The sequence below is a fragment of the Nuphar pumila genome, chromosome 6 (assembly GCF_984573655.1).
Source record: "Nuphar pumila chromosome 6, dmNupPumi1.hap1.1, whole genome shotgun sequence".
NCBI lineage: Eukaryota > Viridiplantae > Streptophyta > Magnoliopsida > Nymphaeales > Nymphaeaceae > Nuphar > Nuphar pumila.
The window spans coordinates 107,513,441-107,585,529 of NC_143254.1; the positions used below are offsets into that span (position 1 = coordinate 107,513,441).

Here is a 72,089-nt window from a genome sequence, read left to right on the forward strand (position 1 = left end):
AAAAATCGGTTTCTTAGAAATAGATTCGTAAAATATATTTGTATTTGATTTATTCCATGATTTTTATGCAAATATTAGTTTGGATTGATAGATTATGAAGTGTTTCATCTACTGTGAATATTTTAGAATTTTCGGAATTTTATTTCATGCGTATTCCCTATTTCTTTTAATTTTTCTTGGGATTCGGGTGACTCGGTTTGATTCACCCAAATGCAAATCTCAGAATTTCCAGGTTTTCCACTTGACCTCCGTTCAGTAAAATGGTCGTTTCTCCCTCGTCCGGAGGAGTTTTGATGAACGGGTTGTTGCGTTGGAAAGCTAACTCCATTGTGTATCTACTGTAGAAATTTGGGCTCTGTTCATGGACCGAGCACGTCTCTGTGACAGTCGAAACAAAAACTAATTGGTCTGTAGTAAAACATGCATAACTCCCTCATACGGAAGAGTTTTTACAAACGGTTTGCGGCTACGGATAGCTGACAACAATTCCTATATACTGTAAAAATTTCAGCTTTGTTCATGGAGCGAAAAATTTTCTGTGAGCTCTGTACCAGTCGGACAGAGTTATGAAATTGGAAAAATTAGGGCAAATTCATAAATCAAGGCTCAAAGGGTGCATAGTATATATGTTTTTATTTAATTTCTTTATAGAATTAGTATGCATTATGTGAATGATTATGCAAGTCTGATTTTATGCAATCTTATATGATTATGGCATGAATTATAAATGGAAGGTTACACATGAAAGATTTAGGATCAAAAGGTCCAATGAATACAAGTTTATGTTTTAAATTCTAAAAATGTGTTGACTACATGTATGTCCATGATATCGTGATGATATGATTGTTTCATTGATATGGATGTTCATATATATTCTCCTTGTTGCATTGGCCATGTACATGCATATGCATTATGATGTGTGAAAATGAATAAGATGTTTATGCTACGCATGTGCTCAAATGTCTGTTACAAGTTTAATTATATGTCCTTGTCCAATGCTTTATAAGAATGCATTCATGACCATAAAGTGGTTTAAGTTTGATGTTGCATCAAAAGTATGACTGAAATCAAGTAATCATGTGACATTAAACTCAAGATACTTGCTTGGAGAGTAGCAGGTGATACAAAACTTCGTGGGACAAGTTCTGTTACGGGCACGAAAGGTTGCCCCTCCCCTCCCACGATTTTAGGAGGAAAACCTCTGCATTAGACTGCAGCGTAGAGGTTATTGTACTCATGAGAAAAAACTGATGCATCGGGTTGAAAGGTGTTGGGAATCTCTCTCGTATTAACGTCCCTCACCCCGTCTTAGTGAATGAACCTGGCCAGGCTAAAGCCACCTCTGTATGTAAAACACGTCGTGTGTCATGGTCTTGATCTGAGAATGTCTGCCTGTGTCGTATCAGCAGGGCTAAGAAGTGATAACTTAAATGGTGTGTGTATTAATTTGGCATCACATGCATCATCTAATTAAGAAAATATAACTAAAGATAAGAAAATATGCATGCATTGAAAGAGCTTCTGCATATAGTAAGTCATGCATTTTAATGGTTCATGCATTTTGTATCTTGAATGTATGAATTTATGTCTTTCTGTTAATTATGAAAATTCTAAACATGCATGATTTGTTGTATGATTGTTTAAGTTAAATTAAATGTTAAACCATGAAATTTCTATTGAAATCATTGTCTTGTTATTCTGTCTTACAAGTTTAGCATAATTACTCTACTTAGACATGTTGTCTCACCCTATATGGTTTAAAAAATTTCAGGTAATGAGTAGGTACTTACGTGCGAAGGCGGAAGGTTGCGACAGGGACTGAGCCTACCTTTCCTCTGCTTCATGAATTCTGAACTCTTGATTTTAATTTAATTCAATTCAAGGACAAATGTGATTAATTTTGGATATTGTGAAACTTGAATTTTATTTGATGCATAGTTAATTAGTTGTTAAAGTTTAAATTCCATAAGTATATGTTTGCAAGCATTCATCTGAAGTAGCACGCCAAGTTTTATGCCCAATGTGTTTTTCCGCTGTTAACTGCTAAAAGATTTAAATGTATTTCAAAAAAAAAAAAAAATTCCACCAATTTCGGGTTATAAAAATTGTGGTGTTACAAACATGGTTTCAGAGCATAAGAAAAGTATAGCTCAAAGCTCGTCCAACCGACCACCATCGCTGTAAGTATGCTTCCATTTCTATTTGTTTTGATGACTTGTAAAAATTGTATGTCTGTAATTATTTCTGTTGATAAATGCGATAAGAATCAGAACGTATATCTGATAGGATTACATGAATGTGAATTTTGTATTTATACCCAACTTATAAGTAATCTGAATCAATGTGTGTGTCTTTAGATGGCCTGAAGACAGCCCCCATGTTGGACTGCTCAGAGGGACTTTATTTTTGAAGCCCTCGCGAATCTGACGGCCTATTGTCAGAACCATGCCGGCAACGGAGGTAATGGCAATGGTGCAGGCCATCAGCATGAGGGTCATATTGCGGCACCAGCTGTCGCAACCAATGGGGCGTCGTACAAGCGCTTCATGGAATTGAGCCCTCCTGCTTTCACTGGTAAGGAAGATCCAGATGCAGCGGAGGAATGGGTTCGCGCCATAAGCGAGATTTTCGAGATTCTCGAGGTTCCTGCTGAGAGGCAGGTTTCTTTTGCCACTTATCGGCTCCAAGGGGATGCCAAGAGCTGGTGGGAGACGACACGCGAAGTATGCTATACGCCTGATGAACGATGTGCCCTCACATGGGAGGAGTTTACAGCGGTATTCATGGACACCTACTTTCCCCAATACGCACGCGATCATAAGAAACAAGAGTTTTTAGACCTTCGACAAAGGTCCATGAAGGTGACAGAGTACACTACACGTTTCCGACATTTAGAGAAGTACTGCCTGCATACTTATACCACTGACGAGGCACTAGCTAAGAAGTATGTGCAGGGTTTACGTGATGGCTTGAGGACGAGAGTGCTGACCAGCCATCCTCAAAACCTCAACCAGGCCATCGAGATGGCCACAGTACTTCAGGTGGGGAAAACTAGAACCAACTTTTTGGCTTTTTACAAAAACAATCTCGATAGATCGTAACGATGTCTTTGTGACGCAGGATGACTGAGAGTCTTCTAAGAAGACTCAGCCTAGCCGTTTCGACAAGTTGAAGGGAAATGTGAATAAGGCCCCTCGACCAGCAGCGGAGAGTAGTAAGGCGCCACCCGCAAAGAAGGCCAAGGGACAACAGGGCGGCACACCAGCACCGCAGTCTTATGCAGTATGTAAGCACTGCAACAAGAGGCACCCTAGAGTCTGCTATAGAGTCTCGAGTGCATGTCTGAGATGTGGAAAACAGGGTCACTTCATCAAAGACTGCCCTATGAGGCCAGCTCAGGAGGGAGTTGCCCCTGTTTCTAGAGGACCACAGCAGCAGCGACCCCAGCAGTCCCAGCCGCAAGGTCAGAAGAAAGCTACTGGACGCGTGTATGTGACTTCTGCAGAGGAGTTGCAAGAAGATGCCAACGTCATTGAAGGTACAATCTCTATTGCAAAGTTCGATGCTAAAGTTCTTTTTGACACTGGTGCTACGCATTCCTTCGTATCCATACGTTTTGCGAATTTGATTGGTGTCACACCGACTTCTTTGGGATATACGCTGGAAGTTATCACACCTTCGAGCGGTAGCTCTATCGCTCGTACCTATCTATCTAAAGTAGAGGTTATGATTGAAGGGCAGAACCTCCCTGCCAATCTTATTCTGTTGGATATGGTCGGTTATGATGTAATTCTTGGCATAGATTGGATGTATGAGCATTACGCTTGTATGCTTTGTCATGAGCGACACATTCAATTTGCTCGCCCTGATCAGCCTGTACTCGAGTACAAGGCCTGTAAAAAGGAGAGCAAAGGATGACTTATCTCGGCATTAAAGGCACATCGTTGTGTAGAAAAGGGGTGTGAGGCCTTTTTGGCCAGTGTTTCTTTGATAGACCCCAGTACTACACCACTGGTAGACTTGGACATAGTTCAAGATTTTTCAGACGTTTTTCCAGATGACCTGCCAGGCGTACCACCTACCAGAGAGGTGGACTTTGCGATAGAGTTGGTGCCTGGAACGACCCCGATATCTAAAGCACCCTATCGTATGGCCCCAGCAGAGCTAGAGGAGCTAAAGAAGCAGCTGCAAGAATTGATGGATAAAGGCTTTATTCGGCCTAGTGTTTCACCTTGGGGAGCTCCAATATTGTTCGTCAAAAAAAAGGATGGGTCAATGCGTATGTGCATTGACTATAGAATGTTGAATCAGGTAACAATCAAAAACAAATATCCTCTTCCCAGGATAGATGATTTGTTTGATCAACTTCGAGAGGCCAAGGTCTTCTCCAAGATTGATCTTCGATCAGGGTACCATCAACTGAAGATCAAAGAATCCGACGTGCATAAGACAACATTCAGGACACGATACGATCATTACGAGTTTTTGGTGATGCCCTTCGGGTTAACAAATGCCCCTGCGACATTTATGGACCTGATGACTCGGATCTTTCGGCCTTACCTAGACCTTTTCGTGATCGTATTTATAGACGATATCCTAATTTACTCCGAGAGCGAGGAAGATCACAGGGAGCATCTAAGGATTGTCCTTGAAGCACTTCGACAACATCAACTATATGCTAAGTTCTCAAAGTGTGAATTTTGGCTGAATCAAGTTATGTTCTTGGGTCACGTAATCTCTAAAGATGGGGTGTCAGTCGACCCTGCCAAGGTGGAAGCAGTCATAGATTGGAGACAACCTAAGAGCGTCTCAAATATACGCAGTTTTCTCGGGCTTGCAGGCTATTATCGTCGTTTCATTCAGGATTTTTCGAAGATCGCTTCACCTATGACGAAACTACTTCGTAAAGGAATTAAGTTTGTCTGGACCCAGCAATGCGAAGAAAGCTTTCAAGAGCTGAAGAAGAGTCTTACTACAGCCCCTATACTCACATTGCCTTCTGGGCAAGGAGGCTTTGTGATTTATAGTGATGCATCAGGTACTGGTTTGGGATGCGTTTTGATGCAGCACGGCAAGGTGATCGCCTACGCATCACGTCAGTTGAAGGTGCATAAGCGAAACTACCCCACTCACGACTTGGTGCTTGCTGCAGTAGTCTTTGCACTAAAGGTATGGCGACATTATTTGTACGACGAGCAATTTGAGGTCTTCTCAGATCATAAGAGCCTCAAGTATATCTTCTCACAAAAGGATTTGAACATGAGGCAGAGACGGTGGTTAGAATTTCTAAAAGATTACGACTTCTCCATTTCTTATCATCCAGGCAAAGCCAATGTAGTGGCTGATGCTTTGAGTAGAAAGGCTGGAAGCCTTGCGAGTTTTATCAGCGGTAAGTGGAAATTACTCAAAGACCTGATAGATTGGAAGCCCTTTGAAGCAGAATCGGGTCAGATTCAGATCGCTAGCACGACAGTGCAGACAGAACTCATGGATCGGATCATCACCCAACAGAAGGATAATCCCGAATTCAATAAGATGATTGCAGCATGCAAGCAAGACCAGTCAACATTGCACTTAGAGGAGGATGGAAGCATCTGGTATGGCCAGAGGCTCTGGGTGCCCGCAGAGCTCCAATTGAGGAAACAGTTATTGGATGAGGCGCATCGTACCGGATTCACTATACATCCCGGAAGCACCAAGATGTATAAGGATCTTCAGAGGAATTATTGGTGGCCCGGCATGAAGAGAGACATCGCTGAATACGTGTCGAGATGCTTAATCTGTCAGCAGGTCAAGATAAAGCACCAGAGACCAGGCGGTATGATGCAGTCGATTGAGATTCCGCAGTGGAAGTGGGAAGACATTACCATGGACTTTGTGGTAGGTCTACCCAAGACACGCCAGCAGTATGACACCATTTGGGTGATTGTGGATCGCCTTACAAAGTCGGCACACTTCTTACCGACCAGGGCGAATCAAACCTTGGAGAGTTTGGCGGATTTATATGTCGACGAGATTGTCAGATTACATGGGATACTTGTTTCGATTATCTCAGACAGGGATCCTAGATTCACGTCAAAGTTTTGGGGACAACTTCAGAAAGCTTTGGGGACAACGCTTAAGTTTAGCACAGCTTTTCACCTCCAAACGGATGGTCAGTCAGAGAGGACTATTCAAACACTCGAAGATATGTTGCGAGCGTGTGCATTGGAGTGGAAAGGTGACTGGAGTAAGCACCTAAAGTTAGCTGAGTTTGCCTACAATAATAGTTATCATTCGAGTATCGGCATGGCTCCATATGAGGCATTGTACGGGCGACCCTGTAGGTCCCCTGTTTGTTGGAGCGAGGTAGGTGATCGAACTGTCGAATCACCTATAGTTTTGCAGCATTATACGGATCAAGTACAGTTGATTCGTAAGAGGCTTTTGACAGCACACAGCCGTCAGAAGAGTTATGTAGATCCAAAGAGGCGAGAGGTTTCTTTTGAGGTTGGTAATCATGTGTTTGTCAGGGTATCGCCAACGAAGAGCGTATTTCGGTTCGGCAAGAAAGGGAAATTGAGTTCGAGGTATGTAGGACCGTTCCTCATCCTTGAGAGGATAGGAGGCACCGCGTATAGATTGGCACTTCCCCTTCAGTTTTCCAACATCCACGATGTTTTCCATGTGTCAATGTTGAGGAAATATGTACCAGATCCTACTCATGTTATTCAGTATGACGAGGTCGAGGTTCAGAGAGATCTCACGTTTGAGGAACGGCCGGTAGAGATAGTAGATCGACGAGAACAAGTGTTGCGACATAAGTCAATTCCACTTGTTAAAGTATGATGGCAGCACCACGGGCTTGAGGAGTGTTCTTGGGAGCCCGAGGCTGATATGAGAGCTAAATATCCATACTTGTTCGGTACGTAATGTTAACCAAATTTCGAGGACGAATTTTTTTTTTAGGGGATTGAATGTAATATCTGAAAATTTCTAAGTTCTTTTCTATAGCATTGTGAAATGTCTTGAATTTCGTGCCAATATAAAACCCTAATTTCTTTAAAAAAATTAATGTTTGAGTATATTCGTAAGGATTAAGGGGTTTAATTATATTGAATTGTAGTAAATATAAACCCTACATGGTTTGGATATCTGAGAAAATTCTAAGTGATGTCTAATTGAAAACGTCTTACTTAAAAAGAAAATGTTAATTTTTCTTTTAAGTAAAATTATTTAAATAAAGTAAATTAACAAAAGTAGATTTTAAAAATATACATATTAATATGCTTAATAAGATGGAATTAACTTATATTCAATTCCTTTACATTTTCACATGAGTTGTGGTTATATAAAACAAAAATGGTTTTTAATTGGAATTTTATGATTTATCAATAATAGTTTAATATAATAGTTTTCTTTTGTATACATTAAGATCCATTTTTTATTAGTTTAGTAGGAGCCCATAGGTGGGTCATCCCATCCTATGTGGCATCTTACTTCAAATTCAAATTGAAAATAAAGGTATAGTGATTTTCAAGGTTATTTAAAGTTTGAAAAGTCAAAGTGGAGATCAAGGGCTCCAAATGAATTTCATTAATGAGATCAAGGGCTGAAATTAATTCCAACACATAACCAAATTTAAGAAGGGTTACAAAACCCTCCCATAGCCCTTGCCCTCCTCATTTGTGCTGGAAAAAAAAAGGAGAGCTTCTCTCTCCCCCAAAAACCCTCTTCTCTCTCTCCTCTCTTTCCCTTCCCTATTCTCTTCTTTTAGGGTTTCTTTTGGTTCTTGAGTGCAAGATCCAGACCTCAAGGGGTGTGGTGAGGAGATCTAAGGTCCTCATCTTGCTGGAAGAAAGGGCTGATTGGTGGATCGATCAAAAAGGGCTGTTCATCCATCAAGAAATACATTTTTTTCAACAAAAGGTAGGGTTTCTATGCTTTTCTTGCAAGAACGGAGTTCTTGGCATGGATTTTGATGCTTTTTCATGAGTTTAGATCATAATCAAACCCTCCTAACCGTGGGTTTGACTCAGATCTAATGATCCATGGCAAAAACACATTTTCCCCTAAAGAAAACCATTTTTGAAATCGGGTTTATTGTAAAAATCGGTTTCTTATAAATAGATTCGTAAAATATATTTGTATTTGATTTATTCCATGATTTTTATGCAAATATTAGTTTGGATTGATTGATTATGAAGTGTTTCATCTACTGTGAATATTTTAGAATTTTCGGAATTTTATTTCATGTGTATTCCCTATTTCTTTTAATTTTTCTTGGGATTCGGGTGACTCGGTTTGATTCACCCAAATGCAAATCTCGGAATTTCCAGGTTTTTCACTTGACCTTCGTTCAGTAAAATGGTCGTTTCTCCCTCGTCCGGAAAAGTTTTGATGAACGGGTTGTTGCGTTGGAAAGCTAACTCCATTGTGCATCTACTGCAGAAATTTGGGCTCTGTTCATGGACCGAGCACGTTTCTGTGACAGTCGAAACAAAAACTAATTGGTCTGTAGTAAAACATGCATAACTCCCTCATACAAAAGAGTTTTTACAAACGGTTTGCGGCTACGGATAGCTGACAACAATTCCTATATACTGTAAAAATTTCAGTTTTGTTCATGGAGCGAAAAATTTTCTGTGAGCTATGTACCAGTCGGACAGAGTTATGAAATTGGAAAAATTAGGGCAAATTCATAAATCAAGGCTCAAAGGGTGCATAGTATATATGTTTTTATTTAATTTCTTTATAGAATTAGTATGCATTATGTGAATGATTATGCAAGTCTGATTTTATGCAATCTTATATGATTGTGGCATGAATTATAAATGGAAGGTTACACATGAAAGATTTAGGATCAAAAGGTCCAATGAATACAAGTTTATGTTTTAAATTCTAAAAATGTGTTGACTACATGTATGTCCATGATATCGTGATGATATGATTGTTTCATTGATATGGATGTTCATATATATTCTCCTTGTTGCATTGGCCATGTACATGCATATGCATTATGATGTGTGAAAATGAATAAGATGTTTATGCTACGCATGTGCTCAAATGTCTGTTACAAGTTTAATTATATGTCCTTGTCCAATGCTTTATAAGAATGCATTCATGACCATAAAGTGGTTTAAGTTTGATGTTGCATCAAAAGTATGACTGAAATCAAGTAATCATGTGACATTAAACTCAAGATACTTGCTTGGAGAGTAGCAGGTGATACAAAACTTCGTGGGACAAGTTCTGTTACGGGCACGAAAGGTTGCCCCTCCCCTCCCACGATTTTAGGAGGAAAACCTCTGCATTAGACTGCAGCGTAGAGGTTATTGTACTCATGAGGAAAAACTGATGCATCGGGTTGAAAGGTGTTGGGAATCTCTCTCGTATTAACGTCCCTCACCCCGTCTTAGTGAATGAACCTGGCCAGGCTAAAGCCACCCCTGTATGTAAAACACGTCCTGTGTCATGGTCTTGATCTGAGAATGTCTGCCTGTGTCGTATCAGCAGGGCTAAGAAGTGATAACTTAAATGGTGTGTGCATTAATTTGGCATCACATGCATCATCTAATTAAGAAAATATAACTAAAGATAAGAAAATATGCATGCATTGAAAGAACTTCTGCATATAGTAAGTCATGCATTTTAATGGTTCATGCATTTTGTATCTTGAATGTATGAATTTATGTCTTTCTGTTAAATATGAAAATTCTAAACATGCATGATTTGTTGTATGATTGTTTAAGTTAAATTAAATGTTAAACCATGAAATTTCTATTGAAATCATTGTCTTGTTATTCTGTCTTACAAGTTTAGCATAATTACTCTACTTAGACATGTTGTCTCACCCTATATGGTTTAAAAATTTTCAGGTAATGAGTAGGTACTTACGTGCGAAGGCGGAAGGTTGCGACGGGGACTGAGCCTACCTTTCCTCTGCTTCATGAATTCTGAACTCTGATTTTAATTTAATTCAATTCAAGGACAAATGTGATTAATTTTGGATATTGTGAAACTTGAATTTTATTTGATGCATAGTTAATTAGTTGTTAAAGTTTAAATTCCATAAGTATATGTTTGCAAGCATTCATCTGAAGTAGCACGCCAAGTTTTATGCCCAATGTGTTTTTCCGCTGTTAACTGCTAAAAGATTTAAATGTATTTCAAAAAAAAAAAAATTCCACCAATTTCGGGTTATAAAAATTGGGGTGTTACACTGCGCCCCTGGCCATCAAAGCTAAGTTACTGCTATTGTTTTATATAGTTTTGGACCCATACATGCTGACATATAAGTGGCAAGAGAGATTTACACGAAAGAAAGAGAAAAATAGTCCCATATCGAAGAAATGAGAAAGAGCTTGCATTGAGAGAGGTTATAAAACGCTTTTAGGTTTCCCTTGTTAGTCATACTTACCTGGATGGGGTATATCGGCGATCATTAAGGCCGATGGCCTAGGGTAACTGCTTCCATTGCACTCGGGGTGAGAGTTGTCCTACCATCTCCCCAAGTGGGAGAGTGGACGTCATAATTTGTGTTAGAGGGGGTACGCGTTCGCGCGGCCCCCACCAATCCATTAAAATCCCTAAATTTTTTCTGATAATTGTTATAGTTTCTGTATCAGTTTTGTAAATTAGGAAAGTTTTTTTTCATGTTGTTTCTAATGTTCACCTTGAGGAATTGCTTTTTCTAATTGTGCTTATTGTTTCATAATAAGTAGTGTTTCAATTGTGCGTACCTCACCTTTTTTTTTTATATTTACACGGAGAAATGATTGGACATGGCGTTGGATAGAAATGATTGGAGAAAAAGGATTCATGTGGAAGACCCAAAATGAATTTCTTTTTTGGTTCATATCGCTGACCCCAATTGTTTTGGGATGAAGGCGTAGTTGTTGTTGTTGTTGTTGTTGTTGTTGTTGTACGGAGAAACCGTCCCCATGATCAGAGACCTAGCCATGCTGGCTTTGTTTGCCTCACTGTCGTGACAGCGTAAAATTTTGTGCCATTATCCCTCGCCACCAAGCTTCGACTTGGGTAAGGGATGACGGCCATGGGATTTGAACCTAGACCACCTGCCTAGCGGCCTATGCCCCGTCTCCTTTGGGGCTTACCTCAGTGACAGTTTTTTTTCATCAATTTTCTTTTCTGCAATGACATGCTTGCTGAATACAAGTCTTTCTACATGATTCAAATCCCAGGAGCAACATGTTTAAAGTTTTTAATTTTCTAAAAAAGTGTTTTCTGAAATATAAATTTTTCTAAATGTTCGTTCTCGAACAGAGTTTTTTGCTAATATCCGAGAAAAAGAAAAGGCTTTTTTTTTTTTCCAGGTTGCACAGTTTCATTATTGTAAGAGACACCGATTGATTTTAAAAAAGTATAAAAATGAAAATCCCCATACCATATTTATAAAATGCGTTCAAAGTTTTTTTTCTAAAAAGTGTTTTCTGAAATATAAATTTTTCTAAATGTTTGTCCTCGAACAGAGTTTTTTGCTAATATCTGAGAAATAGAAAAGGCTTTTCTTTTTTTTCAGGTTGCACAGTTTCATTATTGAAAGAGACACCGTTTAATTTTAAAAAAGTATAAAAATGAAAATCTCCACCTACCCTACCATATTTATAAAATGGGTTTGCCGGGAGTCGAACCCGGGTCTATTGCTTGGAAGGCAATTATCCTAACCGTTGGACAACAAACGCAGGATATATTAATTCATGCTCACCATTTTTTCTACTTCCATATACTTGGGAAAGTTGCATCTTTGGCTATTGAATATGTTTGGATATACAGATTGCATCGAGGCAGATCCAGAAAGTGGGAGTTAATTTGGGTTTGGATATGGCCCATTCAAGAATTTTCAATGCTTAATTGAACTGTTTAATTGTGGTCACCAACAGTGACTCCCCTTGTCTGGCAGAAGCAGTCAGTGCACGTTATCTTGTGTTGGGACCTTGCAAGTTCGAACCCCAAATGGTGTGGTTGTATAACTGGTAAGGGTCGGACTAACCCCAAATTTAATTCTCTGTAAAAAAAGAAACTGTTGAATTGTGGTCAAGAAATTAGGGGAGGAGTTTGAAGGAACGAACTTGCACTTGCAGGGATAAGCATACGAAGAAGCAGATCTCTAAGCCCTGAGACTTCAGTAGATCAGCACCAGTACTATTTTTTTTTTCAACAGAGAAAGCGGTACTGGTACACGTTACGTTATGTTGGGATGATGCAAGTTCGAACCCCAATTGGTGTGGTTGTATAACTGGTAAGGGTCGGACTAACCCCAGCTTTCTCTGTTGAAAAGGCAGACCCCTACCAGTTGTACAACTATATCCTTGGGAATCGAACTTGCAACGTCCCAACATAAGGTAACGTGAACAAACTGCTCCTGCCAGACAAGCGGCGCCCTCGTTGCTAACAACATACTTTCATATATCCCCTGCCCTCTCCCCCTTCTCTATCAGTTTACAAGTCTGAGCCCTACAAATTATGTAATAACCATAATTTTTAGGCATTTATTTAAATATATTATAATATATATTTCATAATAGAGTGATTTGGGCTTGGGATCCAAATTTCAGATCCAGGACCCATAAAGGGATTTTTTCGAATAAATTTACCTTGTAAATTTGGTATGTACGTATAAGTACAATAATTTTTAATTAATTAAATGATTCGGGGAATAATTATTTAAAAGGGGTGCGTAGATGGGTCCAAGATCCACATTTCGGATCCATATACCCGTATAGATATTTTAATATATATATATATATATAATCATAATAAAATAAAGAAAACAATAAATAGTGGAGACGGATCCACTCTTTATCTAGCCCGGATCCAAATTGGGATTTGGATCCCGAGTCGTAGAGTTCAGACCCATTACCCGAATCCGTAAATCAACCACAAATGGGGGTTAAATTATATGTATAATGTTAAATTCAAATCAAATAAATAATTAATATTAATTATAAGAAAAAAATTTAAATAAACTTTAGTATATAGGGTTAGACCCACAGTTGGATCCACGGATCCAACTGAGGATCCGTCACTCGTAGGCGAAACCAGGTCCATTATTAAAATGGACCCAGCGTCGCGGGTGACGGGTTTGGACCCGAACCTGATTTCATTTATAAAAGGGGGGGGGGGGGTAAAACAGAATCATGCTTAGGGCACGATTCTTGTTTTCAAGAATCCGAAACAAGAAAGGGGGGCAGGGGGGGTTACGCAGGGCGCAACCAACCCCGCGCCTCTCGGCAGAGGAGGGGGTCTGGGCCGATAAAGGAAGGAGTGGAGAGAGGGCTTTGCCCTCTTCTCTTGAGCTCTCCCTCTTCCCCCGTCTCTCTCTCTCGCTCGGTGTGCGCACGCCGGAGGGCAAAACACCATCGTCAGGCAGCGTGGGCTACCGGCTGCCATTGAAGGCCACAGCAAGCAGCCTTCAGCAAGGAGCATCAGCCGCGGCCCTGCCATCGCATCCCCAGCCTCCGATCGCCGGAAAGATCGTCGAAAAAGCTTCAAAAAGGTATGGTGTTTCTCTAGAATCTAGGCAAGGGATCGAATTTGGGTTCGATCTCATGAAATCCTTTGAGATGAGGGTCCATGGGAACCCTGTTTGCGTAATGCAGGGATTACCTGTGTTCTTGGTAATTGTTTTTCTGTGTTTTTATATTTTTTCAAAAAGAATCGATTTCCTATTTGCTGAGACACAGTTTTGGTTTAAATTGATTCCAAACTTCAAATTGGGCATCGTATTCTTGGGATTTCGTTCTTGGGTTTGGAATCGTGTTCTTGGTTTAAGTCCACATTCATTTACTGAAAAGGGGGATTCAGCTGCCATGATCAAAATAAAATAAAATTTGATTTGGGGGTTTTCGATCTTGGAACCGATAACCCGAATCTAGGTTTTAAATTCTGTTTAGGTATACCACTTAGGGCATGGGGTTTCTTCCTCGTGAATATGCATAGGATGAGGGGATATATTCGAATCTGAAGATTTTAAATTTTTTTTTATATAACCCATTAATGGCAGATTGTAGCATATACCATGAGTTTTTCCTTTGTTTTCTCTGCCAAGTGTTCTATGCTTGGATATGCTAGGGTAACAATACTTTAAAGTCATGCAAACAGTTGATCTTGTGTATGAAGCTAAGTCTTGATATCATTACTTACCTGAAATGCGCTGTAATTGAATCCGAGTACTTGAAATTTTGGAAATCAAGTTCATAAAGAATGTTTGGGATTTGTAGTTGCTGTTGATAACGGACTAAGTTGGTCTCATAAATTTACTGCAAAAATCTTAATGTGTTGTTTCCATAATGTAGCATTGTATGCTGGGCTTAAAGGTTGGATTTCCAGAATTTGAAGTCATAATTTCGGTTTGATATTGGTTATTTTGATATCAAAAGGGGACTGTGTGATGATATGCATATAGGAAATTTCTTGTTAATTAATTTTTGAAATCTTGCTATCCTCAAAATGGAACACTGTTGTGTATACTGAAACAAGGAATAGATGGATTTGATGATGCAGCACCATTCGATGTTTTGAATTACTAAAAGTCAGCATGTGTTCCAGCTGGCTGTGTGTGTGTGTGTATATATATATATATATATATATATATATATATATATATATATATATATATACACATGTCCTGATTTCTATTAGCAGGGCTGATTTCCATATGTTTTCATAGTTAGCTGAATGATGTTGATCGGATTTTCTATTCTCATAAATGAATATACAAGATCCTAAACCACTAAAGCAGGAATAGTGTGATACACTGCTGCTAGGTTCATGAACTATTAAGGTCCGTCAGGATCTTGCATGCATTACCTAATATTTGTTGTAGGTTATCTATTGGCATAAGTTGGTGCTTGAGTGTGGTTAAGCTCAAATTTTGTAAGATGCAGCGTGGGATCATTGAAACATAACCTGAAAATTTTCAGTTGTGTATAATAGTGTTCATGTTACACTGTTTAGGGAGGATGGACACATAAAAACTGAAATTTTATATGTAATGTATCTTGCTTTGTCGTCTCTAGCTGAACATTATAATTTTTGTCTAGAGTCCATGTGTTATTTAAAAGCTTGTGTATTGGATTGTATGAAAACACTTGCCATGGAGGTTTATGCTTTCACTTGACTGTTATGAATTAGGTTCTAGACCTTAATAAATACTGTGTAAGTTTTGATATGAATAAAGGGAAATCTTGGAACCTACATACACTTATATATGTGTAAAGAAAATGTTGGAATGTCTTTTCTAAGAAGGTTATGTAACTGTTATTGTTATGATTATGATACTCATGAATGTGAGCATGGTCCAGTCATTGATAATTCTTCTTGGGCATAAATGCTTGATTTATTATGTGAAATGGTACATGAACACTCACACACTCAAAAGAAGACATGGGTTGGTTAATACCCGTATGTGATGTAAGTAACACACATATAATGGAAATGCATATGATTGATAAATGACATGCATATGTTTGGGTTTATGATTGCATAAGTGCACATGCTTTTGGCTCTTTGGCCTAGTGTTATAAATGAAACACTAATTTGGTTTCATTATGTGGTGCATCGATGGCCTAAATGGACCATCATCGGCCTGAAGAGCCGTGGGTTTGGTTTTCTTTCACATATGTTTTTAACTGCATCACTTGAACCACATAAGATGGTTTGGCACATTACTACACTGTTCTAGCTGATTATACGGGTTGGAGTCCCGAAGGGGTCCCCGCAAGGGAGGATGCGGGTTTTCACTTTACTTTTGCATATAGTGTTGCAAACTTAAAGAATTAACTTTAATAAAGATATAATAAGAACAATGTAATATGCATTCTGGGATATCTCATATGGAGTATGAGAATCTTAGATATCCGGTCTTGGGGAGACTGTGAGGATACAAAAACTTCGAGTGCTGTAATTTGGTCCCCTTAACCCGATATTGAGGTTCTTTCTCCTGACCACGATTTTAGGGAGAGTTCGTCACTTTACCCGGGAGTAGTGTGTTTGATACAACTGTTGTTGTTTTGGTATACCAATAAAGTGGCGCCAATGAATGTTGTTTTCCATGGTGTCCCCGACTTTGGATGTTGTTTTTCAAGGTTCCGATGGATGGTGTTGTTTCCTGATATCGGTCGAGGGCTAAGTTGGAACCCAGTAATAAAATACAAATTGTGCGTTAAGATACCCTTGGAACCTACTTGACCTCAGGGATTATACCCATTTGGTGTATCCGCAGGCAACGATAATTAAAAAGAGGAACTTAAAGCAGCGTGCATTTAATAGGGCATGCATATGGAAAGATGAAATTTAAATGAAAGATAAAAAAAAAAGAATCATGCATTGCACGTAATCATGTATTTTCCTGTTATGCATTAGATCATGCATGTTTGAATCATTCTCTATATCATGACATGATTTGGTGATAACATATGATTTACTTCTTGAAATTATGCTGCAAGGTTGAGTTATTTAGTTCTTGATATATGGTACTGCTTTAATGTTCTTGACTGGTGAGCATATGTAAATGTTGGTAGGTATGAATATTTGAATGCTACAAATTTTATATCTGCACTCACTCAAATCATTGCGTAAAATTTTATCCACGTTCTTTGTCTCACCTAGTTTTTTTAGAAGTAGTTGTGCTGAAAATTTCGGTTCTGACACCCTACTTTGTTGGTTTTTCACAGGATATGGTGAACAATGAAGTTTGACATGCATCTGGGGATGGATGAGAGTCATACTTAGGCTTGTCAGCTTCAGCAGGGGACAGAGTGGCTCTTTCTTCAAATCTTCTTGTTTTTTTAGTTGTTACTTTACTTTCAGTTGAATAAAACATTGTCTTTGAAATTTACTCTTACTCAAAAATAAAGAAATTGGTTTGGTTCTTATGGATGAGGGTTGCAACTTAGTTTGTGGTATTTGGGCTATCCAATGGAAATTGGAACTGTGAGGACCCCAGATCTCTGGGAAGGTTTCCGCATTGAAAAAAAAAATAATTCCGCATTTTTAAAGGGTATGGATTGGGGTCGTTACAAATTATTTCGGATGTTTTTTCGCTAAGATAGAGATACAATGCAAATACACACAGGAAAAAGCTGTGATTCATTGGTAGGCGCTCACAAAGATAAAAGATTTAGAACTTAATTTAAAATGTTTCAGGAAATTTCCAAACAAATAATTTCAATGATTTTGTTCCTGGAATATCCGTACGAAAGATACAAACCATTTCATTCTAATTTTCATTGATTCAAAATTCCTCATTGTCAAGAAGCTTTGCAGCCTTGATTATGTTGATGTTTTAATGTAACCTCAAACCCGAGGATGCAAAAAATCTATGTTACTCTACTATTAAAACAAGAGAGACAAAAATAATAATAATTCAATAATAAAATAATTCATAAATCTAAAAAAATAACTAGAATCTCAATCAATCAAGTCTTCACCTAACAATCCCTATAATAAGAATTTATAGAGAATACCAGATACCCTAATCCTAATTAGATCATAAATGGATCCATTATATGATAAAAATATCCAAATTCAAATAAGCAAACTCAAATTACCTTAAAATAAAATAGATTCAAATGGATCTCTTATAGACCTGAATTATAACTGCTATGCTCCTGCATCATTTTCCTCGGGTTAGAGAAGACTTTTCCTCAAGTCTAAATTTTGCTTGAGCTTCTTTTAGTTTTTGTTTCACTTTATGGGTTATGGGTTCACATTATAGAACTGGATAGCTTTCTTGCTCCAAAAATTGTATGAACTAGACATGATCTGCTCTATTATGCATATGAAAGCTTAGAATGTTTTTCATGAACCATCCATAGTCTTCATTTGTATTTTTTTATTGATCTTGATCAAATCGATCAAATAGATTTAGTATCGGTTTGATCCAATGTTAAGAAGTTCATGAAGAGATAAGCTAGATCTTTTCCTTTATCATCACTCTATATGTTGTTGTTAATGTACACCAAACAAGCTCAGGTTTTGTTTAGATGAGATGGGTACAGGTGAAGTTTGAATCTAGATAAGAGGTAATGCATGAGATGGTTCTTTTGGATTAGATCAAATAGACTCAGGTCTGGTTTTATGATAGGGTTTTCAGATATGAAAATATGAGGGTCCAAGATGGGTTTAGAAGAATGGATTTGGACTCATTACATGATTTTAGATAAAATAAATACTTTACTGATCAAATCAAGGTAATATAGCAATCACTCTTGCCTCCCCAATACTAGCAAGATGCCTACCAGATGATGCCCAGATGTGAAGGTTTATCCTTTTCCATCCAAATCTAAATCTAACTCATACAATAGATCCGATTCAATAATGTTTCCCATACAAACCGAACCCATGTCCCAAACAATTTTCCAGTGGCATATAATTTGGCAGTGGGCTTTAATAGAGGAATAAAGAATATTGCAGAAATTAATCAAACAATATGCGAGGCAAAAATGAGCCCACGAAAAGCTTGAAATGATCATATTGTAGGGTTTGCTTGGTCTCGAATTCACCAATACCAAGATGGCAAGTTCGAATAAAAGGGCCTGCGCCCCTGGCCATCAAAGCTAAGTTACTGCTATTGTTTTATATAGTTTTGGACCCATACATGCTGACATATAAGTGGCAAGAGAGATTTACACGAAAGAAAGAGAAAAATAGTCCCATATCGAAGAAATGAGAAAGAGCTTGCGTTGAGAGAGGTTATAAAAGGCTTTTAGGTTTCACTTGTTAATCATACTTACCTGGACGGGGTATAACGGCGATCATTAAGGCCGATGGTCTAGGGTAACTGCTTCCATTGCACTGGGGATGAGAGTTGTCCTACCATCTCCCCAAGTGGGAGAGTGGACGTCATAATTTGTGTTAGAGGGGGTACGCGTTCGCGCGGCCCCCACCAATCCATTAAAATCCCTAAATTTTTTCTGATAATTGTTATGATTTCCTTCGGTTTTGAAACTATCTTTCCACAGTTTTGGAACATTTTTGTAAATTAAAAAAGTTTTTTTCATGTTGTAACTCATGTTCAGCTTGCTTAATTGCTTTTTCTAATTGTGCTTATTGTTTCGTAATAAGTAGTGTTTCAGTTGTGCTTACCTCACCTTTTTTTTTATATTTACACGGAGAAACCGTGAGCTTCCCATGATCAGAGACCTAGCCCTGCTGGGTTTGTTTGCCGTAACAGCATAAAATTTTGTGCGTTTATCCCTTGCCCCGAAGCTTCGACTTGGGTAAGGGACAACGCCCATGGGATTTGAACCTAGGGGCTTACCTCAGTGACCCAGTTTTATTTTTCATTCTTCAATTTTCTTTTCTGCAATGACATGCTTGCTGAATACAAGTCGTTCTACATGATTCAAATCCCAGGAGCAACATGTTTAAAGTTTTTAATTTTCTAAAAAAGTGTTTTCTGAAATATAAATTTTTCTAAATGTTCGTCCTCGAACAGAGTTTTTTGCTAATATCCGAGAAAAAGAAAAGGCTTTTCTTTTTTTTTCAGGTTGCACAGTTTCATTATTGTAAGAGACACCGTTTAATTTTAAAAAAGTATAAAAATGAAAATCCCCATACCATATTTTATAAAATGCGTTCAAAGTTTTTTTTCTAAAAAGTGTTTTCTGAAATATAAAATTTTCTAAATGTTTGTCCTCGAACAGAGTTTTTTGCTAATATCTGAGAAATAGAAAAGGCTTTTCTTCTTTTTTTTCAGGTTGCACAGTTTCATTATTGAAAGAGACCGTTTAATTTTAAAAAAGTACAAAAATGAAAATCTCCACCTACCCTACCATATTTATAAAATGCGTTTGCCGGGAGTCGAACCCGGGTCTATTGCTTGGAAGGCAATTATCCTAACCGTTGGACTACAAACGCAGGATATATTTATTTATGCTCACGATTTTTTCTACTTCCGTATACTTGGGAAAGTTGCATCTTTGGCTATTGAATATGTTTGGATATATAGATTGCATCGAGGCAGATCCAGAAAGTGGGAGTTAAATTGGCTTTGGATATGGCCCATTCAAGATTTTTCAACGCTTAATTGAACTGTTTAATTGTGGTCACCAACAGTGACTCCCCTTGTCTGGCAGAAGCAGTCAGTGCACGTCATCTTGTGTTGGGACCTTGCAAGTTCGAACCCCAAATGGTGTGGTTGTATAACTGGTAAGGGTCGGACTAACCCCAGCTTTCTCTGTCGAAAAGGCAGACCCCTACCAGTTATACAACTATATGCTTGGGAATCGAACTTGCAACGTCCCAACATAAGGTAACGTGAACTAACTGCTCGTGCCAGACAAGCGGAGCCCTCGTTGCTAACAACATACTTCCATGTATCCCCTGCCCTCTCCCCCTTCTCTATCAGTTTACAAGTTTGAGCCCTACAAATTATTCCGGATGTTTTTCGATAAGATAGAGATACAATGCAAATACACGCGGGAAAAACACGCAGGGTAGGCGCTCACAAAGATAACAGATTTAGAACTTAATTTGAAATGTTCAGGAAATTTCCAAACAAATAATTTCAACGATTTTGTTCCTGGAAATCCCCTACGAAAGATACAAACCATTTCATTCTAATTTTCATTGATTCGAAATTTCTCATTGTCCGGAAGCTTTGCAGCCTTGATTGTGTTGATGTATTAATGTAACCTCAAACCCGATGATGCAGAAAATCTATGTTACTCTACTATTAAAACAAGAGAGACAAAAACAATGTTAATTCAATAATAAAATAATTCATAAATCTAAAAAAACAACTACAATCTCAATCAATCAAGTCTTCACCTAACAATCCCTATAATAAGAATTTATAGAGAATACGAGATACCCTAATCCTAATTAGATCATAAATGGATCCATTATATGATAAAAATATCCAAATTCAAATAAGCAAACTCAAATTACCTTAAAATAAAATAGATTCGAATGGATCTCTTATAGACCTGAATTATAACAGATATGCTCCTGCATCATTTTGTCAGTGCAAACAGATGACAAAAAGAATTTAAGGAAAATGGAGAGTTCAAGCCTAGAGACACGTTCTTAAGATCGCTATCTTTAGAATTTCAATCGCCCCACTTCGGGAATTTTGAAGATGCGAAAAAGGGGTTTGTTGCGACTGAGTTCCCAGAATACAACTAGGCTTGAACCTCAGAGAGTCACTGCTTCGCAAGTACAGATGACCTCTCTCAACACTTGAACTCTGCAAGCCAAATCTGGAAGAAATAAACGAGAAAACTGGAGAGTCAGAAATTCGTATCTCAAAAGATGAGAAAACTAAGAGATTTATAGACTTCTAGTAAGGCCAAAATGTTTGCGATAAATAAGATTAAATGCCATAAATCTGATGATTTGAAAAAGTCCCTGAACGGTCACCCACCTTTAACTGTAGATTAAAGACCTTCAAAACCGTCCAACAATGACAATGTACCATAAACTCAATATAAATGCAATTAAAACCTTTCAAACTGTGAGACATCTCAAAACCGAAAAGACAAAATGGACATTTGCACCTCATATGCACCTCACACCGCTGCGAAGTGCACCATCAAAACGCCACATTGCGCCTCAAGCGCACACACGCGCGCGTGTGCATGAATGGCACGTTTGTTGTTGCACGATGCACAACAACGTCTGCAAGCCACCTAAAGAGTCAAAGCTTACCAAAGTAAAGAATAGATAACAAACCCTTTATTTAAACCACTTGAAAAACTTTTCTCTCTTAGATATGTGACTAAACATTTTCAAAGCACTTTTGGTGGGAAACAAAACTAAAAAAGATTTTATATTTTAAAACTTTTCTAACACATTTTCCTCGGGTTAGAGAAGACTTTTCTTCAAGTCTAAATTTTGCTTGCGCTTCTTTCAGTTTTGTTTCACTTTATGGGTTATGGGTTCACATTATAGAACCGGATAGCTTTCTTGCTCCAAAAATTGTATGAACTAGACATGATCTGCTCTATTATGTATATGAAAGCTTAGAATGTTCTTCGTGAACCATCCATAGTCTTCATTTGTATTTTTTTATTGATCTTGATCAAATTGAAGAAATAGATTTAGTATCGGTCTGATCCAATGTTAAGAAGTTCATGAAGAGATAAGCTAGATCTTTTCCTTTATCATCATTCTATATGTTGTTGTTAATGTACACCAAACAAGCTCAGGTTTTGTTTAGATGAGATGAGTACGGGTGAAGTTTGAATCTAGATAAGAGGTAATGCATGGTTCTTTTGGATTGGCAGGTCTGGTTATATGATAGGGTTTTCAGATATGAAAATATGAGGGTCCAAGATGGGTTTATAAGAATGGATTTGGACTCATAACATGATTTTAGATAAAAAAAAAACTTTACTGAACAAATCAAGGTAATATAGTAAGCACTCTTGCCTCCCAGTACTTTTGCACAGTTAACAGCAAGATGCCTGCCAGATGATGCCAAGTTGTGAAGGTTTATCCTTTTCCATCCAAATCTAAATCTAACATCGTCCATACAATAGATCCGATTCAATAATGTTTCCCATACAAACCGAACCCATGTCCCAAACAATTTTCTAGTGGCATATAATTTGGCATTGGGCTTTAATAGAGGAATAAAGAATATTGCAGAAATTAATCAAACAATATGCGAGGCAAAAATGAGCCAACGAAAAGCTTGAAATGATCATATTGTAGGGTTTGCTTGGTCTGGAATTCACCAATACCAAGATGGCAAGTTCAAATAAAAGGGCCTGCGCCCCTGGCCATCAAAGCTAAGTTACTGCTATTGTTTTATATAGTTTTGGACCCATACATGCTGACATATAAGTGGCAAGAGAGATTTACACGAAAGAAAGAGAAAAATAGTCCCATATCGAAGAAATGAGAAAGAGCTTGCGTTGAGAGAGGTTATAAAAGGATTTTAGGTTTCCCTTGTTAGTCATACTTACCTGGACGGGGTATATCGGCGATCACCAAGGCCGATGGCCTAGGGCAACTGCCTCCATTGCACTTGGGAGGAGAGTTGTCCTACCATCTCCCCAAGTGGGAGAGTGGACGTCATAATTTGTGTTAGAGGGGGTACGCGTTCGCGCGGCCCCCACCAATCCATTTAAATTCAGAAATTTTGTCTGATAATTGTTATGATTTCCTTTGGTTTTGAAATTATCTTTCCACTGTTTTGTAACTTTTTTTGTAAATTAAGATTTTTTTTTCATGTTGTAACTCAAGTTCATCATGCTGAATTGCTTTCTCTAATTGTGCTTATTGTTTCGTAATAAGTAGTGTTTCAATTGTGCTTTACCTCACCTTTTTTTTTTATATTTACACGGAGAACCCATGATCAGAGACCTTGCCATGCTGGGCTTTGTTTTGCCGCTGTCCTGGCAGCGTAAAATTTTGTGGCTTATCCCTCGCCACCAAGCTTCGACTTGGGTAAGGGATGACGACCATGGGATTTGAACCTGGACCACCTGCTAGCGGCCTATGCCCCCATCTCCTTTGGGGCCTACCTCAGTGACCCAATTTTTTTTCATCAATTTTCATTTCTGCGATGACATGCTTGCTGTTTCTACATTATTCAAATCCCAGGAGCAACATGTTTAAAGTTTTTTTTTCTAAAAAAGTGTTTTCTGAAATATGAAATTTTCTAAATGTTGGTCCTCGAACATAGTTTTTTGCTAATATCTGAGAAAAAGAAAAGACCCTTTTTTTTTTCAGGTTGCACAGTTTCATTATTGAAAGAGACACCGTCTAATTTTAAAAAAGTATAAAAATGAAAATCCCCGTACCATATTTATAAAATGCGTTTAAAGTTTTTTTTTCTAAAAAAGTGTTTTCTGAAATATAAAATTTTCTAAATGTTCGTCCTCGAACAGAGTTTTTTGCTAATATCTGAGAAAAAGAAAAGGCTTTTTTTTTTCAGGCTGCACAGTTTCATTATTGAAAGAGACACCGTTTAATTTTGAAAAAGTATAAAAATGAAAATCCCCACCTACCATATTTATAAAATGCGTTTGCCGGGAGTCGAACCCGGGTCTATTGCTTGGAAGGCAATTATCCTAACCGTTGGACTACAAACGCAGGATGTATTGATTTATGCTCACGGTTTATTCTACTTCCGTATACTTGGGAAAGTTGCATCTTTGGCTATTGAATATGTTTGGATATACAGATTGCATCGAGGTAGATCCAGAAAGTGGGAGTCAATTGGGTTTGGATATGGCCCATTCAAGATTTTCAATGCTTAATTGAACTGTTTAATTATGGTTACCAACAGTGACTCCGCTTGTCTGGCAGAAGCAGTCAGTGCACGTCATCTTGTGTTGGGACCTTGCAAGTTTGAACCCCAAATGGTATGGTTGTATAACTGATAGGGGTCTGCTAGCCCCAACTTTCTCTGTAAAAAAAAAAAAAAACTGTTGAATTGTGGTCAAGAAATAAGGGGAGGAGTTTGAAGGAACGAACTTGCACTTGCAGGGATAAGCATACGAAGAAACGGATCTCTAAGCCCTGAGACTTCCGTAGATCAGCACCAGTACTATTTTTTTTTTCAACAGAGAAAGCGGTACTGGTACACGTTACGTTACGTTGGGATGATGCAAGTTCGAACGCCAAATGGTATGGTTGTATAACTGGTAAGGGTCGGACTAACCCCAGCTTTCTCTGTCGGAAAGGCAGACATCTACCAGTTATACAACTATATCATTGGGAATCGAACTCGCAACGTCCCAACATAAGGTAACGTGCACTAACTGCTCCTGCCTGACAAGCGAAGCCCTCGTTGCTAACAACATACTTCCATGTATCCCCTGCCCTCTCCCCCCTTCTCTTTCAGATTAAAAGTTTGAGCCCTACAAATTATTCCGGATGTTTTTCGCTAAGATAGAGATACAATGCAAATACACGCAGGAAAAAGCTGTGATTTATTGGTAGGCGCTCACAAAGATAACAGATTTAGAACTTAATTTGAAATGTTCAGGAAATTTCCAAACAAATAATTTCAACGATTTTGTTCCTGGAAATCCCCTACAAAAGATACAAACCATTTCATTCTAATTTTCATTGATTCTAAATGTCTCATTGTCAGGAAGCTTTGCAGCCTTGATTGTGTTGATGAATTAATGTAACCTCAAACCCAAGGATGCAGAAAATCTATGTTACTCTACTATGTAGTAACTAAGAGAGACAAGAATAATGATAGTTCAATAATAAAATAATTCATAAAACTAAAAAAATAACTACAATCTCAATCAATCAAGTCTTCACCTAACAATCCCTATAATAAGTATTTATAGAGAATACGAGAAACCCTAATCCTAATTAGATCATAAATGGATCCATTATATGATAAAAATATCCAAATTCAAATAATCAAACTCAAATTACCTTAAAATAAAATAGATTCAAATGGATCTCTTATAGACCCGAATTACAAGTGCTCTGCTCTTGAGTCATTCTCCTCGGGTTAGAGAAGACTTTTTCTCAAGTTCGAATTCTGCTTGCACTTCTTTCAGTTTCGTTTCACTTTGTGGGTTATGGGTTCACAATATAGAATTGGATAGCTCTCTTGCTCCAAAAAATGTGTGGACCAAACATGATCTGCTCTATTATGTATATGGAAGCTTAGAATGTCCTTCATGAACCATCCATAGCCTTCAATTGTATTTTTTTGTTGATCTGGATCAAATAGATCTAGTATCGGTTTGATCCAGTGTGAAGAAGTTCATGAAGATATAAGCTAGATCTCTTCCTTTATCATCACTCTATATGTTGTTAATGCACACCAAACAAGCTCAGGTTCTAGGGCAAGTTTTGTTTAGATGAGATGGGTAGGGGTGAAGTTTAAGTCTGGATAAGAGGTAATGCATGAGATAGTTCTTTTGGATTGGATTAAATAGGCTCAAGTCTAGTTTCATGATAGGGTTTTCAGATATGAAAATATGAGGGTCCGAGATGAGTTTAGCCAGGAGTGCTAGTGGAGGAAAGGAAGATTAACCATTTCATTCTTCGAAAGATGGATCATCTCTACTAGGTTTTGGTTTTCGACCATTTATAAAACCAAGTTTGGATTTTCCACTTAAATAAAGTGTGGCGGCTTTAGACCAAGCCAAATAACTTGATCCATTGAGCAAAATATTGCTGATTCTAAGATTGGGACTGACCTGTTCTTGAATCATTATTTTCTGCATCATAGTGGATACTGTCATTGTTTGTGCTTTGTTCGTCCGCCATTGAAGAAAGCTTCTCCTTTGTCTCAGGATATTTACTTCCGCTTTGATACCATGTAAGAAATCAGACGAGAGAAAACACACCACCACTCAAACAGTTTTAACATGGTTCGGCTTTGATGAGCCTACGTCCACGGCAACCTCGACCCTTTAGCTCTTATTCAGATTTTTGCAGATAGTGTTGTATTCTCTCACACAACTTACAACATCAATGGAGTAATTTAAGAATGGGAAGACAAAGGTTTTTTAAGAGGCAGGTCACGTAGGTTGAGGAATGGAAGGTTTTTGATAAGTCAAGTCTATATAAGTTCAGTTTGGACTTATGAAAGGATGAAATAGATGGTTGCTAAAAGTAAAATTCTGAACGTTGGGTCTAGTCGTTGTAGAGGTTGCTGGAGCTGGACCACTTCTTTCATCAGAGTGCACAATTTGGAAAGGACAAGACATCCAAGGCAGTAGCTGTTGGTAAAACAACGCAATGGGCAACTCATACTGATATCCAAGATTAATATCGTTGAGGCCTATCCTTCGATCTCAATCACGATACTCATCTGGTGATATCCTGCCTTTTCTTGAGATTCCACAGCTTCCATTTTGTATCTCTTTACTGTATTTTTACAGTTCTCATTTTGTATTTTACAGCTTCCGTTTTGTATTTCTTCTTTCCATTTTTTTTTATTCATTGTATTATTATATATTGAGGATCGTTCTTCGTCTCAACACCGTGAAATATGTATTCATTCTGAACTCACACATTGCAAGTTGAAGGTATGTCATAAGATTAAGCTCACGTTTCAGTAATTATATATAATCACTACTTTACAGATCAAATCAAGGTAATATAGTAAGCACTCTTGCCTCCCAGTACTTTTACACAGTTAACACCAAGATGCCTGCCAGATGATGCCAAGATGTGAAGGTTTATCCTTTTCCATCCAAATCTATATGAGGGTCCGAGATGAGTTTAGCCAGGAGTCAGTGGAAGAGGCATGATAAGGGAACAGACAGAGGGATTCTTGGCGGGCTAGGCAGTCAGTGGTTTGGGGTTTCGGTCAAAGATTCGGGTGAAGGCGGAGACGATAGTCATGGGTGGTTGAAGGGGAATGAGGAAGGTAGAGAGATAAGGAAGGAGATGGTGGGCAGGGGAGGCAGGTGATCAGTGGTCAAGGCTGGTTGGCAGGCATATTGATCATAGATCCAATAGTACCTCTATTGGGCCTTTGCTCATGTCCTCATCAGATGGAGGGTCTATGATATTCCATGGTGGTCTGATCATCACATGCTCGGTGACAGCGATAAACGTTTGCATTGAAGATCCAATGACCACACAACATCGCCTTGCAATCAAGTCCATCGTTGATCCGATTAGCTGTAGTCCATGATAAATTCTGTCGCTCTTAGAGTTGAAGTACGAACAGGATTGTTTCCTCAAATCGTCTGATCGAACAAGTTGAGACAAACCGTCTCTTTGCTCTGACAAGATCCTCCCTTGAGATTCATTTTACGGCGATGAACGAGGTGAGCGATACTGACTGATATAACCTTGAATTCGAGGATGGAAAAAATCTACGTTACCCTACTCCTAAAGACAAGAATAATGAAATTTTGATAATAAAACAATTCATAAAACTAAAGAAATAACTGAAAGCTCAATCAATCAACCTTCCCCTAACAATCTCTATAATAAGTTATAGGAAATACGAGAAACCTTAATCTTAATTGGATCTTAGATGGATCCATTACATGATAAAAAAAACTAAATCCAAATAAACAAACTTGAATCACCCTAAACTAAACTGAATCCAAATGAATTTTTTATCGACCCAGATTATAGCAGCTCCACTCCTGCATTATGTATCTTCAACTACTGCCTGACATGCAGAAACAGTAGGATCAGAAGGGGCTGCCCCAGAGGGGTGTGCTCGTCATGTTGGAGGAGACCAACAGGAGACCCCGGGATTCACCTGAGATGAATGATGATGCAAAAGTGGAGGCCACTCTAATTTGAGGGGGAGTGTGTAAGAAATCAGCCAAAAGAGAAAACACACCACCACTCAAACAGTTTTAACGTGGTTAGGCTTTGATGAGCCTACGTGATTTTTGCAGATAGTGTTGTATGCACTCACACTCACACAACTTACAACATCAACGGAGTAATTTAAGAATGGGAAGACAAAGGTTTTTTAAGAAGCAAGTAACGTAGGTTGAGGAATGGAAGGTTTTTAATAAGTCAAGTCTATATAAGTTCAGTTTGAACTTATGGAAGGATGAAATAGACGGTTGCTAAAAATAAAATTTTGAACGTTGGGTCTAGACGTTGTAGAGGTTGCTGGAGCTGGACCACTTCTTTCAACACTCCCTCTTAAGTGGGTGATGTATATCGTGACATCCCCACTTGCTTGTGATATAATGAAGTTGTTCCTTTGGAAGCCCTTTGGTCAAAGCGTTTGCCAGTTGATCTGAACTGTGTATATATGGAGTACAGATCTTTCCTTGAACCTTTTCTCTGACATAGTGGCAATCGACTTCGATGTGTTTGGTTCATTCATGGAATACCGGATTCTCTGCGATATGTATAGCGGCTTGATTGTCACAATACATTTTCACGGGATCTTTGCTTTCAAAACCCAAGTCTTTCAAGAGATTTTTTATCCAAGTGAGTTCACATGATGTGGATGCCATAGCACGATTTTCGACTTCGGCGTTTGATCTAGCTATCACATTTTGCCTTTTGCTTTTCCAAGATGTCAAATTTCCTCCAACGAAGATGCAGTATCTTGTGGTTGATTTTCTATCAGTAGTGTCTTTTGCCCAATCTGCGTTTGAATATCCCCCAATTTCAGTGTGACCATGTTTTTTCATAAGAATTCCCTGTCCTGGAGACTTCTTTAAATATTGAAGGATTTTGTCAACTGTTGACTTGTGTTCTTATGTTGGTGCATGCATGAATTGACTCACTTTACTTACCGCAAAGGTGATATCTGGTCATGTAATGGTGAGATAAATAAGTCTTTCGACCAAACGCTAATATGATTGGACGCCCACAAGATCTTGAGATTCAACAAATTTAAGATGAGGCTCAATGGGGGTGTTGACTGGCTTACACCCAAATTTTCTAGTTTCTTTTAAAATATCCAAAGCATATTTTCTTTGTGATAGTACTACTTTTTTTTTGAAGAGGCGATTTCTATGCAGAGAAAATAATGGAGTCTTCCAAGATCTTTGATGTCGAAAACCTTGTTAAGATAGCTCTTGATGTCATCAATCATTTTGGTATTATTTCCTGTGATGACTATATCATCGACATATATGAGAATGATAGTGATATTGTTCTCATCTCGTTTCACGAACAGGGAGTTGTCGACTGAACTGATTTTGAATCCTTTTTGTGTCAAGGTCATGCTAAGTTTGGAGTACCATGCTCATGGAGATTGTTTGAGGCCATATATGGCCTTCTTTAGCCTACAAACTTTGTTGTGATGTCCTTTATTAGGGTGCCCAGGTGAAATATGCATGTATACTTCTTATTTTAGGTCTCCCTGGAAAAAAATATTTTTAACATCTAATTGATACATTTTCTAATCAAATTTGCAAGCAACAAAAATTAAGATACGAAACATATTCATTTTTGCTACGGGATCGAAGGTTTCAGAGTAATCTACTCCATGTGTTTGAGTGAACCCATTTGCCACTAATCGGGCTTTGTATCTTTCAATGCTCCCATCACTTTTGTACTTAATCCGATATACCCATCTGCAACCAACAACCTTCCTGCCTTGTGAAAGTTGAGTAATTTACCAAGTGTTGTTTTTTGTTTAGAGTGTAAAACCTAGGAATTTTTAATGAATTTTCAATGAAATAAAAATGTGAAATATTACAAATAATATGACTTTGTCAAATTCAATGCAATTCCACTAAATTCGGGGTGGTTCACACGAATCCAATAAAGAAAGCTCGGATTTGGACTCAGATTCGGACTCCACGGAGATTCGAAGATCCGACCCAATTTGTGAAGGTATCTCGAGAAATTCTAACACTCCAAGACTCTGGTGTGAGATCCAAAGTATATTAAATGGAAGTTAATGCAAAAATAAGAAGAATCGAGAAATCCCATATGGAAATGAGAAAATCCGCCGAATAGAGAAACATCAAACATAGGTTTATATAAATTAATTCCGCCAAAACAAACAACAAAAGAGAGTGTGGTGTAGCGGGAAGGCTCGTTACCTCCTGGGGTTTGACACAGGTTGAAAACCCACCATGCGCACACATGTAATATAAAGGAAAACACGTTTCTTTTTTTTTTTACATAAAAAGCGAAAATAAGCTCAGATAGGTTTAAGTATAATAAATTTTGCATTATTTATAATGAAATTAAATATAACATAATGGTGGAGTTTGTTGTCCCTTTGGGAATAGACCTTAGTTCAAAAACCCCTGTGCACTTGGCTTTTTGCATGGATTACTAGCGTTTTTACCTTTTTGAAAAAAAAGTAAAACGTGGTGCCAAAGCACCCCTATATTCTAGCCCTTTCTCCACGAAAAATATGAGAGGAGATTTGCTACTCCTCTCACTTTTCCAAGTTTTTAGGGGAATCCCACAACAAGAGGTGGAGGGGTACCACAAAAAAGAGGAAAAAGGTAGGAATGCTTCAAGTAGGATAGGGGCATCAAGGGAAGTGAGAGGAAATAACCAAAAAATGTGGGAGATGGAGACGATTTTGTGAGTTCAAAAAGTTTGAATAAAAAAAAAGCAAGTTAGAAGGAGATTAAGTAGGGGGGAGATCCCTTGAGAAAAACCATGAACTCATATCCACCATTTTTCTTCTCTCTCTCTCTCTCTCTCTCTCTCTCTCTCTCTCTAGTCCCTACACCTCCATTGTTGGACGTGGGACCTTCACCTTCCTTATTTTGATGCAGTGCTCCAACCGAAGAAGAGAGTTCGTCTTCACCGGCTTGAATCTTCGAACAAGGTAAGAAGTATTATTTTTGTATGCAAGTGTTCGAGGTCCTATAGCATAACCATGCTGCAGCACCATCAAGGTTGTTTATGACAGCACCATTGACTTGTGCGGGCGATCGGGTTATGAGGTCACTCGTGTTTGGGTTGAGCCACCTATTCGACTATATGACGACACAGAGTGGTCCATCCAATAGATTTTACCATGATAGATGCTGAGGGAGCCATGCGCTGCTGCTACATGCATGCACCTGACCTCGTGCTAAGCTGCATATACAAAAAAAAATGTAACCACGAGCCATCTCTTCTGGTGGGTTTTGATTGGTTACTTTATATGCATAGGTGTGTGCCCGCATGTCAATCACTTTGATGGAGTTAAGTATCCCGCAGTATGTGCACGTTGGTTTTAGTATTCTGTAATAAACATAGATGAAAGTGATCCTGAAACAACGTTAGGTAAAATCTCACTTATGCATGCAGAATGATAGCCGTTAATTTCATATGCAAGAAATTGAATAATAACAGGCAAAAAGAGCCATCACATGCCATCGTATAACCAGATTAATGTTGGTGTAAACCTGGTATGCATAGAATATATATGTATACAGAGGTACTAGGACAGAAACATACAGATTTTTATATTTGTAAGTCCATAAATTTTTACATTTTAAAATAGTACAAATAACTTGTTTCATCCATGTTATATCATGTTAATGCATAGGACATTTATGATGATTTTTGTTTCGTTAGATCTGCAGTTTGGGACAGTATTAGAGAAAAGCTATATATGTATGGCATAGCATTAACTGAATGCTCTTTCCTTTACTTATGGCCAAATGATGGTTTGTCATAAAGATGCTTTGTTTTCAATAAAAAAAATGTGTATAGATCTAACTGTGTAAAAATGTGTATGTGAGACCCTTGTTGCAAAAGTGTATTGTTGTGATTACTTTACTTTCATTTAATATGAGATGTTCAGATGCTTTATGTCGTATATGACAACCTACATATATAGTTATGCTGGAATGTCATCAGCCATGCAACGATCCACCTTGATATGGTGTAATCAATGACATTATGTGAAAACAAATATATATATATATATATATATATATATATATATATATATATATATATATATATATATATATATTGACAGTTATCTACTTTTACCATTGTTGTTAAAGCCAGATCTGCACGTAAGTGCAGGGTCATTCTGGGGTTGGCTCGTCCACCCATATAACAGGGCACCCAATGCACGATTGGGTTCAGTTTGGTTGTTGTCAGACCTGGTTAGGAAGCTGCCCGGTCCCAACCATGAACCAGACCACCCTGACGGTCTGGTAGTAGACCGGGTGGGCTGGTGGATGTGGGTACCTTCGGCTGACGGTCTATCGGTGTGGCATTGTCTGCTGTCGATGACTGGTGCTCGGCAGAAGCAGAACAACAGATCACCGTATTTGTTGATGCTGGCATTACGAGCATGTGGCTGAAGTAGCAGCTTGTTGTTGTTGCTTCCGGTTGGACATTGACGCTTATGTTACAACCCTGTGCGGGTCTGCCGTAGCCAGCAGAACCCCATACATGGGTTTAGGCAGAGGTCGGCTTGACCCCAGTCTTATTTCGGTCACACCCATGACCGTGAACCAAGTTGACCTTGTGGTCGATTTGCTTCCGGGCCATGTGTAAACACCCCAAAGTTTCACCCTCATTCACAAACACCTTTCCTTCTCCCACTAGGGCCTACTCTTTGAAGCCTTTAGAAAACCAGTTGGTCGACACCCGAGCCAAGGCTATTTAAAGCCTAAGTTTTACATCAAAATCCAAATATTTTATCTCGCAATCAGAATTCAATCTCTATTTGGCTCAATTTCAATCATCAATTTTTACATACAAACAGAAATGTTCAATTCTTTATCTCTGTTAGGGGTCCGGGGCTTCAAATCCCTTATCCAGGGTTTGCCTTTTGCAATCATTTCATGACATTCCATATCATTTCATTGCATTGCATGGCATTACATGTCATTTTCGAGATCCAGCACTCTGGTTTTTCAAAATCTTTCAATCTAGATTCAATTTTAAAACTTTTCTTTCAAAATCTATTTCAAATACCTGAGTTTTAGATCAATATTTTGTCATTTATCAACCCCCAGGATCTTATATTTCTTTACTTCAAAATATTTTCTTTAGAAAACAATCTGAATTCATTTTAAACTCAATTTTAACTCATCTTAATTCTCAGATAAGACCCATCTAGGTGGTGTCGCTTTTAGATCCATTCTTTCATCCAAATTTCTCAAATTTCTGTCTTAGTCGGATTAGGACTCTGTTTTTTTACCTCTTTGAACCATGTCAAAATTTCATTTTGGTTTTAAGACAGATGCAATCTTATCCCTTACCCATTTTTGATATTTTGACCAAAATCTTAGAGATTCATTCGAACTAGGACTCTATTACAAAGTTTCAGTTGAACTAGGACTCTGTCCTCCATCTCTATTTTTACTTGTTTTCAATAAAATATGTCAAAATCTTTCATTTTGGTCAAAATTCTAGAGTTTTAGTTAGATTAGGACTTTATCACAGAGTTTCAGTCGGATTATGACTCTCTCTTTCATCTCTATTTTTACCTATTTTTAAGAAATTCTTTCAAAATAAACCAAATTTTTAGAGTTTCAGTCAGACTAGGACTCTGTTCCAGAGTTTCAGTCAGATCAAGACTCTGCCTTTCACCTTTATTTTTACCTGTTTTCGAGAAAATTTTTCAAAATCTTTCGAAAGAAGTCTAAATTTTAGAGTTTTAGTTAGATCAAGACTCTTTTTCAGAGTTTCAGTTGGATTATGAGTCTAACCCTGGCTTCATTTTTTGAGAAAATCTTTCAAAAACTTCTTCATTTATCTTCAAAAAAACAAATTTAAAAACTTTAGGACTTCATTTAAGAGTTTCAAAATTCTGGGACTCTATCCTAAAGTCCCAGAGTATTAGGACTCTGATCCTAGTCTCATATTTTACTCATTTTCACTAATCTCTGAGAAGATCTTTCAAAATCTCTTCGTTTGCCTTTCAAAAACCAAAATTTAAGAGTTTTAAAATTTCAGGACTTTGTTCTAGAGTTTCAGTTAGTTTAGGACTCTGTTTTTAATACTTTTGATTCTCATTTGGTGATTTCAACTCCGTTTCAAAGCCCTTTTCAGTCTTTATTTCAACTTTTTTAAAACCCTAGTGTGGGGCCCATATAGTTGGCGCCACATCTAGAAGAATTTTAATCCATTTAGAACTCTAGTTGATATAAAACTTTGGTTTTATTTTCAAACTCTCTTTCAAAAACTTTTCTTTTTAAAACCTTTTATTTCAAAAACTTAATTTTCAAATCAGTTTTCAACTTTCTTCAAGCAGGACCCACCCTGCAGGGGTGCAAAACCCTAATTTTCAATTTCATTTCATTTTACATTGTTTATATTTTAATAATATAAAAAATATTAGCTATCTTAGGTGTACTTTTAATTTTTTTTGAGAAAAATCATTTTAACCCCTTTGTTTTTAAAGTTTTAAAATCATTTTCTGAAAAACCAAGTGGAGCCCACTTAAGTGGCGCCACATTTGAAGGTATTTTGGTTAAATTAAGATTAGTCAATGTCTTAATTAGGTTAGAAGTTTGAAAAATCTAATTGATTTTAAAACTTCATTTGATTTTAAAAGTTTAAATTGGTTTTAACTCTTTTTTGGGGTTTGAAAAACCAAATGTGGGCCACACTAGGTGGCGCCACATTTGAAATATTTTAAAAGGTTAATTAGGTTAGCTAATTGGTGTTGAATTAGGGTAGAATTCTTCAAGAAAATTTTCCCCCTCTCATTTGACTCATCCAAACCAATTAAAAAGAGTCCAAAATAATCAAAATTCTCCTTAATTAATGCTTTGAATTTTCTATAAATAGGGGCACCTAAAGGGGGCTCAAGCAATCTTTTTTTTCCTTCTTTTTCTCTCAAAAATTTTGTGGCTTCCTTCCTCCCTCAAGTTCCACCATTGTTGCAGCCCTAAGGCAAGTCATCTTCCTCTTATTTTATTTGTTTTATTTATTTATTTATTTATTTTTATGTTTTCACCATAGCCGCCCCTCTATGCATGATCTTCATCAAATTTTTTTACTCAAGAATCGTGTAAACGATTCAAGAAAGTGATCTACAGATCAACCATGATCGTCTACACATTTTTGATCCATTGAAATTGTTGTTGAAGGGTTTATTATACTAAACGTCCGAAAAAGATCGAGATTCGACCGTTCAATGGTGGAATCCCTCTTTTAATGGCTATATCAAATCCCAACCATGCTTTTTCTGATTTTTTTTATTTTATTTCAACAAATTAATGTTTATTTTATGTGTTCAAGTATCAAATCCAAATTCATTATATTATTTATAACTTTTTCTTTATTATTTTCCATGTTTAGATTAGGTTTATTCATGCTTTATCGATAATATGTAAACCTCGATCCCAGACACGCGGAAATGGCGTTATTTCATGTTTGTTTTTTTGTCAAAAACTATAATTTTTTTAGGATTGATCCATGTGTTTCCCATAAAAAAATCGAATTATTTTGGGTTCTGTAACCTTGTTAAAAAAACTGGAAATCAAACTATGCTTTTTGAACCATGAAAATGCTATGTGGATTCGAGAACAGTTTGATGAGGTGATATCTCTCTCATCGGAGATACGATCGATGATCTGTAAAAAGCAGTGGGTTCATCATTATGTCTAGTACATCTTGTAAAATGTTCAGATTTTTTTATGGTTGATTTCTATTTTTCCTTTGCCAGAAAGCATAATCTGTTTTACAGAGCTCGTTATGTATTGTTTAAACCGTAGATCAACTTGTGCAGATTGTATCTCTCTCACCAGAGATTCGATTGATAACTCGTAAAAAAGAGCATCTACATCTGTGTGTTTACTATCATCTGCTAAAATTTTATACTTTTTGAATATAGTTTGATATATTTTCCTATGCCCAAAACTGGATTTGTTTATTTAACTTGTTACGTATAAGCCATAATCTAGCGTATATTGTCGGAACGTGTCTCACTAACCGGAGATGATTTTTTTGATCTATAAAAAAAATTTATTGTTTATTCATCTAGTATCTCTCTGTAAATTTTTATAAATTTCTATGGTGATTTGATACCCAATTCAGGTCTGACACTGTGACAGGTATATGCTCGCGGGCAAAATTACATATTTTATGTTTTTATTTAGTTTTTATATCAAAATAATGTCAAAATTTCTATTGTTTGATTTTATTTTAATTTTATGGTTACTAGAAGTATTCATATTAATTTTTACAGATTTTAAAATTTATTTGATGGTTTATTTACTTAAATCACAAAAGTAGGGTGCTCGTGGAATCCCGATTCGAGTAAAACACTTGCAAAAAGTATCATTTTCATGATATTTTGATTTTTTTACAAAAGTTTTAACTTTCTTAGGGTTTGATCATGCTTATAATCATGTTAGGGTGCTTCATACCCGATTTGGTGTTGATTTGAATTCGTTTGATTTTTAAATCAAAAGTTTTACAAAAATCTTTTCTAAAAACTCTAATTTCAAGTCCATAGTCTTGTTTTCAGGGTCATTTTGGCTATTTTTTCTAAAATTTCGAATTTCAAAGTTATTTATTTATATTATTTATTCAATTTTTCATCAACTTTTATTATGCTTATCTAAGGAAAGTATGAAAAAAGGCTTATATCAGGATAAATCCAGCAATTTCTAGATATTGCTGGGTAAATCCTGAAAAGCTGACATAACTTCACTAACAGGTTTACTAGTTTTGTAGAGACATTCAATACTATATTTTATTTATTTTTCTTTTTTTTATTTCAATTTATCATTGATGTAAATTATAAAAATTTGCAATAAGAATTTAATTTCCTGCTTAGAATATGATTGCATTGCATATAATTTATTTTTTAATAATATGTTAATGTGTGATGGATGATGATTCATGCATATTCAAATCCACCATGGTCTACAAGAATGACATGTACACTAGCTTCTAAGGAGTTGATAAACTCAATGGGTTTCGTATTTGTGCCCATAGTCAGAATACAAACAAAACCCAGATTTATCATCTTTTTGTATGCCACAAACGGCCTACACTCTTAGGCATCTTCAGAAATCATAGCATACTTTCCAAACTTTTCTAAGTATTTACCCTTTTAGAATCAAATGAGATATATTCAATATGTATTTGTGGCCATAGTCAGGGATATGTAAAGAAATTATTTCATCTAATTTCTATAAGGCACAAAAAAATCCTTTTTTAGAAACGATTCTGCTCAAATTCTTTAGAAAATACTCTCTCAAACTGCATTCATACATCATCTAGGTTAGACTGCATCATGAATAGTTTTCACAGAGCCACACACCCATCCTTTTGATCAATTCAAGAGTTTAAAACTCAAAAAAAATGATTTTCTCAAAAATCTCCAAAGTTTCTTCAGAATTTGATATCCTTTTCTTCAGAAATCGATCTTCCTTTTCTTCAAAAGTATTTCTCAATGCAATTCATGATTTTCAAAGTTTTCACTTTTCCTGATATTTTCCAAATCTTTGAAGCATACATCATGTTTTCAATCTACATTTTCAAAATTTCATAACACATGTCTGATTCTTTGTGCATTTAGAAAATAGAACATCGATTTAGACAAGTTGAGCAAAGCAAAACACCAGATTGATCATTGGTTTGATTACCTCTGGTTATGGCACCAGGAACGGTTGAACCTCGTACCGACAGACGAGTCTTATTCTTCAGAATTATTCTGCATTTTAAAACGAAGATGAGTTATTTTCAAATTCTTTTTTAAAGGTCAGTTTGACTTGCAAAAGTAAAATTTTGCAATGATAACACCGTGGTTAATTATTTTGCATCCCTAGTTGATCAACCTCAACCAAAAAGCAGGGTCGGGAAAGGAAGAACCCTTTTCATAAGTACTTGTTGGGCCTGCTCACATAAGTGGCAGATGGACTCCTCAACGAGCACTAGCATTGGTTAGAGTGTCTCATTGATGGCGTCACTTGGGATGGTTGCCACACAGACTTGGCATGGGAGTGCTTAGAGCAGCCCGACGTGGTGTGTGAAGTCCATGTGACTTCAATCTGAGTACATATAAAGAAAGATATGTGTATATACAAGATAAACAAAGCTTGTCGTGAATATGGCACTGCTCATGGGTACGAAAGCGTATGCCATAACTAAGAAAATAAATGTTTGAATGTGGGCTCTGGGTTGAGCCAAATTCTGAGAATTTTACACATCTTGGCGGTGCTTATGACACCCAAGTGGTAAGACACATACAATGTGCTTGAACTCAGGTACGGGTTCAGGATTTTAGAAATCCCTCGTGGTGCGATGGCCCACACAAGAACATAAATGAAAGTGATAAATGTATGCATAAATATAAATTTTTTGAGATTCTGAGTATACCTGAAAGTCGGTATATGTTACCAGATTCTCTGGGCTCTAGGTACATCTGAAAGACGATGTATGTTACCGCACAGAACTACCAATGCGTTTTAGATGGTAGATCCAAGTCTTTTGCAGAAGTTTTCAGGATGTATCCTAATTCTTGTTCTAGCCACTGAAGAGCTCTCTCTCAGTCACAGACTGTCCCCTTTAGATATCCGTATGGCTAGTCATATGGGTTATTAAATAATAGACCCCCGTATGGTCTCGGTCCAATACAATGTCGAATGCCTGTGTATACTCACAGAGTAAGTGAAAGATAAACATAAAAGTTTTACTTTGTTCTTATAATAGTTTTCGAGTAAATATTGTAATCCTTGTATTGAATCTTAGAAATGGTAGAAACAAGCAATGACTATAAGAATGAGCATGTATCTGATACTTTTTCCTTGTTTCATAGTAATGTAGAAAGCATGTCTGTCTCAATAGAAATTTTCTTCTTAGCAAGTTGTGTTGCATGAAATTTTATGAGTTTAATAACTGCAAATGTTGCATATATTTGTACACAAGACACTGAGCACAACATATAAATATAATGCTTCTTACGCAGAAAAAGGAGTTTGACCCTTCTGCAATAATATTTTTCAGGAAGCGAATGAATGGAGCAATCGTGGGCATCGCAATGAAAGTAGTCATAGTATCTCAGTTTTCAGTGATCATGTTTAGACTCTGATTAGTTAGATTTATGTTTCAATTATGAGATATAATTAATAACATTAATGCTTTAGTTAATAAATGAAATGCTTTTTAGTACTACTCTATTTTACCCTATGATTCCCTGACTATTGGACTTGTCACTTCCGCTACTTAAAAAAAATTTATCAAAAATTTTTCGTCCAATTTGTTGGGGTGTTGCATAGAGCATTGAGTTCTTCTTCCATAGCCTTGGCCCATTTCAGATCATTGATGGCTTCTTGGTAAGTCATTGGCTCTTGATGAGATGAAATATTGCTCAAGAAGGTTGTGTATCCTTTTGAAAGGCGGTCATAGGAAACTTGTTTTTCAATAAGATATTGAATGACCTTATATGTGGCATAATCTTTTAGGTGAGTTGGTTGACGAGAAATTCTTTTTGATCTCCTTACTATTGATGGTTCACTTGATTCTTCTCTAACTAAGTCATTGCCAATGGTTTCGTTGACAGTTTCATTGACTTTTTTATTTTCATGAGATACAGAAATGGTAAAGAAACGTTCATAATCATCCAGGTTAGGCAAAACATATTCGGACTTACTTAATCGTGTCTCCCCCTGAAGAATATCCTGGTCAGTATAGCAAGAAAAATAAGAATTATTTTCTTCAAACTTAACACCACGAGTGATATATAATTTTCTATATCATAACATTTATAACCCTTTTTTGACAAGGAGTATCCTAAAAATAAGCACCTAATGGCTTTAGGACCAAGTTTGTCCCTATGTTGAGAAAAGTTATAAGTGTATACAACACACCCAAAGGTTCTGATATGTTTTAAAGAAGTCTTTTTTTCTTTGAGAACTTCTATTGGCAATTTTTCATGCAAAAATTTAATAGGAGTTCTATTTATGAGATAACAGACTGTGGACACTGCATCACTCCAATATGATTTAAGAACATTCATTTGAAACATGATAGAACGAGTAACTTTGAGTAAATGCCTATTTTTTCTTTCTACTACTCCATTTCGTTGTGGAGTATCAACACATGTGCTTTGATGATCAATCCCAACATATTTATTAAAATTTTCAAAAACATGATTTTTTTATTCAGACCCATAATTGGTTTGAATAGATTTAATCATACAATTAAACTGATTTTTAACCATGTTAAAGAAATTCTTAAAAATTAAAAAAACCTCATCTTTGCTTTTTGTGAGATACAACCAAGTATGTTTTAAAAAATCATCTGTAAATGTAATGTAATAACAATATCCAGAATATGAAGTTTCAGGAGTCGGTCCTCAAACATCGGAATGGATCAATTCAAACGATTTACAAGTAACACTTTCAGATAATGGAAAAGAAACTCTAGAAAATTTAGCCAATCTGCAAGCATGTCTTACATAAGGGATTCAAAAGATAAACAAGGCATAAGTTTTTTTAAGACACGATCGGATGGATGACCCATCCATTTATGCCAAAGATAAGAGTCATTATCTTTGGAGGCCACCAAAGCCTTATTCGGTTGTTCAAATAAATATAAGTCATTCACAAGTCGCCCTTCACTAATCTTTCCTCCTGTTGTTCGATCCTGAAAAATCACGTTAGAAGAAGAGAAAACTACATTGCAATCATAAGTCTTGGTGATTTTTGCAACCGACATAAAATTAGAAGTTAAGGTGGGTATATAAAAATTATTGTTATCATGTTTTAAATCAAAGAACTTGGTTTTGTCTGTCCCTTTGACTGCTATGGGAGACCCATTTGCACTTGTAATAGGTCTCCCTTCAAAAATTTTAAAGTCATATTGCATTGTAAGATCATTGGTCATGTGGTCGGTAGCACCCGATTCTACCACCCAAACCTGTTTTGAATAAGGCACGAGATTAACTGATGGAGATTTCAAATCTGATGTAGAGGTCATTGCTACACTTGCTCATCCCACGTTCTCAAGTAGTTCTTGAATTTTTTCAAGAATCGTAGCTTGAGTATTAAGGCTAGTTTGAGTTTCAATTGCTGTCTTTGATGCACACATGTTTGCCTGTTTAGATTTCTCATAGTCTTGAGTCTTACCTTATTTGTTTGGTCCAATCCTTCTTGAACCGATCTAGTTTGCCATGAATGAACCATTATGTATAACGTTCATAACTAAATTTTTTACAATGCGAACACTTTAATAATTTGCCTTTTTGTTTGTAATTTTGATTCTTGCTCATTCTTGAATCATTTCTATCAGCAATATAGGTTGATTGTTCGTCTGACTCGATAGAGGACATCTTGCTTTGATTCATTATTCATCTACGGGACTCTTCCTTCATGACAAAAGCACACACATTGTCAAGATTCAGCAACTCAGAATTCATTAGAATCTGGCTACATAACTGCTCATAGCCTTCACCCAAGCCGGATAGAAATTGAAAGATTTTGTTTTGCTCTTTGATTTTTGTGATGCCTTGAGGATCGACTATAGGTGTGGTGTATGAATCTAACTCGTCCCATTTGGATTTCAAATTTCCAAGATACTCGCTTACTGATGATTCACCTTTCTTAAGTTCGTAAATATCTTGTGCAAGTTGATACATACAGGCAGTGTTATAGTGCTCACTGTACAGTTGTTTTGTTGCCTTCCATATAGCCTCAGCAAAGTCTAAGAACAAGAACCCTTCGGCTATTTTTGCTTCCATGGAATTGAGTAACCAAGACATCACAAGATGGTTGCTTGATTCTCATTCTTCGAAAGATGGATCATCTCTACTCGGTTTTGGTTTTCGACCATTTATAAAACCAAGTTTGGATTTTTCACTTAAATAAAGTGTGGCGGCTTTAGACCAAGCCAAATAATTTGATCCATTGAACAAAATATTGTTGATTCTAAGATTGGGACTGACCTGTTCTTGAATCATTATTTTCTGCATCATAGTGGATACTGTCATTGTTTGTGCTTTGTCCGTCCGCCATTGAAGAAAGCTTCTCCTTTGTCTCAGGATATTTACTTCCACTTTGATACCATGTAAGAAATCAGACAAGAGAGAAAACACACCACCACTCAAACAATTTTAACGTGGTTCGGCTTTGATGAGCCTACATCCATGGCAACCTCGACCCGTTATACTCTTATTCAGATTTTTGCAGATAGTGTTGTATTCTCTCAGACAACTTACAACATCAATGGAGTAATTTAAAAATGGGAAGACAGGTTTTTTAAGAGGCAGGTCACGTAGGTTGAGGAATGAAAGGTTTTTAATAAGTCGAATCTATATAAGTTCAGTTTGGACTTATGAAAGGATGAAATAGATGGTTGCTAAAAATAAAATTCTGAGCGTTGGGTCTAGCCGTTGTAGAGGTTGCTGGAGCTGGACCACTTCTTTCATCAGAGCGCACAATTTGGAAAGGACAAGACATCCAAGGCAGTACCTGTTGGTAAAACAAGGTAATGGGCAACTCATACTGATATCCAAGATTAATATCGTTGAGGCCTATCCTTGGATCTCAATCACGATACTCATCTCGTGATATCCTGCCTTTTCTTGAGATTCCACAGCTTCCATTTTGCATCTCTTTACTGTATTTTTACAGTTCTCATTTTGTATTTTACAGCTTCCGTTTTGTATTTCTTCTTTCCATTTCTTTTTAATTCATTGTATTATTATATATTGAGGATCGTTCTTCGTCTCAACACCGTGAAATATATATTCATTCTGATCTCACACATTGCAAGTTGAAGGTATGTCATAAGATTAAGCTCACAATTTCAGTAATTATATATAATCACTACTTTACAGATCAAATCAAGGTAATATAGTAAGCACTCCTGCCTCCCAGTACTTTTACACAGTTAACACCAAGATGCCGGACAGATGATGCCAAGATGTGAAGCTCGAAATGGGTACCGTTTATCCTTTTCTATCCAAATCTAAATCTAACTCATACAATAGATCCTATTCAATAATGTTTCCCATACAAACCCGAACCCATGTCCCAAACAATTTTCTAGTGGCATATAGATTGGCATTGGGCTTTAATAGAGGAATAAAGAATATTGCATAAATTAATCAAACAATATGCGAGGCAAAAATGAGCCAACGAAAAGCTTGAAATGATCATATTGTAGGGTTTGCTTGGTCTGGAATTCACCAATACCAAGATGGCAAGTTCAAATAAAAGGGCCTGCGCCCCTGGCCATCAAAGCTAAGCTACTGCTATTGTTTTATATAGTTTTGGACCCATACATGCTGACATATAAGTGGCAAGAGAGATTTACACGAAAGAAAGAGAAAAATAGTCCCATATCGAAGAAATGAGAAAGAGCTTTCGTTGAGAGAGGTTATAAAAGGCTTTTAGGTTTCCCTTGTTAGTCATACTTACCTGGACGGGGTATATCGGCGATCACTAAGGCCGATGGCCTAGGGAAACTGCCTCCATTGCACTTGGGAGGAGAGTTGTCCTACCATCTCCCCAAGTGGGAGAGTGGACGTCATAATTTGTGTTAGAGGGGGTACGCGTTCGCGCGGCCCCCACCAATCCATTAAAATCCGGAAATTTTGTCTGATAGTTGTTATGCTTTCCTGTGGTTTTGAAATTATCTTTCCACAGTTTTCTAACATTTTTGTAAATTAAGAAAGTTTTTTTCATGTTGTAACTCAAGTTCAGCATGCTGAATTGCTTTTTCTAATTGTGCTTATTGTTTCATAATAAGTAGTGTTTCAATTGTGCTTACCTCACCTTTTTTTTTATATTTACACGGAGAAACCGTGAGCGTCCCCAAGATCGACCTTGCCCTGCTGGGTTTGTTTGCCGTACTTACGATCACTGTCTTGACAGCATAAAATTTTGTGCGTTTATCCCTTGCCCCGAAGCTTCGACTTGGGTAAGGGACAACGCCCATGGGATTTGAACCTAGACTACCTGCCTAGCGGCCTATGCCCCATCCCCTTTGGGGCTTACCTCAGTGACCCAGTTTTATTTTTCATTCTTCAATTTTCTTTTCTGCAATGACATGCTTGCTGAATACAAGGCTTTCTACATGATTCAAATCCCAGGAGCAACATGTTTAAAGTTTTTAATTTTCTAAAAAAGTGTTTTCTGAAATATAAATTTTTCTAAATGTTCGTCCTCGAACAGAGTTTTTGGCTAATATCCGAGAAAAAGAAAATCCTCACATACAACATGTTTAAAATGCGTTTGCCGGGAGTCGAACCCGGGTCTATTGCTTGGAAGGCAATTATCCTAACCGTTGGACTACAAACGCAGGATATATTTATTTATGCTCACCATTTTTTCTACTTCCATATACTTGGGAAAGTTGCATCTTTGGCTATTGAATATGTTTGGATATACAGATTGCATCGAGGCAGATCCAGAAAGTGGGAGTTAATTGGGTTTGGATATTTTCAACAAACCACAAGAATGCCCAATTTCAAATCTTAAACACCAGAGCAAGTCTGTGAAGTTCAAACCATAAAAGTTTGCAAATGTCCCCTTTGTAGTGGTTCTCAACAAGCAGACAAGTTGGGCCCCAATTTAGGATTTGGGCATATGGGAAAAACGGTGTTGAACTGGAGTTCCAGATCTGGAACTGCATCGACTTTAAGGTCCATAATAAAGCCTGGATTTGGTTCCTTGAATCAAACAACTGGTTGAAGTCTCGGTCAAAACAGAGAAAGAAAATGATTCTGAACTTATGAACATTTATGTGGTTCATGTGAAAAGAAATTTTCTTTTGAATGGTATTTCAATCTTGGGTTCATAAACCCGCCATAAAATTTGGGCCCAAAATATATTTAGAATCCAGACCCACCAAATCTACGCCAAACCTTCGCACTAATTTGAACATGAACAACTAAACTTGGGCCGGCACCTATACCAGAGTAAGTCCCGTTTTTCATTCAAATCTTGTCCGTAATCGGGGCTGATCAGGTCCTAATATATAATCCAATATCTATGTTTTGCTCACATGACTAAATCTTCATAAGAACCCATGGGTTTGACCCGATCAAATCCAAATTTTATTGCATACACGTGGTAGATCATCGTTCGAAACCTCATTGATGCATGGGGGGATGAAATGAAGGCACCGGATCAAACCCCACTGGTGCACCAGTGTGTCTGTAGCTTTCAGAGGTAGGTCTCATAAGGCATGGTGATCGTGGGCTCCCCACCTAGGGCTGGTAAAAAAACCAAGCAACTCATGGTTCAGCTCGGTTCTGCTTGTTCATGTTTGGTTCATTTGGATGGCGAGCTAAACACGAGCTTGCTCGTTATACATAGCCAAATCCAGCACGAACAAAGGGGTGTTCATCTCGGCTCAGCTCATATAAGCTTGTTTAGATAGCTTATGTAGAATCTATTGCATTATAAACATCAAAAAAGCAAGTTAGCTCAACTTGGTGTTGGGCGTTCTTGCATGTAACAGGTCGGGAATTCCTTTTTATTTGGGCGAGCCAGCTCGGACTCGGCTCATTTGGCTTGGGCCTATACGAGCTGAGCTCGCCTCGCCTCGCCTCGCACGAGTCATATGAGCTGAGTCTGAAAATTATATGGCTGTAAACGAGCCAAGCCCGAACAGCCCTTGTTGAGTTAGTTCGGCTAGTTTACCAGCCCTACTCCCACCCCAGGTTTTCCTTTGCTTAGGCGAGGGTTTTTCATCAGAAAAGAAAAGAAAAAAAAACGTAATCCTCATGCAGCCTTTCCTTTTTACCTGAAATTTCATGATAGGTACCACCTTTTCTGAAATTTTTTATACAGTCCCCTATTTCCTGACCATGGTTAAAATACGGACCTTAAATTAACCTACACAGGACGGTGAAAAGTGTCTTAAAGTGTACTGAAATTTCTATTTTACACTTTTTCAGTAAAATACATGATTGCCCTTCTTACATGTTAGCTAGTGCACGTCACCATATGTTGGGACGTTGCAAGTTCAAATCCCAATGGTATCGCTTCTTACATGTTAGCTAGTGCACGTCAACTTGTGTTGGAACTTAACCCTTGCTCAAGCTCAGCTCATGAGCTCATCACAAGCCAAGTCAAGCTCGAACTCATTATGAGCTAAGCTCTAAGAGCCGATCACAAGCCGACTCATTTTCTAAAAAAAGAAGAAAAAAAAATTTAAGTGTTTTATAAAATTTGATAATATATAATTATATGTACAATATTTATTATATAGAATATGTATAAAACCTATATAATAAATGCATAAAATATATATATAATATTTAAAACAAGCTTATACAAGACGAGCTAAACCAAGTTTCCCCTATTCGTTCGTACTCGGTTCAGACACCTAAACAAGTTGGCTCATAGCTCCTCTTGCCAAGCTTTAATTTCTGAGCCAAGCCCAGTTTTTATAAGCCAAACAATGAGCTGCTCATTTTTTTTCCATGCCAGTTAGGTCATCGTATATGAGCATGGATCCTATCATCTGACATAGGACTTCCATCATACAAACAATTCTAGCCGTCCAATCAATAGATATGGACTGATCCTAGACATCCAATGCTTCAGCTGAACAAGGAGGATGGACATAAGATGAAACCCATCCATTTTTGAGTCAGGATCGGGTGCAGTCACATGGCACAAAATTTGTGCATTAAGCATCCTAACAGACTTGTCCTCAAGATGGAGGGTGATCAGGTGCTTAATGCACAAATATTTGTGCAATCATATTGCACCTTCTCTTTTCACTTGTATATAATGAATTCATCTGCTATGTTTAACACCCGTTGAACATCTCAGTTCATGGAGATGTGTGCAAGTCGCACTCTCACAGTTCCCAAGGTGTGACGCTCAGCTCCTAAGACACTGTGAGGTGCCCTCTCTGCATATATGGGTAGGTAGGAGTCTTATCATGCATCACCCTTGAGATTGAACACAAAGATCAAGGATACGAAAGAAGACGAAGTCCAACAACCAGCCACAGAGAAACTTATACCCAGACAAACCAGCACCTTGGCTTGTGCCCGCCCACCCAACCACGCCCATCATGCCAATGTCTACGAAAACACTACCAAAAAGCAGGTGCAGCCATTTTATACACCTACTTTTTTTTAAGGCCCAACAGAAGTTTTAATCTTTCGACTACCCACTTGTTCGAATCAAGCACTCCACCAGCTGATCCCTAAAATCAAGCACGAAAATCACTTCTGTAGGTCAAAATTATTTTTAAAAAAAGCTCAGAAAAACCCACATAACATGTTTTCATCACTCTATATATATATATGTTAACACGTTTTGATCTGATACCAACAACCTTTTTCATTTTAACAATTATAGCTAGTCCTCCAGTAGAAATTGAGAAGCTAAAACAGAGACGGGGAGGTGTTCAGAACTAAGATTTTTACATTTAGAGGATGACAACATCAGCCACCGAAGAGGAAAGGCGAGGCAGAAGCATCCACAATCTTACATGGATTTTTAAATTATATCATCTCCGAATTCATGACAGATCTTCAAAAATAATTCAGCAACCAATCTGGCCATCCTTTTGCAAACCCACTGCGTTCCCATGATCTGAAACTATGATATCATCAACAATTTCCCACAAACATAACAAGTTATTCACGTAAAATTTAACCACAAAAATGAACTTAAAGGCTAACATAATTGTTACACACCTTGCCCCTTGCCTGTTAGATCTTTGGGTTTAAGGCCATCTTTGTCCTGCACAGAATTAATTCAACACTTCAGGGAAGATTACGTGGCTGTATGGATAATGAAACAACAACAAAAAAGCATTTTTAAGCATAATCTCAACAACTGGCAAGCTAAAACTGCTAAAAGTTTGTTTCAATTTTCCCCAAGCAGTTCTTATGGATTAGAATCTATCAGTTTCACAGCCTGTAATTCATACAAAGCGACAAGTACAAATCTTCATAGTCCATACAAATTTGCCCAATATTGCAACCACAGTTTTGAAGTCTGAAGATACACAATGTAACTTCATCCTAAAGGCGCCTTATTTACATGCCATCAAGAGTAAACAAGTTAAACAGAAACAGAGGTCATTGAATATTGAATGCTACCATTAGCCCATCCTTTTGGCACACTAAGCCTTCATACTTCAACTGAAGAAACTCTATCCATGACTAACAAGTCTAATATATGCACATCCGACCTCTTCCACTTCGTCACTTTCAGTGTCATCCACGTTTTTGGCATCTGAAACCTGTGACCTAACGACCCATGACCTACTGGCTTGGTCTAAAGCGTCCCCAACTTGGGGCTTCCTACCAAAGAGTGAAAAGATGTTGACAACAGTGTCTGGCTTCACAAGTTTTTATTCCTCTTTTCGTATTATATCTGAAAATTTGTAAATAAAATGGTTTTTGGAGCCATTTATCAACAACATTACATGAACTAGAAATAACAAAAGAGACAGAACTCTCTTACCAGGCACACATTTGTTCATTCACTTCCTTTTGTTCTCGAGTCTGATGTCAATAATACCTTGTTGTCCATTACTTTAGAAACATTTTGTTTAAATAGAAGTTTACCTTCATAATATATAAAACAATAAATAAGTAAACCAAAGTTAGATCCACTAAGATGTCAATATTCACAGTTTACAAACCCAATATCAAACATTTCTGGCCCAAGCAGCAGGTAAATCTAAAGCCTAATTGGTAGCTACCTGCTCCACACCATTTCGTAGTCCATTCATCACTGGACCACCAGAAAATCTATGTCAATACCTTCGACTATGTAAGCCATAGTAAGTTATCAAAATGAGCGCAAGAAGAATTACAAGAGGGAAAAGAAACACAAATCCCTTCTCCATGCCCACCCCCTTCCCTCCCAATCATCTTCTTGATGAATACAATACTGTCATTATACCCTGGGAATCTTACTTTTAAGAATTATCTTTTCATCAGTTACTCTTGTGATTTTCCCATCTATCAAGATCTTTTCAATTGATCAATCTAGTAAAAAAAGTTTTAACATTAATACTTCAATGACAAGTATTTTTATATGCTGAATTGCAGAATCAAAATTAGCATAGCTTTTTTCTTCAAGAAATAAGAAAAAAAAACAGGAAGAACTTAAATGACACATTTGGCCAAACATGATATATCCCTAGATTCCCTACTCATTGCTTATAAGAACCTGCTTTCTTCAACATTCAGAAAATGACCATGCATCACATGAAATGTTCCCAAATTCATTAAGGCTCTGTATGGGGGGCTTGAATCTGAAGTGCTTGCGGTTCCCCCCAGTGCTCTCATGCTCTCTGATGTTTGGGAGCAGTGGTGTCACAAAAACCTTGCATTGGGAATGGAATTGACAGCCCCAACACCACATTTCAACATCATTCACAAGAGGATGTTTTTGGCAATTCCATCCTCAACACCACATTTTGGCAACACAAGGAAATGGTGTTTCCATCTCAATGCAAGGATCTCAAACAGAGGCTAAGTGGTCATGTGAGCTCATAATCTACAACATCAAGGGGGAATATCCGTGCACCACATGAAATGTGCCTATGTTCAATGATCTTCAACAATCCAAATTTAGTGAACTTGGTCAAATTTCACCCTAATTCCAGCTGGTTCCGCCACAATCTATAAAGTCACAGGTCAAGAAACATGAAATTCCCATGAGAAAGGCCACACAAACAAAGCAATTGTATCAATGAAAATCAAGAAAATAGATTCACCAAATATACATACCACCAAAAACCAACGAATAAACGTGATATTTCGCAAAAAGCAAAAACAACCACCAATTTTCAAATTAAGTATACACACAGATCTATCAATCTTACACAGGGCCAAAAAACAATTAAAATGGCAGCAACTCATGAAAAGATCAATATACATTGCAAATCAAAACCACCACTTCTCAAATTACAACATGAACCATAGGAAAACACCACCAGATCCACGACCACAAAAAGCTCCAATTAAACGATTTCCACCTCGAAAGGATCGAAACAATTTGAAAAACACAGACGCACCAAAAAGAAGAAGAAAAACTTTAAAATGGAAGGGAAGTTGATAAGGAAGCAATCTTACCAATCCCTTACTCTCGTAGTACTCATTGAGAGCCCACTGGTACTTGGACTGGTTCAGCCCGAACCAATCCGCCAGACACTCGTCCACGCACGAATGAACTTCACCAAACCAAAACAAACAACAACAAAAAAACCCAATTATCACAGAGCCAAAAGAAAAGAGACAGAGACGAGAAGAAGGCGAGACGCCTTACCCTTCTGAACCTTCGCAACGGCGTTCCAGAAGAATCTGAACGCCGAGGACGGCGAAGGATCCGACGGGGCCTTCTCGAACTGCCGGGGAGGAGGCTGCACCGCCGGCGGCATCTTCACCACCGGAGGCATCTTCACCACCGGCGTCTTCTCCGGCGCCCTGGGCGGCGTTATGAAGATGGTGTACCTCCCTGCCTTTCCGATGATGGGTGGGGGAGTGGCTGTCTTCCCTCTAGAGGTAGCCATTGGTTGTACGGATACAACAGAAGAAAAAACAGAGAGAAAGAAACAAAAGAAGAAGGAAATCTAAGATTCTACAGACCAAGGGTCTGCATGAAACAAAGAGAAAGAAAGGGTGAAGAAGAAGATGAGGGTCTTCTTTTTTCCTTTTGTGTGGGGGATGAAGGGGTTGAGTGGTGCTTCAGAAAGGGATTTGTTTGTTGGGGCATCTCGGAATCGCCATTTGAGAGCTCTCTGCTTTCACACTAAAAAGCAGAGATCATTCTCTCTCTCTCTCTCTCTCTCTCTCTCTCTCTCTCTCTCTCTGCACTTTTTTATGGGTAATTTTCAAACCACCCACAAGTCCAAATAGTTTTTTTACTGTTTTTAAAAAGACTCCCACAAACTTTTTCCACTGTATCCTTCAAAAAATATAAAAAAAAAATCCAATGTTAAACAAACACCCCATTTCTCTACCTCCCGTGAATTAGTGTTGCCTTTCTTGACGCTGTGCTATTTAATTAGAATCACAATGTCATCTCTGTAGTACAAAATTTTCCTTAAGCTCAATCTAAATTTATTTTTCTAACTTTTTTATATTTCTCATTTATTTTTCTAACTTAATGCACAATAAAATTTTGCTTGTTTTCTAGAGGTCTCCATCAAAATTTATTTTTTGGAAATGAAAGAAAAATAAAAATGATTTGAAAGTTTGGAGCTAAAGTGTTCCTTAGTAGTTTTTGCGTGGATAATTTGATTATTGACGGATAAGCTTTATGCGAGTTTGCTCTTTTAAGTTATTTGCTAAACTCAAAATCAAAAGTTTGGAGATATTCGAAAAAACATAGATTGTTGCTGGATGTATTAATTAAGACTAAAATTTTGGTGGCAATTTGAAAATCACTTTTTGATTTTGTTTTTTATTTCAGGTTCTCGTGTACATACTACAAAAAAGACCCTCTTTTGTATGAAATTGTAGTAATTTAAAAATAAAAATAAAAATCTAAAGTAGTGAATGCCTAGGTTCCCTGGCAATCTATCTTCTCCATCTGGGCCGTTGATTTGGTATTATCCAATAGGCATTAGATTCCGTACTACTATTGTGCACCAAGAATGTGGATTGTTTGGTTTGACCCAGCCCTGCCTGGTAAGTCTGGACCACCCGAGTGGTAACTTTTCTGGACTGAGCTTATTGGGTTTCGGGCCACGCTCGACCCATCCTGTATTGGGTACCCGAGAACCCATCGGATCATCCCAGAATGTACACCAATAAGCCTAGGGTGTTTCGAACGAATGTTACAAATATGGCCGAGATCTTACAAACTGTTTTAGATGTTCTTGCAAGATTTTTCACAGAATGTGGAAATCTTGATAATATAATAAGATTTTCAAAATCTCCCTTATTTCCAATATATTATTATGTTATCACAAATTTATTGCTATTGGTGATTTCTAAAAAAAATATTTAGTATTTTTTGCATATTGTTCCTACCATTCTTCCTATACTTTTTGCATTAAAACATTTTAAATTTCCCCCAAGAAAAAAAATTCCTTTGCTGAGAAAATATTGAGAACAAAATATGATTATGCTTGGACCCCCATGAATTTGGGTTTTGGTTAAACTAAAAAAAATGTTGGATCAGAGTCCGGCCCGTTGTGACCCCTAAATGAGTGCAGTTCCATTAGGGATGCAAATGGGTCAGATCCCGGATGAAAGCTTTGCAATTTTTGGCTGTTCCAGATCCAACCGGATCCAGCTCTTGCATGTATTTAGCTATTCCGGATCCAACCCGTTTGCATCCCTAAGTTCCTATTCTGAGCTCATTGAACGGATATGAGTGTGACTCTTATCCTAGTAAGTTTCGGGTTGGAAAGTTATGCCGACAGCCCAGTGATAAAAGGACGACCAGAAAGGGCATCAACTTTTATCAAATTGACCAAAGATGGCCGGAGAATTTGGAAGAGGAGGGAATACGTGAGCAACGCGCTCATGTAAAACTTTTATAAAAGACCCTGCCCCCCCCCCCCCCACACACACACACACACTATCATGGGACCCACAGTTTAATCTCCAGATAGGGCCCACAGACAATAGCAACATTGGATTCCCATAAAACTTTCTCCCATGAAAGACTTTTATCGTCGTTTTACTTTTTCCCTTTCTCTTTTCTTTTTCTTTTTTCGTTTTTCCTTTTCTCCTTTCTATCGTCTCAATATTCAGTAACAGACTAATTAAAATTAAGCCTCCTTAATCACTCACAAGGGCTCCGCTCATTTGGTAGGGGTTACTTGTGAATGTCACCAAGTTAACGGGACATCACAAGTTTGAAACCCATGGATGGCATCCCTTGCGTAAAGGTCGAAGCTGGGTGTACACCCTGATGGATACGGGTAGCTCAAGGGTTTTACCCAATGTTATCAGTATCGGTGTGTATCAGCCTGTATCGACTTTCGATAGGCGTCACCTTGAATCGGCTAGTTTTAAAATAAATACTAAAAACAAGATTTTATTATTATTTTAATAATATTTTAATGGTTTTAACATGTGTCACGTTATGGTTGACACATAATATTTTGTATTATTTTTTTGTCCGAGACCGAACGATTTGGCTGGTTTTTCCTTGAACTATCAAAAAAAGAAAAAAGTACGCCTCTTTAATGAAAATAACGGTCGTGTTTGGTTGTGAACTGACTAGAATTGGCATTGCAAGTTTTGTAATTGCCCCCTGCAATTATCATAATTTGTTTTTGGCAGAATTGCATCCTCGTTCAAATAGTTTTGTATATGGGAGAAAAAAAAATCTATATTCCGGATCACTTATTCCAGCCAATCAAACAGTAAAGTTATTTTCATTATTTAATTGTGAGAAATTTACAAAAAATAAAATCGCTATAAAGTTATGATAAATGTTTAAAAAAAAAACACTTTTTTCAGGATGTCAAAGTTTTATAGCAAATTAGCAAATTTACAAGGCATTTAGTTTGTCTACTTGTATTTTTATATTTTTATGAATTTTTTTATAATGAGGAACCAAGAAAAATGCCGGGTGGGGCATCACGGCCACCCTGCCTTACTTGGCCCTCCTCTAAAAGCTATGGGCACACTCGTGCGGCAGTGGGGTTTGATCCAGTGCCTTCATCTCAGCACCCTCACAGCCACCCCGCTGGCCATGCGGGCGACCCTCGCTGTGTTATATCTTTATAATTTTGTTAACCAAGTTTTAAATCCTGACAAGTGTTTCCATGTTGAAGAAAAACCAGAGCGCAACCTTAATGGTACTGTCCAAACACAAAATGAATTCCTCTCCATGTTGCATATCCAAACACACCCTTATTGGTACTATCCAACCTTAGTTAGGGATTCAATACTCCAACTTATCGATGTGATCACAGCAAGGGGCAAGCCCACGGAGTTTACCCCTTAGCGGTCTTAAATACGGCAGGCAGAGCCAGCGCAGCCAGAGGTCTCTGATTTGGAGTTTCAGGCTATGTAACAAATATCGTAAGAAATTGCCTGAAAGTTTAAAATGGCAATTTCTCTCGAGATTTTCAATCCGTGACAAATATCGTGATATTTACCATTTTAGCAGACATTTATTGTGAGATTTTTATTTTTAAATGTGTTTTATTATATAATTTTTTTTTATAAAAATTAACACTCTAGAGTACCATACTCTCTAGCTAAAACTAATACAATCAAGTTTTGTTTGATCATTTGGCCCCACATATGCACTGAAGAAAGCACTTTTTATCCAATGATTTTCACATAAAAACATGATTTTCTCTGTCAACGAAATTTTGACACATTGTGGACCCTTGAATTTTGAAATCCTTAAAGAATCTGCTTATACAATGCAATCAGACAATCTAAAACATACATATTTTTCACTAAACCAACCATACAAATCATATCTCCAGGGGCTTGATCCACAAAAAAAACTAAGGGACTACGATGGAGTAAAGTGTTTCTACTAGAAGGTACAGTCCAGTTGAGGGTAGCCAATATTTCCCCCCCACTAAGCATTCCATATTTTGGGGTGTCAGGTGGAGGCACATTGGAGATGAGACTAATCCTTTTATCTTTTACATGAGGTGGATTTTTTAGGACTTCAACCCTCATTTCCATCTTGATGCGATAACAACCCGATTAGATCACTTATGGTTGTATATGTAAAATAATGGCTCTTACTAAGCAGCATCCAAATTGGGCTTGGGGAGAAGGTGCTGACACTAGGAGTGGCAATCGGATCGGGTTGGCGGGTCAGCATACCTCAACACGAACCCGACCCGTTTATTAAACGGGTTGGCTGCGGCAAACACGAACCCGACCCATTTATTAAATGGGTAACCCAACACGACACGGTTAACCCGTTTAATAAACGGGGTGTCGGGTCGGTTTCGGGTAAGCGGGTAAACTGGTTGGCGGGCAGGTTGGCGGGTGGGTGGGGGTCGGGTAAACGGGTTGGTAGGTCGGGTCAGGTTCGGGTAAATGGGTAAACGGGTCGACGAGCCACTACTGGGCAGTGCTCCAGTCCCTGCCATCCATCTTCGTCGGGAAAGCCGATTGGCTCCACCAAATCATCACCATCATCTCCGAGGCCGCAAGCAGTCGCTGAAGAGGAAGGGGCTCCACTTCCCACCCTGGCGGAAGCCCGAGTACATGCGAGCCAAATGGCTCTCCCCCTATAAGCAGACGAAGCCGAGTCATGGTGAAGAGGAGAAGAAGGCCGCCACCACCATCGTCGTGAAACCCTCTGACCTCTCTACCACTAGATTTTCCAACAAGTTCGAGTTGCGCTTTAGCGACAATCTTGGCCAGGGAAAGGACGCCACCGGTGGTGGTGGTCAGATGAGGGTGGTGGTGACGGAGTGAACGCCGTCGGCGATCAAGCCAAAGAGTGCCCACAAGGAAGGCAAGATCGTCGTTGGATTAGCCTTCGTTCTCCGAGAGAAACCCTAAATCCCTAATCAAGTATTCAAAAGAAAAAAGGACCCAAAGGTAAATGGGTAAAAGGGTTGGCGGGCGGGCAGGTTCGGGTAAACGAGTTGACCCGCCCGCCTAACCCGTTTATTAAACGGGTCAGATGGATTGGCAGGTTGGCATACCCCTAACACGAACCCGACCCATTTAATAAACAGGTTAGACGGGTCAACCCGTTTATGACATGAACCCGTTTAAGCCGAACCCGAACCGCCTAAGAAGCGGGTTGGCGGGTCGTGTCAGAAATTGCCACCCCTAGCTGACACCTTCCTCCCAGGTACTACTTTCACCTAGGGATGGCAGTGGACCGGAACGGGGGTGGGGGACAAGGTCTCCACCCCCATCCTGTCTCAAAATCTGGACCTCCATCCCCACACAGGTTTGAGTTTTAACCTCCATCCCCGCCTCCATCCCCGGTCCAAATGGGGTGAGGCTCCGTTTTCCCTCGGTTCATTGTCATCCCTAAAGAAGAATTGGGGATGGGGCGGGGCGGGACAATATGGAGATCGGGACAGAGACAAGGCGGGATGGGGGAAAGCATAAGTCCATCCCTGCCTCCATTCTTGCACAAGTTTTGATTTTAACCTTAATCTCCACCTCCATCCCCATTTTCGAGTCCACTGCCATCACTGCTTTCACCCTGTTTGTGGATGCCTTTAACTGGTGGTCTTCGTGAGGGCTTGAGTGTCCATGACCCCACCCAATGTTTACCACGCAATGGGGGCAATCCCATCAAGTGACAAAGTTCTTTGTGAGGGTTCCTCGTCATAGAAAAAAAAAGTCATCGCAGCAACGTATATTTTTGTCAACAGGGTCAAACATCACCCAATCATAGTGACAAATATCGCGAGATTTATGAAAAATCTTGCGATAATATCGCGAGAAATTGCCTGAAAGTTTAAAACGGCAATTTCTCATGAGATTTTCAAAATATCATGAGATTTATGAAAAAACATAAATTCTTGATTTAAACACGATATTTGTGTTTTAAACGGCTATTTATCATGAAGAAAACATGTATTTTATTTTTAAATAATTTTTATTAATATTTTCTTATGAAAAATAAATTTTATATTTTTTAATTAATTTTTTTACTGCAGAGATTTTGCCAAAAAATGCAAGATTTATGAAAAATTTTCAATTTCTGGCGAGTTTTTGAAAAATGAGAAATTTCCGTTTAAAACGTTTGTCACTATGCACCCAATACTCGACCCAAGCCTGCCCAAATATATAACAAGCACTTGAGTTCAGGTTGTACCAGGCGGACAAAATGGAATGTCAAATCTGAACCACATAATTTAGCCAGGATATTAGAATAATAATTTTCTTAAACAAAAAATATACAATTAGACACTTGGGTCAGTGGGGTCAGGTTGGATATACAACACAAATCTTAGCCCAAACCCAACCCACATGTCACTCGGGTTAGGTATGGGTCGACCCAAATAACATTTGGATCATCATTTTTTTATGCCCATTCTTGGATAATTGGGTTCTCCGTCTTGTCGGTATCCAAAACAAACCCGATCCATTGACAGCCCTAGCAGCTTGCATGTCCATAACATCTCCCAAGGAACAAACTTATTTGACATGTCACCAGCAACTGAGTATACCATATCAGTTCTATTTGGACTTTTGGATGGAAAGCAGGCATGTATGTTCCACATGAATATGGATCAACCTTGAAGGAAGCATGAATATGGATTAACCGTGAGATCCGGTTACTAGACAGGACTGCTTGACAGATCTGGACCTTGATCGGCTTCAAGAACGTGGAACTAGAGCATGACTGACAGTGCTGGACAGGACAATGTGTCCGTTCCAGGATGTGTTGTCCTGCCATGTCCATGCACCATAAAAAAAACTTTTTTTATTTTTTTATTGTCCGTTCATATCCGTCCGCCATTGTTCCGTGAGAGGGCACGGAACATCAGCGGATGCTGTTTCCACGTCCACGGGACACACCAAATCAGCGTTTGCAAGTCCCACATTTGCGTGGGTGCATGGACACGCGTGCGGCCCGCGCTTGGTGAGTCCCGTGGATGAGCGCTGACTGGGATTCAAACGCTTCCTGAAACAATGCTACAAGACTATACATCAAAAACCATTGCCTTGTTGACTATGGTCATTCTGAAACAAAAGAACCAACAGTGCAAAGTGGCACCTCACATATAATTAATTGATTATGTTATAAAAGTAAATTATACTCTCCATCTAGTTATTATAATTAAACATAACGGCTTTATTCCTATGGATTGGTAGTACAGCAATACCATAATCTAGCAAAGATTGACCATCAGGACTTCGGACACTTAAGTTTTATGATTAACAAATCCGGATCACCGTCTCGGATGGGCGAAGCTCGACCCGGTATGCAGCACATGGATTGTTGAGCCAAGCACATTGGCTGTCGCACAAGTAAAAATAGACCGTGTCCCACACGGTTCAAACGTATTTGAGCTGAAACTGGCCCAGATTCGCTGAGCCCAGAAATTATACCTCGAGTGACGGATATGGATCCTAATCGGTTGAGGTTATGAACCAGGATGAAAGCGGATCCAACATACCCAACTAATATATGTCCAAATCAGAGTCAGGCTCAGAACAGATACGTACGGACTCGGTGTACTGGGACGTGGGTCGGAACTCTCGGAATAGGGTCCAACACAACCTAGTTTTTGTCCACAAAAATTCAAAAGATTTTGCATATTTTAGCTGATTAAATGTCACATGGACCAATGTTACAGCCATTGCTCCCGTGTCGTGTCCACTTAAACCACCTTTAACGGGAAACGACATATACGTACATGAACTTTTTTAGGCGTCTCCGTGTAACGTATATATAAGGACTAAGATCATAACCAGCTTAAGGATTCCAAAGTGAGATCTGGGTTTGGATCCTGGTTTGAAACCTAATCAGGTACTCAAAAAGTCAGGTACAATGTCAGGCAAGCATGAGCGGACGACACATATCCTACAGATTTGCACCTCTACCGCAGGGTCCACAAACAATCTGAATTCTGACACACTAAAAGTGGACCTACAGATCAGGAACCATGATTCGCACCCGATGAAAACTTCTGAGCCACATATCATCCCTTCACAGATCCGAAATCTCAGGCAAGAACATGCAGACAAAGCCCAGGTCTGAGTTAGGACCGGAGCCCACCAAGACAGCCCAATGGACACACTTGGGAGGATAACACTGTGCCCCGATATGTAACAGCCCTGGCAATTGTGATCACCTCAGCAGTACAGCTTTAGCTTTCTAGAAATGGACCCACCATTTTAACAACAAGAAGATCCCATCAGAGAGACTTTTCCAAGTTAAAAGAATCATGATCTTGGTCCCTTCAAGTGACTTTTAGGCAGTGTTTGGGAACATGGAAACCACAATCTTGGTGTTGCTGTGTTGTGGTTTCCACTGTACGTAACCTTTGAATGTTGTCAAAACCATGCATTGGGGATGGAGTTGACAACACAACTCCATCCCCAACACAAGAATACAACTCCCTCCCGCAGAGGTAGTCGTTGGCAACACAAGAAGAGGACGCAGCTCAGACGCATCTGGGGCAATTTCGGCACCCAGGTTCTTCTTCTTCTTCCTGGCATGCGATTGATCATGATCCTTTTTCATCTATTTGGGTACAGAAGAATGGTTTTGGGGGGCTTGATTGATAGGGATGTTGTGATATAACGGTGGATCTAATCTATGAATCCAGATTCAGATTCAAATCTACACTATACATTTCAGATTTGGATTCTAGTCTAACAAAAGCTAACCTGTATATATCCTATACATTTGCAGTCCTGGCCACCTTCTGGCCCCTGCCATCTCTACAGCTTTTCACTGTCTTCACTATACCTACGTCTATTCCAACCACATTTGCAGTCCTGGCCACCTTCTGGCCCCTGCCACTCCGCTCCGAGTCGCTGTCCCATTCCATAACCTTCCCCTCCCCCAAGAACCGCAAAAAAAGAAGCCTTTTTCTTCCTTCAACCTCAAGAATCATCCCAATAGCCATCGAGCGCCACACCCACAACAAAATACACACAAGCAAACGAGCTCACGAAAATGAAAAATAAAAAAAGCGACCAAAGAGCTGGCTCAATTCCTTCCCTTCTTCAACCCCCAGAATAGACGCGACCCATTTAGAAAGAACTTTCTCCCTTACATTTAAACAAAACCACTCAATACACAGAGTTCAGGATATTAACATGGCTCGATGAGCAATCACCTACATCGACCATACTCCACTCAACAACTCACGTGTGAAGTTTTCCACTATTTAAATAAATTACATTGTCTATCAACTTTCCTTAATCGATTATTTTGATTATTATCCATTCGGTTACATTTGATAAGGTTGGCTACCCTGTCCTGCTATTAGCTAGTAACTTGATATTTTTGGACTCTTATCTAATTACCCTCTTGAGCTGGAATCATTATCTTGATCTCATCACATTTATCATTATCGTGATCTGCAGTTAGAGTTTCATTTGGTGCAGGATGATCTTGGATAAGCTGATTTGAAGAAATAAACTCAGTTTTATCGAGTTTATATGTTTTAGCAGTATCGTGACGATGTGACCTGCACTAGGCGATCTTGAGAACCATATATATATATATATATATATATATATATATATATATATATATATATATATATATATATATATATATATATAGAGAGAGAGAGAGAGAGAGAGAGAGAGAGAGAGAGTAGGGTAAATTTTGAGAGGGAGGAGAAGGTAAGTACTATTTTCTTTCTGCTCCCTTTTCTTGGGGCTCGTTTGTTTCACGCTGCAGAAAGAGAAATCAGTGAAAACTGAACTCTCCCCAAAGGCAAAGCCCCCCGTTGAGAGGAAAATGTTTCTCAGATAGGAGGGGAGATATGGCACGTGAAACCCGGTGAAAAATGTGTGGGCAGCACTCGCTCTTTCCTACTTTGTGTTTATTTCAACCCACGAGAGAAAGAGCGCCACTTTCATGTGAAAGATGCTTGAAAAAGGGTAATGGAAAAGACGCCTTTCTCATGAAAGTGTGCGAAAGGAGACGAGATGCGACGAGGGTCCATCCAACTTGGGGTGAAATACAGATGTGGTATGATTCGCCCCCAATAGGAGGTAAATGGACCCGATTCGGTTCAGATATGAGCAATTGAGCATTACCAAATCCAGCCTAATCGGGTTTAAATTCAGGTTCAGGGTCAGATGAAAAGGTAATAATGAATCCGGGTCTGGCTACCTAATTATATATGTTTTGTATGCAATTGGTTCGGATTACCTATGGATTTCGGTTTGGGTGTAAACTTGCATACTGAATGTAAATATCATTGTTAATTGGATGACCTATCCTACGGTATCCAACTAAGTGGACTTGGATTCAGACAAATATCCAACCCAAGTCTGGTCCATTGACATCCCAAAGTCCAAGTGGACCCAGATCTTTCCCATCTAAAAATCAAATGAAAATCACATTTAATTCTATTGCTTTTTTAAAGATCTAGTCTTGTTGGATCTAGATCTGTCTAATTCAGGCTCACATGCATGGTTCTAGGCATGATCTTGTTCCACATCCATTTTCAGTTCAATGAATATCCATCCTATTTTGTCCTAGTTACATTAAGGTAGGGGTGGAAAAAGATTTTTAGTCCGACATTTGATCCAAATCAAACACCTTCCTCTTTGATATATATATCCTAATTTGAGATCCTATATATGCATAGTGAATTAGATTCAAATTCATCCAGTTAGACCTTTTTCGGAGTTCAGTTTCATATCACAATTTTCTATCAAATCTATATCCGGACCTAAATCAAATATGATCCATTCATATTTCATGATTTTTACATATAAAGAGCTTGTTTCCACATGCCTGAAATTCAACATATCGATCACAGCCCAGAGCCTGTGTGATGATGCATATGCCTCAACATGTTTGTGGGCGTAAAGGTCAAATAATAATAATAATATTAATAACCAACTTAATTCATGTGCACTTATACGGATGTAAACAAGTTGGACCCGATTCGGGTTTAGACATCACTGAATCCAATCTAATCAGATTTAGATCTAGATGAAAAGAACTAGTGTCGAATCTGAACCTGCTAACTATTTAGGTTAATCGGACCACGGACCATGTTCAGCTCGAATGCAGGCCTTATTAAAAAATGACTGAATGAGATACTGAGAAATCTGCCACTTCAGATTCTAATTTAGAGTCTAATTTTGGATACGAAAGAAAGCGCTAATTATATTAATGATTAGATTATTCTACCAGATCAAATCTGTTGGATATTAGATCCAAATTCAATCTGTTGACATGCCTATACACAAGTACATATCTTTATACCTATGTTGCCTATGTTAGATTCCTTTGAGTAATTGAAATAACTATACAAAAACTTAAAAAACAAAGGAATAAAAATCTTGAAGGAAAAATAAGTATCCTTTGTTTTTTTTTGTGGAAAACTATCCTATTTGTTTTTTTTTTCATCATCTTTTCCATTAAATATCAATCATGCCGTCTTACTTCTTCTTTTTTTACTTTTGAATGATTTTTAAGTAATGCTTACAAGAGTGCCCAAAATGTATCACAATAACCTTTCTTATTTTCTTATTATTTACTTATAAATAATAGAAACAAATGGTATTTTTTCCATTATGAGCTTACGTATCATTTGACATAAACATTAACAACCACCGCAGGGTCACCTGCGTGACCAGTGGGGGGTTGTGAAGGTATTGACTCGAAGACCCTGGATCAAACCCCGGTGGTGCACAGGTGTGTCCATAGCTTTCACTTTCAGAGGTGCACCACGTAAGGCAGGATGGTCATGGGGCCCCAGCCTGGGGTTTTCCCTCGCTTGTGAGAGGTTTCTTCGTCATAAAGAAAAAAGACAAACATTAACAAGTTCCTAGTTTGTGGTGCCATGACCATATATATATATATATATATATATAGAACCAAATGAGAGGCCACACTTCCCATGGATGCTTAAGCTTTGTAATAAAAAGGTTTATGCCTTCCTTAGGTCATGTTTGGCGCCCCGTCCTGGGCTCATGAAGGTCTTCCAGGATGTGAGTTCCACGTTTTCTAGATGGGAAGGAGCTTGGAAGCCTTAAATAAAACTCCTTCCCATATATAACGGTGATTCAGGAAGGAGAAAAAAGCTTCTACCCGAAGGAAGGAGCAAGATGAGAGTTTTTTCATCGTCAGGGTGAAGCGGTAATGATGAGCTTGTGTTACTTTCGATCTCATTATCTTTAATTAGCCATATGCCCCATATAAAAATATGGCATTAGGGTTACTTTCACGGATGCTTCTCTTGCTTGTGTGAACACCATCAACCGCAGCCTCATCATCATCTTCCCTATGTGAACACCATCGACGCCTACTCGACATTTCAGCATCAACCGCAGCCCCACCATTGTCTTTCTTACGTGAACATCATTGTCGCCTCTGTTAGTTTTGAGATTGAGGTGTACGTCGGGAAGACATGAGGAGAGGAAGAGTGGGAATTGATTAACAACCTGCTATAGGGGGATCCTCAATATGCTTAATTATCGAGACCTCTTCAGTATGTGTACTGCAGAGACAGGGGCTAAGAATTTAACCTCTCATGGGTAGCCGTTATCCAACCCTAATTGTCTCATTGGATTCTGAAACATGTTGGGAATCCAATATGTAATGGGCCCCACCATTATCTTGTTGGTGCATATCTCAATGCCCATTTCTCGAGTGGGTCATTGGATTCTATGTGAGACCCATTTAGCCACACTGGATCCATACTAGGATCTAACATCTTTCACTTGGACATATAGGGCAAACACCTATATTTTTTCATAACCAGTGCATTATATATTGCATTCATGACATTATAAGGTTTTACATACTCTAGTTGGATTTCTCCTTCATGATATATCTCTATCATGAGGCTATTCACAAACTAGGTTGTTTTTTCATTGTCACAGATTTCAAGTATTCATCATTCACTGCATACTAAATCATGCAGTCTAAAGATCAAGAATGAATACATCATAATGTGGATCTCACATAGTCATAGGGTTCTTATGGCTCTTTCATGACCATACCATAGGCATGCACACTAGTGGATTATTATAAAATTTATTAATCCATAATTTGCCAAACATAACAAATACTTCTACTTTCAAATTTTCACCATAGCTTATACTCCCATTTTCCATGTGCATTATCACATGTTGATCACTACTTGATCATTTCATATCAGTATATTTGGATCCAATAGTCATAAGTGTGACTGACCAACACCATTTAGCATTTTATGCAAAAACTTTAAAACATTAAAAATATCCTTTCGTGTATTCATATTACCATACTATAAAAAGTATTATGATTATTTATCATTATTATAGATAAATATTTTTACATGCATGTGTAAAATTATCATTCAACTCCCATTATTCTAATGTATTGTATTTAAGCAATATTTGCATTAAGCCATGATATCATGTGGTTTTACATACAATAGTTGGATTTCTCTTTTATAATATATCCCTATCATGAGGTTCTTTGCAAACTAAGTTATTTTTTCATCATGAAGTAAGCATAAATCTCTATATCCAAATTCAATTTGGATATATATCAGATACATATCCAATAAGAGTTATCTTGTTATCATTTGAATATGCCAAATATGATAAGTCAATTATGAGGCTTTAATCAAACCAAAAGCTTGAACTTTTAAGTTCAAATCCTTTAACAGATCCACTAATATATATGTATATATCTAAATTTATTGGATTTATAGGATTCCATATCCAAATCTGACTTGAGATGTTATCTATCAAGTCCAACACGATCAAGATTTAACCATAATCCAAATCCATATATGAAACTGTATGTTTTATATATATATATATATATATATATATATATATATATATATATATATATATATATATATATATATATATATACATACATATATGCACACACATCCAGTATTCTGCTTTTCTAGATCTAACCGTGTCAAACATGAATTCATACAAAATATATGTCATTTTTAGATCAAAATATCTGGCTTGATACTATCCAGATTTAACATAAAATTTGGATGAAATTTAAATCCATATAATATATGTATATATATTTAGATTTGTCTCTAGATGAATTTCGGATCCATATCCCATTTATAATTATTCAGATCCAGCACAAAACTTGATCAAACTAGATCTATATCTCATATCCGGGCATATCACACAACTGGATCCAATCATAAATTTGGATCAAGCTAGATCCATTTTTCACATTTGGGCATCTGAACCCAACACTAGATTCGTTCAAGTTCAACAAGATCCAATAACATTTGTCTGGATCAAAAACTAATTCAACTGGATCTATACTCAATTAATTTGAATTATCTAGATCCATACACATTCAACGAGACCCAAAATTGCTTTATTGGATCAAACTAGATCTATGTCACCTTACTAGATTCAAATATCTGATCTAATACTGATCAGATCCACTCTTAAACCAAGCATAAGATCTAATGGATCAGAGTCCAATTTAAACTTGATAAAAAAAAAACTGAATCAATACAGATCATACCAGAATATGATCCAAAACATGAACATAATATTAAGCATAAAAATAATGAAATAACTTAAAAATTTTCAGGATCCAAAAGTTTTATCGAATCCAACCAAGTTTTTATGAAAATACATATACCAAGTAGATCCAAATCTATCAAGATGACTCTCCGGGAAGTATTCCTTTAACTAAAAACACTTTTATGCAAAATAAAAAAAGTTAGAAACAATTATGGGCAAAAACAATAATTCAAAACATAATATCTATAAATTTTTTAGTTAAACAGAAAACTCTAGATGGTTTTCTATAATTTCAGAAAGCATGTTTTTGTCTCGAATATTATCCAAAAGACAAGCTTTTTTTTTATTTTTAAAAACTAGAGCCTCCATTGTAAAAATAATAAAGGTATTATAACGTAATATCACATAAAATACAGACTAAATGTAAAAAAAAAAAGAGATAAAGGGTTCTCAAGTTTTCGATAAACCCTAACACTTTTGTTTTCATTTTTTTTCTTTCGCAGGTTACTCTCCGCCCGAGATTTCTGGCGAGAGTCCGGTGGAGATAAAGCCTCGTCGAAAGATGCAGCAACTGTGCCACCTTTAGCACAACCATTCAGGGACTCCACCTCCCAACGGTTAGCCGGTCGGAGCCCCACTGCGATCCCTCCCCGGCGTTGCCTCGCGGTTATAGTAGAAGCAACTCCTCCTCCCTCACTGTTTTTTAGAGGGTTTCGACCCTCTGCTCTTTCTCTCTCTCTCTATTCCTCTGATAAGCCTCAGAACCGTTGTCGTGGACCTCATCGTCTGATGCCTCACGCCTGAGGTGCCCAGGGGAAGAGACCGCAGAAGCCACCGATATCGGGGGTCATCTTGGTGATCCACCGAAAAAACTCAGGGACGGCGTCGATGTTGACACAGACGTCCTTGTAGGTCAATCCATTGCTATCTACCTGTTGTTGCATCATCACTGAGAACCGGGATGTCTCCCTTTTTCACGAGCATCACCTATGCCTTCGAGTGTCCCGCTGCCCTTCACCCATTTTTTTTTGTTTATATAATCCACAACCACACCATCACTACCTTTATTCCTACAGTGGCCCTAACAGACCTCCTTCTTCCCCTCTCCAAAACCACCAGTATAGGGCGTCCGGTGGTGGGGCTCTAACTAACACAATTCAGTGGCAACACTATTAATTTGGATGTTGGAGGGCAAGGGCCTGCTGTTTCTGACAGAGCACAAGACAAACATGTCTTGTTCCATGGTGTGGATAGATGTCCTGATTCTATTTCAGTGTCATGGTGCCAAGAGAGATCTCTGAAGGAAAGTCTCCGACTAGTGCGGGGTCGTCAGAAAGAGGATGAAATGGAGCTTTTGTGATGCCCGCAACAAACATGGGGGCAATGACTCTTTCAATGACCTCATGGATGCTCTGATGAGCGTGACCTCTGCCATGAGCCACAGTGAGACCCTCATCGTTGTTGGGTATTCATCCCTACAGAGCTCAACGAGGTGCCGCCTGGTGGCGATGTCTAGCCGAGCGGACAACAGCTGGATGATTAGCCCCATGGCAGTGGCCCAGAGCAACAACCAGAGAAGAGAGTCCCTGTCGATCGCCCCCAGCCTAGAGATCCCACATTATGGTTTTCGGGGTCAAGGAACGTGATGCTCGTGAGGACCTCTGGGCCTGTGAAAAACTAGAGCTTCTGCCACGAGAACACTGTTGTAGGTGGTGAGGATGTCGTGGCAAACTCGTCGGTTCTGGTCAACTTAGATGTCGAGGACCCGGGTGCCTCGAATGAGTTGGCGGTAGATGGAGCAAGACTGGAATTGGGCGAAGGGCTAGGATATGTATTGTATCCTGATCTTGTTGGTGACAGAGTCGTGAATGCTCAACCACACGATGTCCTTGATCCTTGCCTACGTAGGGAGATCGACGACATCCAGGTCTTGCAATCAGTGGGTGTATGGTCGGAGCTGGGAAAGGAGATGCCCCTCTGCTCCTGGAGTTGCGAGAGTTGCTAGTTCTTGCTGCAATGCCCACACACCCGCAACCTAGCTCTGATACCACTGTTAGTTTTGGGATCGAAGTGTGCATCAAGAAAATATGAGAAGAGGAGGAGTGAAAATTGATTTTAAGGGGGTCCTCGATAGGCTTATCGAGACCTCTTTAGTATATGTGTTGTAAAGGCAACGGTTGAGAATTTAACCTCCTTGTGCAGCCATTATCCAACCCTAACTGTTCCATTGGATTCCAAAATATGTTGGAAATCCAATGTGTAATGGGCCCCACCATTATCCTGGTAGTGGATATCTCAATGCCCACTTTTTAAATGGGTCATTGGATTCCGTGTGAGACCCATTTGACCACATTGGATCTATACCAGGATCCTCAATACTTCACCATTGACGGCAACCCCACTATCATATTTTTTGTGTGAACACCATCAACTGCAGCCCCGCCATCGTCTTCCCTATGTGAACACCATCATCACTTCATTCGACACTTCACCATTGATGGTAGCCTCACCATCGTCTTCCCTGTGTGAACACCATTGACTGCAATCCCACCATTGCAAACACTTCAAAAGAGAGTTGAAATGCTTTTTTTTGTTGGTTTCTATATATCAGTGAAAGATCGATGTCTTGATCCTTTTACATGTATATTTTTATTGTGGTACATGTACCATGTCTATAATTGAGGGGGGGAGGCCAATATCTAATTATTAATTGGTGAGGGAGATCTGGAGGATCTTATAATTTTGATATTTGTTGTTCTGGTTTATGAACTAGCCAACTCAGACTTCAACAGGTTTGATGGTTCAACAATACTATCAGAACTGACTCGGGTTTAAGGTAGAATCTGGTTGGTCCAACACATGACCAGACCTGACCCACTTTGAGTTGGGTTCAGGTTGGGCTGGGTGGGTTTAACCTATACCCAACCCATTTTAGAAGGTTGAGGGTAATTTTGTCCTTTACCAAAAAATAGTGCTTTAGAAGACCTTCTTAACTAATGTGCCACCATTAATGTTTAAAAGTTCTTTCAAGTTACAAGTTCCAAACAACTTCTTTATTGTGGATATAAACTTCTAAACTATATCATCCCCAGAACTGACTTCTACAAAAAATCATCCACAATATGGGGCACCAAACTTGAAGAAGAAGCTTGGGCCTATTTCACTATAAAAGAGTCCTAGGCCTTGAGGCAAGATGTCAATTTGTACCATATGTGAGGAATGACCACTATCTTAAGAAAGTGATAATGTAACATGCATTGAGTCAATATTGTTTATTGCTAAAGGTAATAACCCTACAGTTTTTATCTATTTATTTTTACAATAAAAGTGTAATCTATAACTTGCACCTAATATGACCACCTTGCACTTCTCTAACCATGGCTATCTTTGCGTCTTATAGATTGTTAATTGTTTAACTTGAAAATTAATATTACTAATATTGATTACATCTCCTTGAATAACAAAAGTTTTTATGAACAAATAGAAAATGTTGGAAAAAATTGCTTAACTTAGTGGGTCAGGCAATTGAGCTTGAACAAGGTACACTCAGAGGCATACGTATACACATGCTATATTTGAAACGATAGTTGCTTCACTTAGGATCAAGTCCTCGGTACAATGGATACTCATGCAACTATGCTCTTAGGATACAACCGAGCTTTTGTCTACTCATAAAAAATCAATCAACACCTTACACTCTGTAAGACCGGTAACCTCGACATGAACCACCTTAAATAACCTCTTGTGTAGGATAGGATAATCTAAGCTTGAGTTAGATATCGATCTTGGGTTCAGATATGGGTATGGATTCAAACTACAAGTAGATCTAGATCTAAACAATAACTGGGCCAGGATATGAACAATAACTGCATGTGGGTCTAATCAGCAACCAAATCTGGATCCTGGATAAGGTTTCAAATAATAACCAGATCTGGATCCTGGTTAGAGATACAAATTGCAACTGAATTTGGATCTTGGATAGCAACTGGATATAAATTCAAACTGCTATCGAATATAGATCTCAAAAAGGATCCAAAATTGAAACTCCAAAACAAAAGAGAAGATAGAGAGAGATAGCAAAGCTGATGGGAAAGGAGAATGAGAGAGAGAGAGAGAGAAGAGAAGAGAGTTGATAATGGGATGAGAAAAATAGAAGAGGGTTGGGGGTTTATATAGGCCTTAGCCCCAGGCCACTCATTAAGACCATAATGGGTCTTTAAGAGGCCCAAATGACCATAAATAAATGGTCCATGACTAGCCAAAATGGTCAGCCATAAAGATCCAAACAGATATTTAAAGAAGGGTGCCAAACAGAGTTCAAAATGACCCTAGCAAGCTCAAGACCAACCTTGACTAAGTCAACAAGTCAACGATCAATCAAAGCAAGGATAAGGGTGGTTGTTGGACCATTTTAAACCTTTAATGCCCATGCAAACTCGTTGGGCATGTTCAAACAGATCCGAATAAGATTTAAAAAGATCTAAATATGATTCAATGTTAAGTCAAGGTCCATAAACGCACTAGTGTTTTAGATTTAGGGATTAAATTTGTCCTAATTGCTAAAAAGAAAGTCAAAACCAAGCTAGACCAGGTCAAATTCAAGTCAAAGTTAATGGTCAAGAGTCAAAATCAAGGTCAAGATTAAGATCTAAGATCTAAGGTCCAAGAATAAAGTGATGCACAAGCCCAAGATCTAATGCCCTTAAGGGCCTTTCCCTTTAAGACATCATTCCTCTATATAAGGACAAAATATTTCTCAAAATTCTTCAATGTAGGACCAAACTTTTGTAGAGAACCCTATACCCACAAACTTAGAAAAATAAGAAAGATAGAAAAAAAACTTAAGGATAATTTTTGGCCAAAATCCAACAATCCCTCTACGTAGATCAAAACTATAGAAGAGGACTCAAGAGGTTATTCATGAAGATTCAGAATATAAGTGAAGGCAATTTTTGGGTTTGAACCCCCATGTTAGTGTTACTTAGTCTTAGTCAGTATAGGAGCTCAATAGTGTTAGCTTTGAATTGAGAATCCTAATTGACCTTCCAGACACCGTAACACACACTTTCAATTTTGATGATCATATTGTATCTAACAATATGTAGAAGTCACACATTAAGGGTCTTATGTTGTATTCCAAATTCATGAGTGCTCTAGAGATAAAGTCCAAGTCCCAGAGAAGGTGACCCCACCTTCATACTCATATAGGTAAGTCCATCAAGGGTGTAAACCTATTTGAAACACCCAGCCATACGGTGATGCAGAGCATTCAGATGATCAAAGCATTGAAGGGGAGTTGGATATGAATCAACTCTCTAGACCCGATTCGGGATACGATACCCTAGAAGATCTAATTCCCTTCAGACCCATTAGGGTCCAAATGGATCTCCGAAATAACTCCTTTATTTTGGCATATCTCACCTTTTGAGAATTTTGTTTTTAGCTTCTTAAAATTTATCTTATGTGGTGATTCTATTTTTGCGAATAATGGAATCAGTTTTGTATTTTATTTTTTTTAGGTGCTAGATCTTATGGATCCAGATAGTTTTGGTGTCTGGTAGGATTGTTTTAGGACATTATAGGGTGTATGGGGTATTGGGGTAGATTTTTATTTTTATTTTTAGCAATTTTATTTTGCTCTAAAATGGTTCGAGATCCATTTGCACGATTTGGATCTTGGATTAGATCCAATTCATCTTAAATAGATCCATATTGACCCCTCCATAGCTGGACTAATATGGACTCCATTTGAACTTGTTTGACCAAAGTCAAGAGGATTGTAGCTTGACCTTCTATTGGTGCAGATGGAGGTGGACTTAAGGTCTCTCTAAGATCAAGTCACCTTCAAGGTGGCCAATAGGAGGACATCTCCTTCTTGATCATCCAAAAGAAAGTATTTTAAATTTAGCCTTCTCCTTAGCCACTAAGAAGGTGACCTCCAACATGGCCAATGAGAGTCTATGTCACCTTTCTTCCTCCCTTAAAAGAGTCCAGAAAAAGGAAGAGGGGTCTTCTCTCTTGGCTGAAAAAGTTTATTGAAGAAAAATCATGGTAGATCTTCCTTAGTTGTCTCTTACATTGGGACATTTTGTTGAAGCTTGTTGCAACCAAACCGTGGTGCAGACCATAGCTCCATCTGGGTGTGAATCGGAGTTGTGTGTGAACTTGTTCATGTGTTCATAGTAGCTGTTCAAAATCTGTTCGTGGTGCCCTTGCCGAGTTGGAAGTGGGTAGATTTTCTGTTGTTCATGTTTATGTAAATTTTGATACTTTGTTGAAACTTTACCTTGTGACTTCTAATCGGGTTTGCTTAAACTTGTTTCAGTTTGAACTAGTTATATATCTTACCTTCTAAGCATTGGATCTTGAATATAATTTTATTACTAGTTTATTTGGTATTTGTGGCTTATTTATAATTTTTACTTAGTCTCATCGGAGTTGGGATAAGGTGGAAGGGATTTGGTGTTAGAGAATATACTTTAGAAGTGTTTGTGTGTGCAAGTTGAACAATAAATCTCTAATATTAAAATTTGGATAAAACTAAATGTGTTGTTGAATCGTGTAACACCATTCAGTTTTGTGACTGTCTGTGTATAAAAAAAATTGCATTAATCAAAGCATAACTTTTAATCTACTTTATAAAAATTAGCATATGATATATTATTGGAAATCTAATATATGTGGCTACAACTTATATTCTTAGAGAGGGTTCTGATTCATTCATTTTGGCTGTTAAAACTGATCTAGAACTAAAAAAATAGTTATTCATGTGATTGTTAAG

General features: G+C 38.0%; 1 protein-coding gene and 8 non-coding genes across 10 annotated transcripts; 4 read left to right on the forward strand and 5 right to left on the reverse strand.

Moving 5' to 3' along the window:
• The first annotated feature begins 10,391 nt into the window (after positions 1–10,391).
• Positions 10,392–10,552, forward strand: LOC149835596 (U1 spliceosomal RNA). The gene has a single exon (XR_016432838.1). It is a non-coding gene; the product is annotated as a U1 spliceosomal RNA (small nuclear RNA).
• A 1,060-nt stretch (positions 10,553–11,612) lies between these two features.
• On the reverse strand, positions 11,613–11,684 carry TRNAG-UCC (transfer RNA glycine (anticodon UCC)). Its single transcript has one exon. It is a non-coding gene; the product is annotated as a tRNA-Gly (tRNA).
• A 7,045-nt stretch (positions 11,685–18,729) lies between these two features.
• Positions 18,730–18,890, forward strand: LOC149835598 (U1 spliceosomal RNA). Its single transcript, XR_016432847.1, has one exon. It is a non-coding gene; the product is annotated as a U1 spliceosomal RNA (small nuclear RNA).
• A 901-nt stretch (positions 18,891–19,791) lies between these two features.
• TRNAG-UCC (transfer RNA glycine (anticodon UCC)) lies at positions 19,792–19,863 on the reverse strand. Its single transcript has one exon. It is a non-coding gene; the product is annotated as a tRNA-Gly (tRNA).
• Positions 19,864–22,908: 3,045 nt separating this feature from the next.
• Positions 22,909–23,069, forward strand: LOC149835600 (U1 spliceosomal RNA). Its single transcript, XR_016432950.1, has one exon. It is a non-coding gene; the product is annotated as a U1 spliceosomal RNA (small nuclear RNA).
• A 907-nt stretch (positions 23,070–23,976) lies between these two features.
• TRNAG-UCC (transfer RNA glycine (anticodon UCC)) lies at positions 23,977–24,048 on the reverse strand. Its single transcript has one exon. It is a non-coding gene; the product is annotated as a tRNA-Gly (tRNA).
• A 19,617-nt stretch (positions 24,049–43,665) lies between these two features.
• On the forward strand, positions 43,666–43,826 carry LOC149835602 (U1 spliceosomal RNA). The gene has a single exon (XR_016432939.1). It is a non-coding gene; the product is annotated as a U1 spliceosomal RNA (small nuclear RNA).
• A 658-nt stretch (positions 43,827–44,484) lies between these two features.
• TRNAG-UCC (transfer RNA glycine (anticodon UCC)) lies at positions 44,485–44,556 on the reverse strand. Its single transcript has one exon. It is a non-coding gene; the product is annotated as a tRNA-Gly (tRNA).
• A 2,987-nt stretch (positions 44,557–47,543) lies between these two features.
• On the reverse strand, positions 47,544–51,039 carry LOC149835604 (uncharacterized). Of its 2 annotated transcripts, none has more exons than XM_090010587.1 (4): positions 50,511–51,039; positions 50,318–50,415; positions 47,921–47,966; positions 47,544–47,822 (listed from the first exon to the last, which is right to left on the reverse strand). In XM_090010587.1, the coding sequence occupies exons 1-4, from the start codon at positions 50,752–50,754 to the stop codon at positions 47,767–47,769; spliced, it is 444 nt and encodes a 147-aa protein (XP_089866713.1). In that variant the 5' UTR covers positions 50,755–51,039; the 3' UTR covers positions 47,544–47,766. The 2 variants fall into 2 exon arrangements, with proteins under 2 accessions (XP_089866713.1, XP_089866715.1); XM_090010589.1 differs by having other exon boundaries at positions 47,544–47,816; positions 50,511–51,031.
• Positions 51,040–72,089: the final 21,050 nt, after the last annotated feature.

What these genes read in the sequence shown, in the direction of transcription:
- LOC149835604 (XM_090010587.1), bottom strand. Translation starts at nt 50,754, where the DNA reads ATGGCTACCTCTAGAGGGAAGACAGCCACTCCCCCACCCATCATCGGA. An exon ending in ACTACGAGAGTAAGGGATTG is followed by an intron (nt 47,967 to 50,317) that starts GTAAGATTGCTT and finishes AATTCTGTGCAG; the next exon opens with GACAAAGATGGCCTTAAACC. An exon ending in TCTAACAGGCAAGGGGCAAG is followed by an intron (nt 47,823 to 47,920) that starts GTGTGTAACAAT and finishes ATGATATCATAG; the next exon opens with TTTCAGATCATGGGAACGCA.